A 72,089-nucleotide genomic window follows, 5' to 3' on the forward strand; every position below is an offset into this window, starting at 1 on the left:
TGCGTCTCTACTAAAAACACAAAAATTAGCCAGGCGTGGTTGGCACAAGCCTGTTATCCTAGTTACTCAGGAGGCTGAGACAGGAGAATTGCTTGAACCCGGGAGGCGGATGTTGCAGTGAGCCAAGATCATACCATTGCACTCCAGCCTTGGTGACAGAGTGAGACTCTGTCTCAAAAAAAAAAAAAAAAAAAACCACCTCATTTTTCTCAGTAATTATTTGGACTTAGCTGTAAAATTTTTAACAGATTTATTAAAATATCATTGACATATAAAAAAGTATACATTTAAAGTGTACCACTTGGTATTTTGATATACATATACATTATGAAATGATCACCACATTCCAGCTAATTAGCATATCTATAATCTCTACATAGTTAACCATGTATGTATACGTGTGTGTTGAGAAGATTTAAGATCTACTCTCTTGGTAAATTTAAGTATACAAGACAGTATTGTTAGCAATCCTTACCATGCTGCACATTGTATCTCTAGAATTTATTCATGTCGTATGATTGAAACTTTATCCCCTTTGATCAAGATTACCCCATTTCCCCCTCCCACCAGCCCCTGGCAACCATCATCCTACTCTCTGCATCTAGGAGCTGTATTATTAAAAAATGCTAAGAGAGTAGATTTTAAATGTTCTTGCCACAGAAATAACTTAGTGAAGTAATGCATATGTTAATTAGCTAGATTTAGCCATTCCACAATGTGTGCGTGTGTGTGTGTGTGTGTGTGTATCAAAACATGTTATTTGAAAAAGCAGTATGTAGGGGGAAAATCATGTTGTACACAATAAATACATACGATTTTATCTGTCAATTTAATGTAAATTTTTAAAAATTCTACGTATAAGTGAGATCATGTAGTATTTCTCTTTCTTTGTCTTGCTTATTTCACATATCATAACGTCCTGCAGTTCCATTCATGCTGTGCCAAATGGGAACATTTCCTTTTTATTTTTTAAGGCTGATATTATCCCATTGAATATGTATGTGTGTATTTTATTTTATTTGAGACAGAATTTTGTTCTGTCACCCAGGCTGGAGTGCAGTGGCGCAATGATAGCTCACTGTAGCCTAGGGGCTCCTGGGCTCAAACAATCGTTCTGCCTCAGCCTCTCAAGTAACTGGGACTACAGACACGTGCCACTATGCCCAGCTAATTTTTTAAATTTGTTGTAGGGATGGGGGTCTTTCTATGTTGCCCAGGCTGGTCTCAAGCTCCTGGGCTCAAGCAATCCTCCCACCTTGGCCTCCCAAATTGCTGGGATTACAGGCGAGAGCCACCACGCCCAGCCTTTTTTTTTTTTTTTTTGGTTTTCCTCTTTTTTTTTTTAAATTTCATTATTATTATACTTTAAGTTTTAGGGTACATGTGCACAACGTGCAGGTTTGTTACATATGTATACATGTGCCATGTTGGTGTGCTGCACCCATTAACTCGTCATTTAGCATTAGGTATATCTCCTAATGCTATCCCTCCCCACTCCCCAAACCCCACAACAGTCCCCGGTGTGTGATGTTCGCCTTCCTGTGTCCATGTGTTCTCATTGTTCAATTCCCACCTATGAGTGAGAACATGCGGTGTTTAGTTTTTTGTCCTTGCAATAGTTGGCCTTCATCTGTCAACAGACATTCAGGTCGTTTCTGGACTTGCCGTGAATAACGCACAGTGAACATGGGAGCACAGCTTTCTCTTCTCAGTCCTGACTTCAATTCCTTTGGGGGGGATTTCTGGATCATATGGTAGTTTTAGTTTTAATTTTTTGGGGATCTTCCATATTGTTTTCCATAAGTAGCTGTACCAATGTACATTCTCACCACCAATAGTGTCCAAGGGTGCCCTTTTTCTAAATTCTTGACAACACTTATCTTTTGTCTTTTTTATGATAGCCATCTTAACAGGGGTGTGGTGACATCTCACTGTAGTTTTAATTTGCATTTTCCTGATGATTAGAGATCTTGAGCACATTTTTATATACCTGTTGACCATTTAAATTTTTTCTTTTGAGAAATGGCTATTTAGGTTCCTTGCCCATTTTTTTTCAGCTTCCCAAAAATTGTTGGATGTCCATTTGTTAATCAGGTTACTTGTATTCTTGATATGTATTCTTGAATAGTAGTCGTGTGAGTTATTTATGTATTTTGGATATTAATTCTTTACAGCATATATGGCTTGCAAACATTTTTTCCTACTCAGTAGCTTGCCTTTTCATTTTGTTGATTGTTTCCTTTGCTGTGCAGAAGATTTTAGTTTGATATAATCCCACTTGTCTATTTTTGCTTTTGTTGCTTGTAATTTTGATGTCATGTCCAAAAAAAATTGCCAAAATCAATGTAAAGATGATTTTTTCTTTTATCTTTTTCTAAAAGTTTTTATTTTTCTCCCCCTAGCTTTATTGAGGTATAATTGACAAATAGGAATTGTATATATTTAAGGTGTGCAACTTCCTATATTGATAATGTATAAAATGATCGCCACACTCAAGTGAATTAACATATACACCATCTTACATAGTTAACCTTTTCTTGTGTGATGAGAACACTTAAGATCCACCCTCTTAGCAAATTTCAGGTATGCCATACAGTATTGTTAATTGCAGTCACCATACTGTACATTAGGTTCCAGAACTAATTTATCTTGCATAACTGAAATGGAAACTTTGTACCCTTTGACCAATATTTTCTCATTTTTCTCCTTCCCCCACCCCATCACCCCATCCTCCTTGTAATTACCATTCTACTCACTGCTTCTATGAGTTTGACTATTTTATTTATTTATTTATTTATTTATTTGACAGGAACTCACTCTGTCACCCAGGCTGTAGCCTCAAACTCCTGGCGTCAAGCAATCCTCCTGCCTCAGCCTCCCAATGTGCTGGGATTACAGGCACGAGTCATCACTCCTAGCCCAAGTTTGGCTATCTTAGATTCCACATATAAGTAAGATCAGGCAATATTTGTCTTTTTGTGTCCAGCTTAATTCACTTAGCATGATGTCCTTTGGATTCATCTGTGTTGTGGCAAATGACAGGATTTCCTACTTTTTAAAGGATGAATACTATTGTGTGTGTGTACACATATAATGTATACATATATTGTATAATGTATATATACGTTGTATATATGTGTATAACGTGTGTATACACATGTGTGTGTATGCATACACACACCACAGTTTTTAATTCATTTATCTGCTGATGACATTTAGGTTTTTTCATATCTTTGCTATTATGAATAATGCTTCAATGAACTTGGAAGTGCAGATGTCTCTTCAAGACTTTTTAAAGAATTTTAGTTTCAGGTCTTATGTTTAAGACTTTAATCTATTTTAAGTTGACTTTTGTATATGGTATTGGATAGGGGTCCAATTTCATTCTTTTGCATGTGAATATCTAGTTTTCCCAGCACCATTTGTTAAAGAGATATTCTGTTGCCTATTGTGTGTTTTTGACACCCTCGTCAAAGATCAATTGACCATAAATGGGTGGGCTTAGTTCTGGCTTCTCTATTCTGTTCCATTGGCCTGTATGTCTGCTTTTCTGTTTTTATGCCAGTACCACACTGTTTTGATTACTCTAGCTTTGCAATGTAATTTGACATCAGGAAATGTGGTGCTTACAGCTCTGTTCTTTTTCAAAATTCCTTTGGCAATTTGGGGTCTTTTGTGGTTCCATATGAATTTTAGCATTGCTTTTTATGTTTCTGTAAAAAATGCCATTGGCATTTTGGCAGAAATTGCATGTGCTCTGTAGATTGCTTTGGGTAGTGTGGACATTTTGACAACATTGATTCTTCTAATCTATGAGCATGGATGTCTTTTCATTTATTTGTGTCTTTTAAATTTCCTTCATCGATGTTTTATAATTGTCAATGCATAAGTTTTTCACTTCTTTGGTTGAGTTAATTACTGAGTGTTTTGTTGTTGTTGCCGCTGATAGAAATGAGATTGTTCTTGGTGTATAAAATTGCTATTGATTTTTGTATGTTGATTTTGTATCCTGTAACTTTAATAAATTTGTTTATTAATTCTAACCTTTTTTTGCAGTGCCTTTAGAGTTTTCTACAATCAGTTTTACCAGCCCTTTCTAAAGAGAGGGAAGCAGAGATGGCAACAGCATCAACAGCAAATGAATTCCAGCCTCTTTAGAGCCCCTTGATCCAAGTTATATTAAACAACAAACTTATTTGACAAGAGATAGCAAGTCTTGGTGTGCTGTGATAACAAGCTGCCTGTTGTGAGGTTCCCTTCTCAAGCCTGGCATCCTCTTATCTTGCCCAGTCCTATGGGCATCTCTTTCTTCTTTCTCTCTCCCTATCCTTCCTTCTACTCCCTTTTCATCTTTTTTTTCTTTTTTTTTTTTGAGACCAAGTCTCTCTCTGGAGTGCAGTGGTGCAATCTCAGCTCACTGCAACCTCTGCCTCCCGGGCTGAAGAGATTCTCCTGCCCCAGCCTCCTGAGTAGGTGGTATTACAGGTGCCCACCACTATGTCCGGCTAATTTTTGTATTTTTAGTAGAGACAGGGTTTTGCCGTTTTGGCCAGGCTGGTCTTGAACTTCTGACTTCAAGTTATCTGCCTGCCTTGGACTCCCAAAGTGCCTGGGATTACAGCTGTGAGCCACTGCTCCTAGCCCGTTTCCATCTTTGATCACCTATTCTGGGAATAAATTTTCTGAAAACTTAGCACTTTAAAGCAACCATTTTATATTGTGGGTCAGCCATCTGGGAAGCAATCTGCTTGGTGGTTCTTTTATAGGGTCTTTCCCATGGTTACAGTCAGATGTCTGCTGGGGCTGCAGCCATCTGAAGGCTCTATTGGGTTGGGCAGCTCATTTGCATGGCTGAAATTGATGCTGGCTATCAGTCAGAGCTTATCTGGGCCTGCTGATCACAGCACCCACATGGGTCTCTCTAGCATGGGCCTCTCTCAGAGTAGTTGGACATCTTACATGGCAGTTTCCCACTGCCCCCAAACAAGCTACCTAAGAGGATCAAGTGGGACTTGCACTTATTCTAGCTTAGCCTTGGAGGTCACATAGCATCATTTTTGCTTTATTCTCTTGGTCAAAGCAGTCACAGAGTTTTCTCAGATTCAAAAGGAGGGGACATAGATCCCACTTCTAGGTGGAAGGTGAGTGAAAGAATTTTAGGATCTTGCTTTAAAACAGTCACACCATCCAGTGTCTTTTCCTCCTTCACCCCTTTCTTCTCCCTTCCTCTTTAACTCTTCTCTGCTTTCCTCCATCTCCCCCTTTCATGCCTCTCCAGCTATTTTCAATTTTGGAGTTTCTGCACCATACTATGGAACTGTCTTCTTTACTACAACTCCAGTAAACAAGTCCATGAGCCCTTTCAGAGACGGACTTACCATGAGGTTGATGGAGCCAAGCCTCAGGGTCCTCGCTCGAGCGAGCCCCTTTTAAGATTCTGGGAGTGCTTCTAGCTATATGTTTACATGGTCAGATGACTTGTAATATCTGCAAAAGTAAGATATTCTAACCATAATCGCCAATCCACCTTCCCTTTCCACTCTGACCTTTCCCTCTGTCACATTTCTCCTAGGTCAGGTGGTGTTTGGGCGACTGCCAGCATTTTAGGCATGCAAATTAAAAGGAAGTTGAGTTGGGGATATATTTATTTTGGAGTTAGTAGAATATATTTAGGTCGTTAGCTGTCATTTGTATGTGTAGGAAGTTGCTGCTAGCTGTCCTGGTGGAGAAGCAGCTGCAAATAATACTCCCGTTTTCTACTGGGCCTATTCCCTTGACGTTATGACACTAAGTTATGGGACTAGAGGTTGCACTGTAAAATGAATGTTCTTAGCCCAAGAAGGTTGCGGGTGGTAGAGGAGAAACAAGTTTTGAAATGTATGGAGCCAGGAAAACAAGCCTGTGTAGCATTCTTTCAAATATCAGATACATCAATTTTTTTTTTGAGATGGAGTCTCACTCCACTGCCCAGGCTAGAGTGCAATGGCACGATCTTGGCTCACTGCAACCTCCACCTCCTGGGTTCAAGCAATTCTCCTGCCTCAGCCTCCTGAGTAGCTGGGGCTACAAGTGCGCACCACCACACCTGGCTAATTTCTTGTATTTTTAGTAGAGATGGGGTTTCACCACGTTGGCCAGTCTGGTCTTGAACTCTTGACATCAGGTGATCTGCCCCCTTCGGCCTCCCAAAGTGCTGGGATTACAGGCATGAACCACTGAGTCTGGTCAGATACATCACATTTTAATTAGAAAAAAAAAATCAGCTCTTATGGAAGCCTGTTCAGAAGTTCTTTTGTAGTAAGCATATACTTGATAATTCAATATGTACAATTTTAAATGTACCATGCATTTTTTCTTTTAATAGAATTGTACAAAAGATAATTTATTAAAATTCCTGTGTTTCTAGGACACAAACCTGTAACAGAACTGCAGACATCAAGCATGGCTTCAAGCATTCAGGTACATGTTTTATCCAATTCACCTATAATAAAAATTAAAATATCATATTTTGATCCCCACATTAAATAAAAGACTTAGTTATCTTTCCATTCTCTCCACAGAAATAGTGCTTTACAGAATTGAGGTCATAAATGTAAACAATGAATTATTAATTTATATGGGTTTTGTGCAATTTTTACTGTTTGTCAGCCTTTAAAAATTTGCAGTTGGTTGCAATTTCCCTCCTCATTTGAAATAATATTCTCTTTTGTACTCATTTGTGCTTGGTTTCTTTCTTTTTTCTTTTCTTTCTTTCTTTCTTTTTTTTTTTTTTTTTTTTTGAGTTTTGTTCTTATTGCCCAGGCTGGAGTGCAATGGTGCAATCTCGGCTCACTGCAACTTTTGCCTCCTGGGTTCAAACAATTCTCCTGCCTCAGCCTCCCGAGTAGTTGGGATTACAGGCATGCACCACCACGCCTGGCTAATTTTGTATTTTTAGTAGAGATGGTGTTTCTCCATGTTGGTTAGGCTGGTCTTGAACTCCCGACTTCAGGTGATCCGCCCGCCTCGGCCTCCCAAAGTGCTGGGATTACAGGCGTGAGCCACTGTGCCCAGCCTGTGCTTGGTTTCTAAAGGAGCTCCTCATTTATCAGGTTTAGACCATACAAAATCTGGATCTGCACTGGCTCCATTCTTCAGCATCTTAACGACAACTTTACCAAAGTAACAATGTCACTAGCATTCTCAATTTGCAGGATTTTCATACTCTCTCCCTTTTTTGGTGTCACCAGAAAATGCAATGGCTTTTTGTTCTCTGAAAATTGCATATAGAGAGATGTGAGTGTATGTCAATATCAGCATATTGCAGATGTGAATTATTCAGCCTCGGAGAGATCGGACCCCACAGAGCACTTTATTAAGGCAACTGAAGCCTTCATACAAATAAATGGGGGGTCTGAAAGTTGAAGACATAGAGTTTCATACTGAGAAGTGGTCAAGGGGAAGAGCATTGTGTTTGAAGAGATGCTACGCTGGAAGAAAGTGTGTAAGCAATTCCTGGGGTTCAGTTTCTGGAACAGCCAAGGTTTGGCCCGTGGAAGCCAATTTGGAGCATCAATCAGGCACACGTGGAGAGAGGCCTGGATTATGAGCCAAATCCTGGAGGTTATTCAAGCTCCTCCTTATGGTATAAAGTAAGGCTGACCTGTGAAGCAGAAGAATAAAGGGTGAGATGCTTGGACCCTGACCACATTAGGAACCAAATCTTGCACCTAATGGGAAAAAGGAGGTGGGATCATTTTTACATCTTTGGGCAGGAATGGAATGAAGGTGAGTTTGGGGGCTCCTAGAATGATCATGAGTTCTGACTTGTCCAGTAGACTCCCAGTTTATGCCTGTTGTCTCAGTGTAATAATTAATGGCACCTCACCTTGAGACACTTTCAAAAGTGATTTGGTTTGGCCAATAAACTATGTGGTTGCCCTGGTTAGAAATAACCTTTCAAAGGAAGAGAAGTAGCAACAAGGTTTAGTGAGAAGTAAAGGACTATAATGATTGGCTGATGAATGGTGCCCAGGGCTGGGCTGGGTTTACCGGGCTTCCGTCTGACCTGGTCTGGGATACTCCACCACTTCTGTTTTCTCTCTACACCCACTACTCACCTCATACTTGCCAATATCCCTTTGACTAATCCCTCCCTTCCCACCCTCTTTCCCAAAATATCCTTCTACTTATACTTCTGCATTGGAGCTGGTTTTGTCATCCCCAGGGCCACCCAGGTCTTGGAATAGACCAGCCAACACCCAGACCTCCCAGTGTGGCCTTGGTGAGCACAGGAGACCGGGATCTCTGGGACTTATGGTATTTTTTGCAGGTGACCAGACAGACAGCTTCAGTTTGGAAGTTGTTATTGTTCCCCTGGCTACCGCCATAGATGAATTCGGAGCAGATCTTAGTTTTTTTTATTGTACCACCAGTGTGGTATGGAGGCCAGGCAGGGGCCAGCCTCCTGTGGCATACTGCATATATCTGCAGGGAGATCGCAGAACAGAGCTGTTTGGGTGCCTGTCTCCCTGGAGAATGTCCATCTCTCCCCTTCTCTGGCCACCATTCCCTTTGTCTCCACTGAGAAGCAAATTTGCCTCAGGGCTCTGTTCCCAATTCAGTGTGAACCCTGACCACTCATTTTACCTCTCTGGTCCTTGACTTCCTCATCTGTAAGATGAGAATACAAAATCCCAACCTGCTCGCCTAACAGGGCTGTTGGAAGGAGCAGCTGTGACATCACATGGCTTCTTTTTCCTTGCCTCCCCAACATCTGAACACTAAATCTGGCTGATTTTGCCTCCTAAATAGCTCTCCTTTATTTCCTTTCGGCTGCTTTCTTAATTCAAGCATAATTATCTTTTGCAAGGACTCCATGAAAGGCCACCAGCTGATCTCCAAGACTTCTCCAATCTGCTCAACATTGGTTTCCAGAATGGCCGATCTGCTGGGCACAGGATAAAGTTCTACCAAACCCAGAGGGACTTCAGAATCCATTTTCTCCTTCTCCTCTCCAGCTTTATTTCTTATGCTGCCCCAACACCCAACTTCCCAAACTTATGCTCTAAAAATAGCACTTTCTTACACACCCTGTGCCTTTGCACATGCCTGACATATCCAGCCCCCTCTTGCTAAGTGAACTCTTGTTCATTCTTTAAAACCCTTTCTGGACATTGACTCTTTTATGCAGTCTTTCCTGGATTCATTCTTTACTCTTTGCTTTTCTTCGTTGCTTCTCAGTCTTGCACACACATTTATCATTTCCATTTACTTTCTTGTTCATATTTTCTGATTCCTCCATGAGAATGTGAGGTTTTTGAGAGGGGATTGCATCTTATGCCATCTTGATACAGCAGTTTCTAGCAGGTAATTTGGCATAGAGAGGATGCTTCAGGAGTATTCACAGAAAAAAAAAAACCCAAAACTCAAATCTACCCTGATCTTAAGCATTTATTGAGCAATTATTTTGCCCATAGTGTTATGAGGTACAAATAGAGTTCTTTAGAAACTCAGGTCTGAAGCACGACAAAACAACAATTGTAGCATTGATTAGTGTCAGCACAACAAAACAACAATTATAGCATTGATTAGTGTTCTTAGTAGTTGACATCTATTAACATTTAATCTTGTAAAGTAGGTCCTCTCATTGTTCTCATTATGCAGATGAGAAAACTAAGGTTTAGAGAGGCTAAATAACTTTCTTGAGGCCACACAGATGGTAAGGGATTTGAATATAGGTTAATCCATTGCTGTTAGGATCAAGACCAGATCCCTTACCAGCTCTCCTTCCCCCATCTAGCCCAGCTTCATCTTCCTCTCTTTTTAAAATTTGTTATTTGTTTATTTATCAAGAGAAACTATTTCTCAGCCCACTTATTCATGCTTCATGGTTCAGGAACACAAGTCAGTGACAAACTTTAACCCAAAGAAATTCTTTCAATTCCAAAATCACTTTGTACTCTGAAAGATACCAGCCTTCCTCATCTCCTGAAAATCTGTTATAGAATTACAATTTCTCTAGAAATCTGTGTATGCCTTATTTCTTGGTTCAGCAACAGTGAACCTATAGAGAGCTGCAATCCATAGGGATGCAACAAATGCTTGAACAATATGAAACCACAGATGCCTGGCTGGAAGGCCACACATTTGAGGTTTTATCAAAGCACTGAAAACCTAGTTATTGTCTTGAAAGGTATGTCAACCTAAAGTAACAAGATTCAGAAAATATCATTAAGTAGGGCATTTATTTGACCCCAAAACTTGAGGATGGCCACTTGGGAATACAGATTCAAGTTGCCCTGAATATACACTACCAGTTTCCTGTTTCTTGTCTCTTGCTCACTCTCTGCTTTCTAGCCTTTCTAGGCCTGAACATCCTGCCTCCTGCCACAGAGCCTTTGCATATCCTATTACCTGGCCTGAAAGGCTATTTCTTCCCATTTTTGGTCTAAGTACTCATCTTTCAGATCTTAAATCATGGATCTCTTTCCCAGAAAAACTTTTCTGACCTTCCTGGCCACAATGAGCAAGTGGAACCCATCATGGGTGTCAGGGGCACCAATCAATATTTGTTGAATGAATAGAATGAATGAATGGTCCTTGATGATCTTCTTTAGAGCTCAATAATATGGGCAGAGAAGAAAGAGTGTAGGTGGTCTAAGGTGGTCAGGGAAGGCATCCTGGATTTATGTAGACAGGCCTAGAGAAAAAAGCCAGGAAATACAGATTATATACCTGTCTCTTATAGCTATCATATAACCTGACACAATGTTGGCATTTGATGAGACTTTGGTGACTACTTGGCATCTCGAGAATCACTGAAGAGTAGCCAAGAGTCCATGTGGTCCAATATCCACACCTGTCTTATGGAAAGGGAAACTGAGGCCCAGAAAGGGAAACTGAGGCCCAGAAAGGAAAACTACATTGTTCACAACACTTACCAAAATAGAGGAAGAAATGAAATAAAATCCATGTCTCCCAAGTCCAGGACTGGCAGATTTGTGTCAAGTAGAAGATGTACCTAAACTCTTGGTCAGAGACCAGCCATCAGTGAACCAGGAGACAGAGATAGTGCAGTGCAGGTGGAGATAGGAGGTGAGGGCACTGGGTAATTTAGGAAGCATCTGAGTTACCTTTCTGAAGTCTAAACATTTCTTTCCACGGCTGAACAGGCAACATTTCATGTTTTCTGGGCAATCTCTGGGTTTGGTACACTGGTCTATTTCTTCCACTTCGCATTCCACTTTGATTTTGGAACACGGCTCTAAGGGAGGGGAAGATATATTCCCTCGAGGCCTTAAAGGAGCCAGTGCTCCCCCTCCCCGAGCCCAGGGCACCCCTCCAGAGTTAGAGAACTTTGTTTCCACTTCACCTGTCCCCAGAAGGTAGTGGCCCTCAGGGGGCTCAGGAGTTTCACAACACTGCTCACATCCCCAACCCCATAACAACTCACCATCGGATGCCTAAACCAACCCCTACCCCCTACCCGCACCATCTATGAGATTCCTGAGAGAAAGACGCATTCCTCTAAGACTGTTCCGGTCACTCAGCCTTGCTGTGCTTGGTTGCTCCCCCAGGAGGCGCTGTGGCTCTCGATGATTGAGATTAACATTTCTGGCATCAGATAGCTGGGCTTTTGAATTCTGTGAGATGCTTGGTGTGCCAGGCACTCTCTCTGAGCCTTGATTTCCTCATTTGCCCATAGGGTTGCTTTGAAGACTAACCAGCAACACAGTTTGACAAGCCATTGTCAAACTGCCTGGGGCAATGTAACGTAACAATGAGTAATATGGATGAAGCACTTACTGTGAGCTGCCTTTTCTCCTTAATCCTCATTACAAATCTATGGGTAAGTACGCTTAATATTCACATTTTGTAAACAGAAGAATTGGAAGCATAAGGAGATTATGTGAATTTGCCCAAGATCACACAGCTACTCAGGGGTGGAGCCAGGTTTGAACCTACAATGTGTGGCTCCTGAGTGCTCACTTTCAACCACTAATTTTCAGTGCCCAGTACAGTTAGCTGCTAATTGTGAGTCTTCACATTTCAGCATTCCAAGGGACTTCTGGAGACCATTCTTTAACCCAAAGACCAGGGTCCTCTGTGGGTATGGGTGTGGGGGCTGCAATGAGAACATTTGGAAGTTGACACAGGTGGTGTTGTGGGGAGCAGCCTGTTTTTCTTGTGGGAGACTTCCTTGGGCTTACTACTCCTTCTTAGTTCATTTCATGAGCTCTAGGTCCAGGCACCTCCAGGAAGAACTCTTTGGAATGGCAGCAAGGAGTCACTTGCCACAGATTTGGATGCCTGTATTCACCAAGGGAGTCTCTTACCAAGAGACTTCAAATAGCGCCCCTCTTTCCCACCTGGAATTCCAGGCAGAGGTGGAGAAAATAATTTCTCAGCTGCAAAATTATTCTTTGTTCCTTCCTCCCCACTGAGTTTCCTTTCCCCATTGCAAGGACGGAGTTCCCAATACTTACTGCCAAGGATGCCTTCAGCGTGCCCAGGTTCCTGGATGTCCCCCAAAAGGATGAATGGTACCAGGATTGGCAGAAGTCCTGAGAGTCCCATTTTAGGAAGTACTGGCCTGGTTGATGGCACCAAAACTAAGAACTGCTCCTCAGCAGCTCCTACATCTGCACTTTGCCTGCCCCGGTGTGGCCCAGCACCTTAAGAGACAGCCCTGGAGACAAGCCAGCCAGACTCCCCCATCAGGAACACCAGATCCCTGAGGCCATCAGTGGGACTACCTGGTACCTACCCTGGGGGATAGGCGGCTCCTAATCCTCAGCAATCTGAGGCTTTCTGGTCTACCAGGGAAAGAGGGCACATGTTGTCTTGGGCTTTCCAGGCTCCCTTAGCAGAAGGGGAGGTTTAACTCCAGAGTCTTCCATTTCCCAGGGGGAGTTTGCAGGTTAACAGTATGCTAGCTCTCTTCCTTCTTTCTAATTTCACTCTTCTCCTGACATGTCTATTCTTATGTTTTATTTTTCTCACTCTGTTTCTTCTCTTTTCTGTGCATCTGTATGTCTTTTACTCTGTGCCTGTCTTTTTCTCAGGGAGTCTCTGTCTGTCTCTCTTTCTCCCCGCCCTTCACTTCCCTCTCTCTTCTTTTGTATGTAAAGATCAGTTACATTTATCCTTTAAGTTGTTTGATTTTGCAACAGTAAATAACTTCTTTCATTACTTTGGGACTTCTCCAACTCTGTTCTCCGTTTTTCCCTGTTGTCACAGCTACAGCATTGGATTAAAAGTCACACCCTGAAGCATTAACGCTTGAGCATCTGTACCAAGTTTTATATCCTTGGTATAAGCCCGAAGGAGGTGAGGAGCCAGTTACCTGGGCATCAGTTCCATCTGGCAAAGGACTGTGGGTAATGGAAGCATTTCTGCAGGGTGGCAGCAGGGTGTGTGTGCAGCAAGGCATGTCATCAGTGGTGAGTGAGAAGTTCATTCCTTTTTATGGCCAAATAATAGCCAATGCACATTGACAGCCTCCTACCTCTAGCATCAGTCCCTACTTTTCTGCTGTGGGTTTTCTCTGGCCCCCAGGGAGCTTGTATAGCTTGCAAGTATAACAGTTTGAAAGAGCGAGGGATTTAGTATCCCTGGCATCCAGTGGGCATTGGGAATCAGTGGACAAATAGCTTAGCTTTCCCATCACTGGAGACAGATTAAGAAAATTTGTGGTCTGATATCCAGAATCTACAAGGAACTTAAAGAAATTTACAAGAAAAAAACCTAACAACCCCATTGAAAAGTGGGCAAAGGACATGAACAGACACTTCTCAAAAGAAGACATTTATGCGGCCAACAAACGTGAAAAAAAGCTCAACACCAGTGATCATCAGAGAAATGCAAATCAAAACCACAATGAGATACCATCTCATGCCAGTCAGAATGGTGATTATTAAAAAGTCCAGAAACAACAGATGCTGGTAAAGCTGTGGAGAAACACGAATGCTTTTACACTGTTGGGAATGTAAATTAGTTCAACCATTGTGGAAGAGAGTGTGCCAATTCCTGAAAGATCTAGAACCAGAAATACCATTTGACCCAGCAATCCCATTACTGGGTATACCCTCAAAGGAATATAAATCATTCTTTTATAAAGATACATGCATGTGTATGTTCACTGCAGCACTATTTACAATAGCAAAAACATGGAATCAACCCAAATATCCATCAACGATAGGCTGGAAAAAGAAAATGTGGTACATATATGCCATGGAATACTATGCAGCCATAAAAAGAAATGAGATCACGTCCTTTGCAGGGACATGGATGAAGCTGGAAGCCGTTATCCTCAGCAAAGTAACGCAGGAACAAAAGTAAATACCGCATGTTCTCACTTGTAAGTGGGAGATGAACAATGAGAACACGTGGACTGTTGAGGGGGCAGGGGGAGGGAAAGCATCAGGATAAATAGCTAATGCATGTGGGGCTTAATACCCAGGTAATGGGTTGATAGGTGCAGCAAACCACCATGGCACAGGCTTACCTATGTAACAAACCTGCAGGTCCTGCACATGTATCCCGGAACGTAAAATAAAATAAAATATTTTTAAAAAGAAAATTTGTAAGCCTGTTTTACATGATTCTTTAAAAGGTCCCCAGTAGGATTGAGCCACAGTAGTAACCAGCTCATAATAGACTCTTCTCTCTTCCCTTCTCTTCCCTGAATTACTCATCTCACTCCCCATCTTGTATGTCTTGGGAGATCTCTCAAACAAACTACCTGCACCCATGCCCTTTTTCCAGGGTTAGTTTCTAGAGGATCCAAACTAAGGCACTGTCCTTGGGCCCTTGCCTAAAAAGGGTTTTACAATCTTTTGTAGAAGCAGAGGAAGATAACAATAACAATATTCCTGGAACTCTGAACTCTCAAAGTTCTGATTGTCTTCACTCCCTTGAATGATGTCACCAGAAGCCTCAATGATCCCTTACTCTGCAAAGTGTAATGTGCCAAAAAGATGTCAATCACTCAGCCTCAAGGCACAGGACTACATCAAGTACTTTACTGGAAAAAATTGAGAGTGACACAGGTATAAACTGGGAGTTCTAGAAGTTGGAGATAAAGGGGACATAAAGATGAAATCAAAACGGATGGATATTGTGCATCAAAAGAGCCAAAGATGGAGGAAGAGGAGGTAGATGCAAGCATTCTGTTCTGGGAAGGGCTAAGATCTTGGAATGCTGAGAGTGAAACTGGAAGCCAGTCTGGAGCATCAGTCAGGTACAGGAACAGTACTCAGAGCATGAGCCACATTCTGGCAGTTCTTCCAGCGCATCCTTATCCAATCAGGGAAAGCCTGTAGAGAACGTAGGACAGAAACAGCTGAGCATCTTGGGTTCAGCTCATCTTTGGAGCTTGAAGTTATGTTTATACATCTTTGCACAGAAAGACACTAAAAAGTAGTGGGTTTGCTTTGAGGAGCTCTCCATCTCCTTCAAGGAAAAACAAATAGGAGTGAATCGCTGCCAAAGAGTTGTGTTGAGACAATGATGGCTTAGAAGGGTTGGTTGGTCAACGTGTCTTAAGTTTAGCGTCCTGTGCCTCTTCTGCAATTCATCTCTGAGATTTCACCACTTCTACACCCTTCCTCCACCACTCCTAATTCCCCTCATACTTGCCAGCATTGATTACTTCTACATCCCTTCTCATCCTCAGTTCCTCATACTCAGAAAGTAACTTTGTCTAGCCTTTTGCCAGGTGCATTCTTACCTCCTGATCAGAGCTGGTTCTGTCAGCACCAGGTCTGCCAAAGATGTAGCTGTCCTGGAATGGACCAGCCAACACCCAGACCTCCCAGCATGGGACTGGAGAGGATGAAAGACCGGGGCCCCTAGGACTTACGTTTATTCTTGCAGGTGTTCAGGCAGTTGGCTTTGGATTGGAAGTTGTTATTGTTTCCCTGGCAGCCACCATAGACAAACATGGAGCAAGTATTATTTTTCTTGTCATACCACCAACGAAGAAAATAAGCCAGACAGGGGCCAGTTTCTTTTGGCATTTTGCATACATCTGCAGAGAGACTCCAGAGTTGAAAACTCAGTGTGCCCACTCCAGAAATAAACAGTTGTTATTATTCTCCCTGGCAACTACTATAGATGAAACTGGAATAGGCTCCTTTACCCTTATCACATGGCAGGAGCACAGCTCCACTGACATATTGCACACATTTGCAAGGAGACCCCAGAGTGGGCATCTGCATCCCTGGAGATAGGGTTGTTGCAGGTGTAATTAGCTAAAATGAGGTCACACCAAAATAGGGTTGGCCCCTATACCAATATGACTGGTGTCCTTATACAAACAGGTTAATTTGGACAGAGGCACACACACTGTGAGAACACCATATGAATGTGAAGGCAGAGATTGGGGTGATGTGTCTACAAGCCAAAGAACACCAAAGATTGCCAGCAAAGCCCCAGAAGCCAGGGGAGAGGAATGGAACATGCTTCTTCCCCATAACCCTGACAAGGAACCAACCGTGCTGATACCTTGATCTCGGATTTCTAGCCTGAGGAACTGTGAGACAATACATTTCTGTTGTTTAAGACTCCCAGTCAGTGGTACTTTGTTATAGCAACTCTACCAAACAAATGCAGGTCCCAACTAAATAATGCTTACACAGTTCCATTTGGGTAAGTCTCCACTGCTAAACAATTAGGTCCTGTTGATTTTTACCTCCTAATAGCTCACCTCTCTGCCAGTCTCTTTAATATAAGCCTCAGTGTCTCATGCCTGGACTGTTGAGGTAACCTCAGATTGATCCCCCTTCCTCCATTCCTGGCCCCTCCAATCAATCCTTCATGCTTCCCACCAGAGAGAAGGATCTGATGGATCTGAGAGCCAGGCTTATCATGTCATTGCACAGATAAGACCTACCTTCACTCTATGACAATGTCCTCCCATGACCCACAAGGCCCTTCATTGTCTGGCTCCTACTGTGACGCTGGCCTCCTCTCCTGCCACAGAACCCCTTTGAGCCACATGCTCCAGCAATATTCAACACACTGTGCTACCTCTATACCTCCATCCCTTTGCACTGCTCACAGTGACACTCTTCTTCCTTCAAAACCTTTCTCAGACATCAACTGCTGTGATGTCTCTCTTGACTCCATTCTACATTCCTCACTGCCACACCTTGCCTCAGAGTCTTGTGCATTCATTTTTCATTTGTTTATATCTTCAGTCTCATCCCTGAGGCTGTGAGTTTCTAGTGAGCAGGGAGTGAGTTTCTAGTGTATCTGCTTTCATCTTGGCATCCCAGTTCCTAACAGGTAGCCTGGCACAGTATAGAACCTTATGGAACGTTGAGGATAAATGAAATGTATCCTGATCTGAACTGAATAAATTATTCATTGAGCACCTATTATGTGCTCAATGCTTCAAGGAACAGAGAAAAGGCATGATCTTTGCTATTTAGGAGCCCTTAGCCAAGAATTACAAATAAGCGAATAGGTATCAGGTGGCTACTGTGTGCCAGGCATTATTCTAAGCACATCATGCAGATCAATTGGATCCTCAAAATAATCTTTTACACTGATCCTTTTATTTTCTGAGGAAACTGACTCACAGTGAGGGAAAGTTGTTAATTTATCCAAGACAAAAAGGCTCGTAAAAACTGGAGGTAAGAGTTGAACTCAGGATGGCTGAATTCAGAATCCTTACCTGCTGGCATATGAGTGACTTAGCCCCCTAACCTGCCCACTCTACTTCTCTGTCAAGTCCTGTTAACTTTGCCTCCTATGTCCTACTCTTTCTTTCAAGCACGTCCTACTCTTCTTCATCCCCTCAGCTACCTCTAGTTCCGGCCACCATTTCTATCATCTTGAAGTCCTTTAAGATACTCTGTTCCTCCTATTTTAAACTCGATAGATGTAGTATGAACCTGGTCATGTGATGCCCTGCCTCGGTGGATTGCCATGGCCCTTGGGATCCAGGCAAGACTCTTTAATCTGGCCCACCATACCTGAATTGTTTGATCTCTGCCCACCCAGAATCTGTTTTCCTTGTACCATGCTCATGCTCACTCTGCGTTCTGGACTCCCAAGGCCCCACCACTGAGCCTTTGTGCATGCTACTGCCTGTGCCTGGAAAACCCCTCCACCCACTTTTTGCCTAAAACATTACCCATCTTTCTCAACTCAACTCTAGATTTGCTTTCTCAGAGAAGGCAATCCCAACCCCCCTGACCATACTGAGCAGACCAAATCCTATTGTGGGTCTCAGAGGCACTCAATCAGTATTTGTTGAATGAATAAAAACAGAATCTTTGATAGTCTTTTTGCATCCCAGGGAGATGGGCATGAAACTAAGATGCAGCAGACAGGAAAAACCCTCTGTTCTGGAGCAGTCAGGAGAGGTGTTTTGGTGCAAAGTTGGATTTGTGTAGGCAGAGAGGTGGTCACTCCATAGCAAAAAAGTTAGGAAATATAAATTGCTTAATTTATCACTTGCAGCATATGTTAGGGCAACAATGGCCACCTGGGAGCTCAAAAAATTATAAGAGTGACAGGTATCCAAATAGCCAAAAGAATCTGATTCAATGCCACTGATTCACCAATGATTTGTTCTGGGAAACTGAGTCTCAGACATTACCTGATAGGATAAGGTCATTCCTCATGGCACACACCATATTTGGCACAGTAATGAATCTAAATCGCAGGTCTCCCAAGTCCAGCAGTTTTGCCAGAGACCAGCCCTCAGCGATCAGGGCACAAAGCCAGTCCAGGAAGGCAGAAGGTGAGGACAGAGGGAGGAGGGGTTGGTTATTCTGCAGCTCTGAATATTACCTTGTTTGAGATCTAAACATTTTTTTCCGCAGCTGAAGACACAACACTTCTTGTTGTCCTGGCATTGTCTGTCCTTTGTACACACATCCCTTTCTTGAAATTCACATTCTTCTCTGATTTTGGGACATCTCCCTAGGGAAAGAGCAGTTTTACACCCGTGTGCCTTAGAGAGCATAGTGTCTCCCCACTTTGCCAGACACAAGGCAATTCTAGAGAGTCAGGGAAGTTTGCTTTCAGTTTGCTTGCCCCCAGGAGTTCTTTTCCTCAGGGCAGCCTCACTCACTTCCCTACTGCCTACACCCCCACCACTCCCCAGTGACCTCTCCTCCCTCTATTCCCACCCCCCAGCTCCATCCCATCTAAGGCAGAATTTCTCAACCACCAGTGATATTTGGGCTGGATAATTCTTTGTTTGGGGGGCTGAACTGGGGATTGTAGGATGTTTAGCAGCATCCCAGGCCTCTTCCCATCAGAATCCAGTAGCACCCCCTGATTGTAACAACTGAAAATGTCTCCAGGCACTGCAAAGGTCCCCTGGAAGGCAAAATCACACCATTGTGGGCCACTGATGTAAGCCAATGCGGTCTTTTTGGCCTTGTTGAGGAATCCATGTTTGGAAGTTCCTCTAGGTGGTAGTATTATACAGCAATTAGTATCACTTACCCCGGAGCCAGTTTAGATTTTGAATTCTGACTTGGTCTGAATTCTGACCCTCTCTGAACCTTGGTTTCATCATCTGTAAAATCATTTTGCCCTTACGGATTTTGTGAGAAAACAATGAGACAAAGTATATAAAGCCCTAATCAAAGTAACTGATGCACAGTCATATTATCTAACATTTGCTAAGTATTTACCATAAGCCGAGCACTCTTCTAAGCATTTTAAATGTATGATCTCATTTAATCTTTATAATTGCTCTATGAAGGAAGTTCTATTAATACCCCCATTTTACACATGAATGGGAAACTGAGACCCATGAAATTTAAGTAACTTGCCCAAGATTACAGGGCTACCAAGATTTGAACCCACTAAGTCTGATTCCAGATCCCTCTGTTGTTTTAGAAATCCCTTTTCAGAAATCCTTACTTCCTGAGTGTTCAGCAAATGATACCAATGATCATTGTTACATTATAGTCATGGAATTAATATTCCACAACTAATGTGTCTTAAGTTTAAAGAGACTTCTGGATGCTGTCCTTTATCTCAAAGTTAGGGAACCCCTAGGGATACAGGGACACTTTATGGGACTACATTTGAAAGAACCAAGAGTGGATAGAGATGATGCCTCAAGGAAGGGGCCTGTTTTGCTTGTGGGGTAAGGAGAAGGTCCCTTGGTTTCCCGGATTCCTGTAGCGACTCCCCTGAAAGCTAGATCCTGTGACTCTCCTCCACCTCCTTGATAAAGACCCTCCACTTCAAAGGGGCTGAAAGTGGGGATTGCCTAAATCGGGGTTACTGCATTCCCAGAAGGGATCTTCCACAGGAGGGATCTTACAAATATCTCTCTCCTCTCCCAACCCGGGACCTGGGCTAAGATGGTGGAAAGCAACCCACATCTGAAGAGTTCTTCCCTGTTCCTTCCTCCCAGCAAACTCCCCTCTCTCTAGGGTAAGGGCTGAGGCCAATACTTACTGGGAAATAACCAATCAGTCAGACCAGGTCCCTGGACATTCGCCAAGAGGACGAATAGCACCAGGAGGCTCAAAAGTCCAGAAGATCCCATGTTGAAGAGAGGCCAGCCTTTCTGGTGGTTCCCGAATTCGGAATGCTCAGCTGCTGCACCTTGGATATAAGAACTGGAGACAAGCCAGCCACCCCCTTTCTTGCTGGGAACACTAAGTTCCCAAGGTCACAAATGGGACTAACTGGCACCCACAGCTCACAGCTTGGGAGGAAGGGTCTCTTATTGAATGGATCTTGATCCTTACACCCCTAGGCTGCACTGGGCTGGGGGCTCTAGTCAACCACAGGGAGTGGGCAAAGCGTGTCTCCCACTTTCCAGGCTACCTTCAGAGTGAATGCCACCATCTTGGGTCTTCATCTTGATAACTTGGAGAGTGGTGGAATGTCCTCATTCTTCATTCATTTTCCATCGTACGTGCACACTTACTAGCACACTCCTTCTGCTTGTCTCTGACAATGTGTCTCTGTCGGTCTCTTGGTATCTCATTGTTTATCTGTGCCTCTCTGTGCCTAAGTCTACTGTTTCTCTTTCCCCATGGTCTCTGTGTTCCTTTCTCCCTCTCCCACAGTTTCCTCCCATCCTTCTGTCTTTTATTGTATCTTTGGTTCACTCATATTCGTTGACTAAGGCCAAAGAATACAGATTTGCCACAGAGCAGGGTGTAGGGGAGGAATCAGGCTGATAGCAGAGTCTTCAGAGAATGTTTCTCAAAGTTTTGTTGCTCTGAGAGCAAGAGAGGATATCAGCGCTTAGAGGGAGCCTTTATCATCAATGCCAGCTCCTTGATGTCTGAGGAACTGTGAAGTGAAGGGACTTGCCTGGGAGACTGCAGTGGAATAAAGTTCAGTAACACAGCAGACTTTGGGGATTCTAACTGGGCTGCTAGAGGAGCTGTGGGAAAGAGGTGCTGGGGAACTTGGACAGCTTTCCTTTCCTACAGCCATGGAATCTACACTGGCCACTCAGCCAGTCCTGGGAAGAAGAGAGACACTCTTTACAGAGCAAATGTTATCCCGAGGGCTCCCGTTTTCTTCTCTAACTAGGAGTTACCCTTTTGGGCCAAGTTTGTTCTCCAAATTTTCCTACATGACAGACAGAGGCCAGACAAAGACAGCCTTATTATCAGAGAGTGACTATATGGTCACAAAATTTAGGATCACAGACAGAGCCCCCGTAAGAATCCCATGCCACCAACTTGACAATCTCACTTGAAGAGACTACCAAATCGAATTTTTCTTTTCTTTTTTCTTCTTTTCTTTTCTTCTCTTTTCCTTTCCTTTCCTTTTCTTTCCTCTTCTCTTCTCCTTTCCTTTCTTTTCTTTTCTTTTCTTTAAAAACATTCTTGCTCTGTCATCCAGGCTGGAGTGCAGTGGCACAATCTCGGCTCACTGCAACCTCCACCTTCCCGGTTCAAGCAATTCGTGCCTCAGCCTCCCAAGTAGCTGGGATTACAGGCATGCACCACCATGCACAGCTAATTTTTGTATATTTAGTAGAGATGAGGTATCGCCCTTGGCCAGGCTGGTCTCCACCTCCTGGCCTCAAGCAATTTGCCCACCTAAGCCTCCCAAAATGTTGGGATTACAGGCATGAGCCACCGTGCCTGGCTAGAATTTCTAATGAACGAGTAAGACGTTGTAAGCAGTGCTGTTTCACTCATTTCATTTCCCATATTCTCACAAACTCAGCCCAGGAGAGAGTGAAAACTGGAATATCTAAGTAGAAGGGCACTGAGGGACCATCAAGCCCTATTTCTCATTTTATAGATGGGAATCATAAGGCCCAGAGAAGTGAGGATGCTGACTAAATGTCACCCAGCAAGTGAGTGTCAGAAATAAGATTAAGAGGGAGCTGAGCACACAAGTTCTTGCCAGAGGACACCAGGGCATGTTTTGATGTTGGTGTGGATATAATATTTTCTTGTAGAGTTGAAGGTAGAGAGGAAGGGTGAGTCTAAAGGAATGAAGTAATGTCTTTAGTGGAGACAGGCTGAACATCCACAAAGTGAAAGTCAGTAAATTTCTTTTTTTTTTTTTTTGAAACGGAGTCTCACTCTGTCACCCAGGCTGGAGTGCAGTGGCGCAAACTTGGCTCACCAAAGTCAGTAAATTTCTAAATGGTACCCAGGGTCCCCAATTAAGGCTGCATTTTTTCGGAAATTTTATTGAAAATAAGTTAACTATCTTTCTGGTTGTTTCATTCCATTCTGTCTTGCCTAATTTTCAGGCCCATCCAAGCATCTCACTTTCCAAGCAGGTGAAATAAAATTTATGTCTTTGGGACTTGGGATAAATCATGGTTTTGGCCCCTTCTCTCCAATAATTTCTTGGAGAAGGCTGGGTAAGGACCCACCTGGGGTTTTGCCTCTCCTTTCTTCATCCTTTCTCATTGAGGGCATGGTGCCCTACCTCTGCCTCCAGGCCAATTCTCTCCCAGGAACAATCCTGTGCTCAGAACAGGGGACTCCAACGAGAACCAACAAGATCAGCCTCTACCTGGCACCTCCTGCTTTTTCATTAGCCCAAGATCTGTCACATGGACTGATTCTCTGTCACTGGCTTCCTATGTTGTTCCCTCTGCCTCTAACTCTATTACTAAGTTACATGTTTGCTCCCCCAAGTAAGCTCTGAACTCCATTAAACAGGTCTGTGTCTAGAACGCAGTGCTTAAAACATGAATAGGCCCCAAATAAACACTCAGTACATCTTGCTGGAAGAGCAAGGTAGGTGGGGGGGATTGGTAGGTGTGTGAATAGGTAGGTAGCTATGTGGATGGATGGGTGGCTGGTAGAGTGTGATAAGTGGGAAGATGGTTGAGCAGGGAGAGGGATTAGTGAGGAAAGCATGGATGTTTGGGTACATGAATGCATGGATTATGGATGGGTGGATGATTGGGTGAATAAGTGGATTGGATTGAATATAAAGATGGATAGGGTAGTGATGGGATATGTGGGCCTATTGATGGAGGCTGTTTGAATGAAAGGTGGAGGAGTGCATTGGTAGGGGGATGGAGGGAGTTAGGTATAGAAATGATGAATATGTATTTTGATGGGTATGAAAGAGTGTGTGCATGTGTGTGTGTGCAGAGAAAGGGGGAAGAGAGAGGTCAATAATAGGAAGATGAATTAAAGGCTAGATGGGCAAGTGGATCTGTAGAAGAAAGATGAGTAAGAAAAGTAAGTGGATAGACATATGGAGTAGGCAAATAGCTAAGTTGAAAAGTGTGTCAGTGGAAGGAAAGGAGGGATAGGTGAGTGGGGATTGGGTATTTGCATATGTGTTGAGTGAATGGATAGGTGAGTAAAGGGATTGAATGGTTAGTAAATAGGTGGGTGGAAACATGAATGTACAAATGAAAGCATTAACCAAAGTTAAAGATATAAAAGAATTATATAGAGAACAATTTATGCTACTCTAAAGTAATACATGTGAAAATATAGGAAAAATGGATCAATTTTACCAAAATACAAAAGACCAAAATTTGCAGAAGAGGAGGTAGAAAACCTGCAGACTATAAGATGAAATATTTAAAAATTACTAAAATATACCACTAGAAAGAACCTGATCTAGATGCTTTTGGAGCTGAATTTTGGTAGCCTTCAAAAAATGCTGAATTGCTATATTATGTAAAATATTTCAGAGCATAGAAAAAGTAGCTAGGTTTCCCAATTAGTTCCCATACTCATTTTTTGAAAGTAATATGACCCAAATAGAAAAAACAAATTTAAAAAGACCTATTTTTCTTTTGACTATAGATGTGAAAATTCAAACTATACTATTAGCTAAAAAGAACCAATAATATATTGATACAGCAGTCTGCAATTAAGTTTATTAAGAATGCAAGGATGGCTCAAGAAAATTTAGTAATTTATTATGCCAACAAATTAGAAGAGAAAAATCATTATGTGACTGTATGCTTAAAAGGTATTTGATAAAATTCAGTAGTCATTTTCAGTAGTAGCTATAAATGGATAGGAAATAGGCTTAAAAAGGAAATAACTGGCCAGGCACAGTGGCTCCCACCTGTGATCCCAGCACTTTCGGAGGCTGAGGTGGGTGGATCACCTGAGGTCAGGAGTTTGTGACCAGCCTGGCCAACATGGTAAAACCCCATCTCTACTAAAAATACAAAAAATTAGCTGGGCATGATGGTGGGCACCTGTAATCCCAGCTACTTGGGAGGCTGAGGCAGGAGAATCACTTGAACCCGGGAAGCAGAGGTTGCAGTGAGCCAAGATTGCGCCTGGGCAATAAGAGCAAAACTCCGTCTCAAAAGAAAAAAAAAAAAAAGAAAGAAAAGGAAAAAGAAAATAATTTAAGTGCAATAAAACTTATGTATTCCAAATTCAACAACAAATATCTTTTTATAGTGCAGGAGCCATTGACTTTAAAATAAGGAACTAGACAAGGATGGATGCCATTGCCTTTATTTTCATTATTATTTTGGAGGTTCTACACAATACAAGAAGACAAGAAAATAAAGTCATGAAGTTGAAAAAAAGCCAAATATATCATCACTTTCAGATGATGGGATTATATATAAAATCAAAGTAACATCATTCAATATTGTGATACTTAAGATAATTTGGCAAGTTGGATACAAGACAAAACTGACAGCTCTTTATCATGCTACTCATAATTAATGATTTTGATGATAATATTTTCTACTTACTATTCAACGTCTGGGGTCCATACATTTCAGTCCACAATGTGAGCAGCACTTTTCCACTAATGGGCACTCCTCATCCTGCAGGCACTTGGGTTTATCAATCTTGGTACATGGCAAGGGCTTGCGTGGGCAGAAACCTTTTTTGACTTTATGGGGTAAAAGAAAACACTTGACCTTGAAATACTTGGTCATAATTTGAGACAAATTTGGGGAATCTTGGGAATCTCAAACAAGGTTTTATTCTGATTAAGCTTCTTACCTTTCCCCCTACAGTAACAATAGACTGGAGGAGGCAGAGTATCAACTTTCTACGACTAATAACTTGAGGAGCATCAAGAAAAGTCTTACCATCTCTGACTTGTACCATCTGATAGGATTCCTGTCTGCTCCTACAGAATTAATGGATCTGGGTTATATAACCCCAGAGTACCACAGGTGGCAGGAGTATTAGCACACAGAACCTTCTTGTTTTACAAATTGTAGGCATTGAGGAGTATTTAGAGGGAAATGAGTTGCCCAATGCCACATAGAAAGCCAGTAGAAAAGTTGAAGTAGGTTGAAAAGCCTTTGACTCCTGCCACCACACCATACTGAACCTTAGAACCTTAAAGCCACACCTGGACAATCCCTGGGACTACATGGGGAAGTAAACACCTGCCTTAGAGGAGGCAGGAAAGTTGGCTTCTATCCAACATCATTTGCTACTAATGTTTTCCCCAGCCCATCTTATAGGATATGAATATGATGTGCATGCTTTGAAGTTCTGTGCAGACATGAGGGCTTATTAGGAATACACCTCATGGTTATGAATTTTTTATGAATCGGTGAATATTGTCACCTTGCAAGTCATTGAGGAATGAGTCTCAGAAAAAATAAGTTTTCTTGGGGAAGAATAGAGAGCAATGCTATGAATTACTGGCTTTGAAGAACAGCACAATAGTCTTCAGAGGTCAAGAGGTCAATATAACTTGTTGGGCATTAAAAGGGGTTCCCAAAGATCCTCAAAGATGAGCCCAAGGAGCATCTGAGGTTCAAGACACCCCCCACTCCATGGAGACAGCATGGCATCCTTGGCACATGCCCAATAGATTTGGGAGGTATAACCCCAATCCTTACCTGTCCAGGCCCTGGCACAAACAAAGCCACACCTGGATTCACAACATTTGTCTGTCTGGGGACAATCGATGTCACTGTGACATGAAGGTGGACACTCCTTACGTTCAGTGAAAGGGAAGAGTGGGCATTGTCCATCCTTAACTAAAAAAAGAGCAGATGTGAGCTTCTTAAAACCCCACCCCCATCCCACCACCCTTCAAAGAGCCTTTCCTTCTCTTCAAAGCTAGTATCCCTTTCTGCAACTTGGTTCACCCTACCCTATCCATCTCCAGTAGGCTATGGAAGAATGAAATGTCTCATCATATCATGGGATATGGTAGAGAGCATGCTGGGCTTGGTGCCTTAAGCCCCATGGTAAAGTCCCAGTCCTGCTACTTAGTGAGTTTCCTTCTCTGTAAAATGAGGATAATTATGTGAAATCTACACAAATCAGTGTAAGCCATTTTAGGGTATTTGGTTTTACTTAGAATGAAATGGGGATCCATCACACTGTTCTCAGTAGAGAAGTGATATGGCCTGACTCATGTTTTGAAAGGGTCATTGTGACTATTGTGTTTATAATAGATTGTAAGGAGGATAGAAGCAGGGAGACCTTTTAAGAGGCTGTTGGGGTAATCCAAGTAAGAAGATGGCTCCTCAGATCAGGGTGGCAGCTGCGGAGGTGGTAAGGTTTTACCAGATTTAGGATCTACTTTCAAGGTAGAACTAAAATTATTTCCTAACTAACTTAATGGATGTTAATTGATAAAGAGAGGCATCAACTGTGATTGTGAAGTTTTTCAACCAAGATGAGAAGCATGGATAGAACCGGTTTGCGTTAGGGGAGTGATGGTAAGAGGTACTGGTTTATGTTTATGTTGAGCTTATTTTTCTGTTTTTGAGACAGGGTTTCCCACTGTCACTCAACGAAGCCTCAATTTCCCCAGCTCAAGTGATCTTTGAGGAGGTGGGAATACCTCCTCAAGTGATCTTCCCAGCCTCCTGAGTAGCTGGGACCATAAGCACGTGACACCATGCCTGTTTTTTTGTTGTTGTGTTTTTGTTTTTGTTTTTGGTTTTGTTGTTGTTGTTTGTAGAAATTGGGTCTCACTATGCTGCCTAGGCTGGTCTCAAACTCCTGGGCTCAAGTGATCCTCTTGCCTCAGCCTCCCAAAGTGCTGGGATTATAGGTGTGAGCTACTGTGCCTGGCCCGAGGTTCTGTTTAAGCAAGTTCAACATGAGATGTTTGTGAGGTCCAGGTGGAGATGTAGAGCAGATAGTGGAGTTTAGGAGTCAGATCAGGGCTGGAGACACAACTTTGTGGGTCATTAGGACATAGGTGGTATTTAAATCAATTCTTTGGGGTTTTGTGCTTGTATGCTCTTGTACTCATCTGACTGCAAATTCTACAAGGGCTTCCCCAGGTCAGGCTCAGGCTATGATGTGTTGAACTCTCAGAGGTATTATCAGGTTGCCTCTGAGTCTTAACCTAAATTTCCCACAAACCAGCCCAAGCCATTTCCCTGGCCTCCTCTTCCTTGTCTTCCTGGGAGAGGAAACAAGGCTCTTGTCCACAGCACCATGATTCCTTAGAGCTTCCCATGAAGGGAAGCTCGTGGTCCTAGTTTCAAGTCAGGTCCCAGGATTGCCTTGGCCGTTCAGGCCCATGGGTCCATGGAATTAAAATTCCACCTCTACTCCTGACCAACTGTGGGTCCTCAGGCAACTAACTTCACCTCTCTGACTCTGTTCTCCCATCTGTAAAGTGGTAGTGATGGTACATTTTTCAGCTTGCCTCACAGAATCTGAGGTCGAAATTGCAACGCTGCCTCATAAATCACACAGTTGTGAAGGTCACTGGTCACCATCTCAATTGTTACCATTTAGTGAACCCACACCACGGGACCACCACTATATCAAGTCTTTGTGTTTTAAATCACATATAATCCTGCCAACAACTCAATGAGCTGTTTGCTGTGACTCCAGAATTACAGAAGAGGGAACTGAAATTCAAAGAAATGAAGAAAGCAGCAAGTGGGAAAAGTCAGATTTAAATTCAGGTCATTTGACTCCTAAGTTTGGTAGGACACTGTTTCCCAACATTGCTGGTGATGATCATTATACTAAGGAATGAATCCACATCCTTCACCTTCACGCCACCCTACTCTCCACCTCCAATGTGGACACTTACTCCATGGGATTCCAGAGCTGGCCTGTCTACACTTCATTCTTACGCAAATCCTCAGTATGATGCTCAACAAGTTACTATTATGAGGAAACACGTTCTTCCAAGGGGGCACACCTGGCTTTCAGGTCACATTGGCCAAGATCTATTAACATTTTCTATACACTATCTCATTTTTTGGCAGAGCCACTCCATTAGGTAAATACTATTATTAACCTCATTCTATAGACAAGGAAACTGAAGCTTATAAAGGCAGGCAACTGGCCTAAGACCTCCCAGCCAGTGAATGACAGAGCTAAGTCTTGAACCAAGGAACTTTAACCTCAAATCCTGAGCCTATAACCTCATTGGTATACTATTTCTAGTTAAACTAGACCCTCAGATTTCCAGGATAGAGGTCTCACCAATTAACATGCAGGCCGTTCTGCAGGCATTCTCACTTAAGAAGTTGTTGGCATTCCCTTCGCAGCCCCTGTATTTGAAGGGTGTGCAGCGGTAATTTTTAAAGTCAAAATGCCAGCGCTGTGCCTCATGATTACAGTTTCCATGTCTCACAGGTAGCATGCAGGGTTCTGAGGTCAGGAAGCAAGGAAAGGATATGAAGAGTAGAGATAAAAGAACAGGGTCAGTTCCCTAGCATTTCTCATAACTCCTGGTGTTATCACCCAAGTCATAAAAGGAGCCATGGCAGGGGGAAAAAAAAGGCATAGGTTCTGGTCCCAGTTCTGCTACTAATAGTCTATGTTGTATGGCACCTCTGAGCATCACTCCTTCCTTGCAAAGAATATTACAAGGTGCATATAAGAATCTTGTACTTTGGAGCTGATCTTTCTTCTCCACTGTCCTGAGCTTTGGTAGGGCAAGACTTGTTCAGCAACTATTAGGTTGATGCAAAAGTAATTGTGGTTTTTGCATTGTTAAAATTTGCCATTTGATATTAGAATACATTCTTAAATAAATGTGGTTATATCATATATCATTTTAATGCACATTTCTTGCTTCCTGTACTTTTGCTAATGACTTATTATTTGCTGTTTATTTTATATTTATTTTAGACTATATAAATTATGTTAGGCAAAAAGCAAATTCAAGTGATTTTCTCATTTGAGTTGAAAATGGGTCGTAAAGCAGCAGAGACAACTTGCAACATCAACAACACATTTAGCCCGGGAACTGCTAAGAAATATACAGTGCAGTGGTGGTTCAAGAAGTTTTGCAAAGGAGACAAGGGCTTTGAAGATGAGGAGCATTGTGGCTGGCCATTGGAAGTTGACAATGACCAACTGAGAGCAATCATCAAAGCTGATCCTCTTATAACTATATAAGAAGTTGCCGAAGAGCTCAACGTCAACCATTCTATGGTCATCCAGCATTTGAAGCAAATTGGAAAGGTGAAAAGGCTCGATAGGTGGGTGCCTCATGAACTGAGCAAAAATAAAAAAAATATATTGTTTTGAAGGGTCATCTCTTATTCTATGCAACAACAACAAACTATTTCTCAATCATATTGTGACGTGCAATGAAAAGTGGATTTTACACAACAACCAATGATGACCAGCTCAGTGGCTGGACCAAGAAGAAGCTCAAAAACACTTCCCAAAGCCAAACTTGCACCAAAAAAAGGTCATGGTCACTGTTTGGTGGTCTGCTGCTGGTCTGATCCACTGTAACTTTCTGAATCCTGGCAAAACCATTACATCTGAGAAGTATGCTCAGCAAATCGATGAGATGCACTGAAAACTGCAGTGCCTGCAGCCAGCATTGGTCAACAGAAAGGGCCAATTGATCAACAGAAAGGGCCAATTCTTCTCCGCCACAACGCCCAACCACACGTCACACAACCAACACAAAAGTTGAATGAATTGGGCTACAAAGTTTTGCTTCATCCACCATGTTCACCTGACCTCTCGCCAACCAACTACCACTTCTTCAAGCATCTCAACAACTTTTTGCAGGGAAAACACATCCACAAACAACAGGATGCAGAAAATGCTTTCCAAGAGTTCATCAAATCCTGAAGCATGGATTTGTATGCTACAGCAATAAACAAACTTATTTCTCTTTGGCAAAAATGTATTGATTGTAATGGTTCCTATTTTGATTAATAAAGATGTGTTTTGCTTTATTTTCTTTTGTTTTGTTTTGTTTTTTGAGAAGGAGTCTCGCTGTGTCACCCAGGCTGCAGTGCAATGGTGCGATCTCAGCTCACTGCAACCTCTGCCTCCCGAGTTCAAGCAATTCTCCTGCCTCAGCCTCCTGAGTAGCCGGGATTACAGGCACCCGCCAACATGCCCAGCTAATTTTTGTATTTTTAGTAGAGACAAGGTTTCACCGTGTTGGTTAGGCTGGTGTCGAACTCCTGACATCAGGTGATCTGCCCGCCTTGGCCTCCCAAAGTGCTGGGATTACAGGTGTGAGCCACCGTGCCCAGCCAATAAAGATGTGTTTGAGCCTAGTTATAATGATTTAAAATTCATGGTCCAAAACCGCAATTACTTTTGCATCCAAAGTGCCTAACAAAGTGCCTAGTACCTAGAAGGAATGAAATACCAGGAAGAAACAGCCCCTGATGTCTGAAAACTGATCTGACACTCCCAGCTAAGCCACATGGATTCTCTGTTGGACATTTAAAAAATCTCCTAGAACATCTGTATCAACCAACGTCACTCTGAGATCATGATGAAGTGAGACAAAAACAAGATCACCGTGAAACCTGCAAAATACCAAACACCCGCCCCCCTCTAAGCTAACGTGAGTGACTTATGCTTCTCTACCAATCAATCACAGCTTTATCCTCAGTCTATTCTGTATTCTGTATTGTTAAGATTCCCCAGGATAGCCAGTCATAGAATTGCCCCCGCTTTCTGACAGCACCCAATCTAGAGAAAACTCTCACTTCTTTAGACCCTCCCCCGAATTACCCAATCAAAGCCCAAATCCTATAATAGATTCTTTCTACCAGCTTCTTACTGAAATGCCTCATACTTGTCTAGGGTGAATCTTTTCCCTCACTTCCATAAGTAATAAACCCAATTTGTTCAACTACAGGTGTATTCTGGTGGTCTTTGTTCAAAAGGCATTAACAACAGATATTTGTTGAATGAATAAATGTATGAGTGAGTGAATAAATGAATCTTTTTAAAAAACACACAGTTCCCCGCACATATTAGATAGATGCCCAATACATTGAGTTACCAGAAAACCTCCTTGAAGATCAAAGAGTCTGAAAAACAATGCCAGCATTTAAGCTGACTGAGGTTTCATTTTGTCACAGTGCCATAACAGTCTCTTTAACAGAGTGCGCATGCAACAAGTATTAGTTATTTGTGAATGATTGAATGTTGGACCCAAGAAGACCAGCATCAATATTATGGTGATTGATGGTCACCATGCCTAGACTTATGACTTGTACTTGAGGGTTAGGCATTGAATAACAGAATGAGAAGAGCACAGGCCCTGGGTCCTTGTCCTGCCATCCAAGGGAATCCCTCAGCCAGTTTTGGACAGAGCAAGAAGTGGGGAACCTCTGTCCTCAGCCTGGACATCGCTACCTTGAAAGGGATCCATGCACTTCTTCTGACAGGCAAAAAAGCAGCACTTCTGATATTCCTTGCAGTCAAAATCTGTGTTGCATGATTCCGGAAGTTCAGTGGTACAGGTGAGCCTCTCTTTGGGACATAACCCTGGTTTGTCTGCAAGAAAGAAATGTCCAAACTCACATTCTTTCGGAATTTCAGCTCTTTTTCTCCTATGGCAAAGGTGTGTAGTGAAATTCTCTCAGCCCTATCCTCTACCTTCAATTCTTAGTTCTTGCTCTGCTTATATTCAGGGGCTAGTTCTGTTTCTCAGCACTCAGATTCATTCAAATGGATCTGAATCAGGAATTTGTGTCCAAGAAGAACTGAAGGAGAAGCATGTTGGATACCAGGGAAAGGGGTTAGAAAGGGACCAAGGCCCTTTCCCTAAATTCAAAAGATTTTCTCTCTTCTTGAAACCTAATATTTTAATGCTTGATTCCTTTGTCTCCAGTTGATAAAAGAAATTAGTAAAGACTGGTGGGAACATCATGGAAGTAGAGGTCAGGAAGGCTGATTTGACCCTTGACTCCTGGTAAACTCAAGACCAATCTGAACTCATTGTATGATTTTTAATTTACCTCTAAGGAGTAAGAAACAGCGGAGTGGAAGAAGCATTGTAGTCAGGCAGATCTGGCTCGGGAGCCTGTCTCCAACACTAACCAACTAAATAATCTTGGGAAAGTATTTCCCTTCATCTGAGTTATATTTTCCATCTTTAAAATGAGAATGACAATTCCTGCCTTACAGGTTGATTATAAGAGTTAAATGGGGTGATGTCTATAATGCCTGGGGTAAGACCTTGGCAGATGTGGCGTTGCTTTCTACCTTTTATTTTATTTTTTTTTACTAAAAACTAGAAGAGGCAAGGGGAAAAAAAACTACAGCACCCAGTGTTTCCAGTCAGTCTCCCATCCAAGTACTAACCAGGTCTGATCCTGCTTACCTTTTGAGATCAGACAAGATCAGGCATTTTCAGGGTGGTATGGCCATGCTTCCTTCCTTTTTGAGGCTAGACATGGCTTCCTGATTTCAGTACTTGTGGTAGGTAGAATCTAAAGTTGCACCCTCAAGATTCCCATCCTCTGATTATTGAATCAAACACTAATCTAGGCAATGCTGTGAAGGGATTTTGCAGAAAAGTTAAAGACCCAAGTTAGTTGACTTTAAGATTAGAGATTATCTCTAATTTTAAGGTCTAATCTCTGGCCCAGACCTAGTCAATTAGGTCCTTGAAAAGCATAGTTTTCTTCTGGTTGGTAGAGAAGAATTGATTAGAGAGATTCAAATGATGAGAAGGATCCAACATGCTATTCGTAGCTTTGAAGATGGTTGAGGCCAAGTGCCAAGGCATAAGGGTGGCATCTAGAAGTGACAGCCAGTAAAGGAGCCTCAGTCCTACAACTCCAAGGAAATGACTCTGCTACAACCAGGGAGCTTGGGAGAGGACACTGCATCCCAAATGAGAACTACAGCCCTGGCTGACATTTCAATCTTGGCCTGGTAAGACCCGGAGCAAAGAACCCAGATGCACAATGCCAGACTTCTGACCCACAGATAATTTGTTACGTAGCAAAGGATAGCTCATACAGCGCTTAATGTGTCTCCATGATTCTAAACTGAGCATCCCTCCAGTGGAATCTGGCCAGAGAGGCATGATCCTTTCAGATACTACTGAGTCTTGGAACTGTAGAACTTTGGAATGGAAAGAACTCTATTTATCATTGGTACCAAACTTCTGATTTCATAGATCAAAAGAAATGAGGTCAGATAGAATAATACAATGCATTAGGGGCAATTCTGGGACTTACTATCCAGGACTCACTTCAGGAGCCCCACACCTTCCCTGAGGACTGGCCACTGAGACTTTGAGTACTTTCCAACAATACTTCTTGTCATTAATGACCCCCTCCAGGAATGGACTGAAGCTAAGAAGAGTATGTGGTTCCTAATTTGGAGTGTACATCAAAATCATCTACGCATCTTTCAGAAAATATAGACTCTAGGCTGAATCAGAATCTCTAGAAAGTGCATCCTTGGGACTCCACTTTTTAAAAAGAACCCCAGGTGGTCCTAAAGCAGGCAGTGGGCACCAGGAGGTAGGGTGTTACTTGGGAACCATTGTTCTAGGTTTAGGCAGAGACGGAGTTCGGCAAATCAAACTGGGTTTGAGTCGTTGTAGCTCCTTTCCCCATTGTCAGCTTGAACTCTCACTTATTAATAAAAACCCTCCTCCGTTTCTTGTCGGCTCTTCTTAACCACTTACTTGTGTGTATAAGCACACCTCATGGGTTTCTCTGCATCTACTGGGGATGCTTCCCAGAGATCTGGTCTCAGCTGTCTTCTGACATTACTTGACACATACTCACTGGGTAATCCCACTTGTTCCCATGATCCCAACTATGATTCCCATCTCTTCCTCCAGACTCATCCTCTATTCCAAACTAAAGACTTTTATTTCTACCTGCCTGGGAAAAACACCATCTGGGCATCTCAGAAGCACCTCTGTTCCAACATATTTAAAACAGAACTATTATCTTCTTATGCCCAAGCACTACCTTACTTTCTATTCCGCATCTTGACATTTGGCATCAACAGGTCCAGTCTGTTATTAGAATCCAGAGATTCACTCCTTCCTCTCCGCCACCCCAGTATCCCATCAGTCATGGACTTGGGTCAATTCTGTCTCCTAAACCTCTCTCCAAACCCTGTCTCCTGCCTCTCTTTACTACCACTCCCTCAGATCAGCACCTGATCTCACCCCTTGTCTCTTCTCAACTACTGCAGCAGCCTCCTCACTGGTCCTCTCCCCTCAGGCTCATGCCTAGTGACTCATTAATTAAAAAACAATTAAACTTGCATGTGTATGTGTGTGTGTGTGTGTGTGTGTGTGTGTGTGTACAGTGGGAATGAATGTGATCACCCAAGAATTATGTGTTGAGAGATATCATAAGACAGATGAGACCAGATCTCTGGGGATCATCCCTAGTAGATGCAAACTATATATATTGTCTCCTTCCATATATAAAAATATGGAAAAGTTAGGGAAATAATTTGTGGGGAGCAAGTAAGGAAAGTATGTGGAGGGCCAGGGTCGTGAGCAGGGGTAGCTTTCTGTGGCCCCAAATCCACAGCAGAGGGGGCCTCATCTGACACTGGCACTGGCCTCATGTCTAACCCTCATCCCCAAGGATGCTGTCTAAGGAAGAATGGCTGCAGCTTTTTTGAACTCACGTTTGATCTTCTTGGTCAGCATTGCAGAAGTCCACTCCAAAGCAAGGCAGAGAAGCAGCAGGAAAGCTACATTCCTCCAGGAGAAGGTGGGACTATGGAGAGGAAGGTGCCTGTATGGATGAGAAGAGAGGTGGGAGTTAAGCACAATCCAGAGAGAGACACAAAGTGTGTGCAGGGGAACCTTAGAGATGATCCACCAGGTCCCTTCAGTTCACAGGTAAGAAGACTGACACCAGCATGGGGAAGGGGTCTGTCTGAGGTCAGATGGTGAGTTAGGGTGTGTCTAAGACATTCCGTTTCAGGACCCTGACCAATCCCCATACCCTGCCATGGTGCTGTACCTTGTGCTACACAGACACTTGCCTATTGTCTTGTTCCTGGGTAAGAGGCCACACTTGCATGATCACAAGGATTTATTTGGAACAGTTGCAGAGCTGGTTTGCCCACAGTCACTCCAGGGGCAACCCCAGACACTAGTGAGCATCTTTTCTTTGCTCCACTGATGACAGAAATGGATGGTATGAGATTTCCCAGAGGGCCTGGGTACACTCTACTGGATCTTGGTGCACCAGAAGCAAGAACAATCTCAGATGACCTTGGGTTAACAGAGAAATTCCTTTTATTCCTTCTGTTACTATCTAAGCCTAGGATCTTATGATACTCCCAGACAACCAGATGAACAGATGAGCTTCCCCCACCTACTCAAGCCCCCATTTCCCATATGTGTCTTCATGATCCTTATGTTTTTTTTATTTTAAGGTGTGAAAAACTAATAATCCTTTACTGTATTAACTCTTAGAGTGCATGCATTTCAGAAATGCAAGAGGTGGGTAGAGGGAGAAAGAGGAAGCAAGAGACAGAGAAAACATCTTTATGCCAAAATATACATCTGTATTGGTGGAACTTCCGATACTGAGAAAGCTATGAAGCTATCTTGGAATAGAGTATCTTCCAGAGTTCCTGAAGCCATACCATGTGGCTGCCTAAAAGTAAAGACTTGTGACAATTTATCTCCCCAACCTTTTTTGTTGGGGGAGTTCTAATCATGTATCCTCTTCAAATTTTACAATAGTGCCTGTACTCTCTGGTCATGGAAATTATGACCCCAAACATAGTGATCTTGATTTTGGGCCTCACTCAATCCCTTATAACAGCATATCTTGGATCCTCAATTTCCTCATCTGGAAAATGGGAATAATACAATTAACCTGGAAGCTTTGTTGTCATTGTGAGGATTAAGATGAGATAGCGTGAAGATTTAATGAAGTGGTACGGAGTGGTAGGAAACGTAGCATTCAGAGTTAGACCTGAGTTCACATCCTGAATCCACCACTTATTGGCTGTGTGGCCTGGGTTCAGTCACTTCACTTCACTGAGCCTCAATTTGTCATAAAGGAAACAATAATAACACCTACCTCACAGACATGAGAATTACTTGAACTATTTTTGTAAGGCATGACAAGTGGCTTGTAAATCAGTGTTTATTGTATTTTAGCCAGTTAATAAATAATGAATGGCAATAGTGAATGCCAACAAATGTTCCTATTACCATTTTAGCTTTTGAGTTCCCTAGTTAGAGACTGTGTAAATCATTCCTTTAGTTCCCCTAAAAGATTAGCCAAAAGGCCCTCTGGTGCTTTAAATTTTTATTATCAAGTCACTCTATGGGTTTGAAATTTTACCCTCTAACCTGAAAACATCTATTAACCCAGTCTTGAGAATCAGTTAATCAGATTAGCCTGCAGTCAGTTAGAAGAAAGCAGATCTCGTGGGATGGAGGCAGGGGAGAAACACAGATTAATAGAATTGCCAAACATAATAGAGGATGTCCATTTATAATTTTAGCATAAGTATATCCCATGCAATATAAGGAACATAGTTCTACTAAAAAAGTATTTGATGTTTATCTGACATTCAAATTTAATAGGTCATCCTCTATTTTTATTTTCTAAATCTGGCAACTTTGACACAGAATGAATCCATTTTGGTTGGACTGGGGTTTGTTTGGGCAAGAGACTACAAAACACAGGTCTTATAGGTAACAAATGAGCATAATTGCAAGAGTTGCTCAGTGGGGGCTCTGAAGAACTAGGACAGACCTGGAATACACGGACACAAATGTGCTATATAAATAACACACTAGGTTCTGGGCACGGTGGCTCATGTTTGTAATCTCAGCACTTTGAGAGGCCAAGACAGGAGGATCACTTGAGCCCAGGAGTTCAAGACCCACCTGGGCATGGGCTGGGCGCGGTGGCTCACGCCTGTAATCCCAGCACTTTGGGAGGCCCAGGTGGGCGGATTATGAGGTCAGGAGATTGAGACCATCCTGGCTAACAGGGTGAAATCCTGTCTATACTAAACAAAATACAAAAAGTTAACGTGGCGTGGTGGCGGGCGCCTGTAGTCCCAGCTATTCCTGAGGCTGAGGCAGGAGAATGGCGTGAACCCGGGAGGCAGAGCTTTCGGTGAGCCGAGATCGCCGCCACTGCACTCCAGCCTGGACGGTAGAGAGAGACTCTGTCTCAAAAAAAAAAAAAAAAAAAAACTTAGCCCAGCATGGCAGCGCACACCTGTGGTTCTAGCTACTTAGGAGGCTGAGCTGGGAGAATCACTTGAGCCCAGGAGGTCAGTGTTGCAATGAGCCATGATCATGCCCCTGCACTTCAGCCTGGGTGACAGAGTGAGACCCTGTGGAGGAAGGGAAAGGAAAGGAAAGGAGAGAAGAGGAGAGGAGAAGAGAAGAGGGGAGAGGGAGAAAAAAGAAGAAAGAGAGAGAGAAAGAAAGGAAAGAAAGAAAGAAGGAAGGAAAGAAAGAAAAAGAAAGAAAGAGAGACAAAGAAGGAAGGAAGGAAAAGGAAAGGAAAGGAAGAAAGAAAAAGAAAGAAAGAAAAAAAAGAAAGGAAGGAAGGAAGAAGAGAGAGTGAGGGAGGGAAAGGAAGAAAGAGAAAGAGGGAGGGAACGAAGGAAAGAAGGAAGGAGAGAAGGAAGGAAGGAAGGGAAAAAGGGAGGGAGGGAAGGAAGGAAGGACACACACCAGGAATGAAGAGATTTTGATTGAAATCCACGCTTCACCATCAAATCACTGTGTCAACTTGGGCTAGTTTTACCTCCGTCTACCCATTTGAAATTTTACCTCCGTCTACCCTTTTGAAAAATGAGTGGATTTGACTAGATTAGGCTTGTTCAGGCTGGGGTACCCATATCCCTCAGGATACAGGTAGATTTTCCAGGAGGTACACAGGTACAGAGGGATCTGAGGACATTACTGATTATTAAACTACATATTTACTTTTTCCTGAAGTTGATTTACTTGAGAATGAGCCACCCTGAAGTTCTCCTTTTCTTCCTCTCTTTGATTAAGTCCTTCCTCTTTAAATTTTTTTTTAAAAAAGCATACTTCTTACCTATCTCTCACATGTCTTCAAAGTGTAAAAACTTCTGAATTCCAAACAAAGGAACAATTCAAAAATGCATTTTCCTGAGGATGCTTTCCATGGAAGCAAAGGAAAGAAAGTGTGAGTAAGAAATACCAAGGGGTCAGCACCGGTTTCATTCAGGTGGCAAACTCACACTAAGCCACTGTGCCTTTTGCTGTCTACCCTAGAAATAGGATTCAGGAGTGTGATACTTGCCACGGGGATGTAGATTAAGACATTGATTTGAATTGAAAAATGAAGACATTCTTTTGTGGGAGAAATGAGTTTGACTGATTTGGCTGATGGAGGACTGACTTTGCCAATTAGTTAAATCTGTGCCATCAAGTTTTTTAAAAAAAATATTTAAAGTATGCAGTAAGATAAAAGCATTTTATGAAAGTAATCACAAAATTTTTAAAAAATATATTTTTTATAAAATGCTTTCAAACTTTCCTATATTTTGAAACCATAGTATTCAAACTTTCCAGCACTTACAGAGCATTTCAGATTAGATAAGGTGACTAAATGAAAGAATAACATGTATAATTAATCACATTATTAATCATTTGGTAGATGCTGGTAAAGCCTTTTTAGTTAACTTTCTGGAAATTAAGAAAATCACTTGTGATTTGTGATTAGTATTCTACCTGCTAAAAAACAAATCCTTTTGCAAGATACCAGGTGTCCAATTCTATGCCTTTATAAAAATTGAAGGAGCGTTTAATCAAGCTATTGATTAATAATTAAGTTAGATCATTAAAATAATTTTTAAATGCTTAATATTATTTTAATATAATCTCTTGAGATCAATAACATATTGCTAGCCAGGTGCAGTGGCTCATGCCTGTAATCCCAGCATTTTGGAAGGCTGAGTCGGGTGGATCACTTGAGGTCAGGAGTTCAAGACCAGCCTACCCAACATGGTTAAACCCTGTCTCTACTAAAAAATACAAAAATTAGTCGGGCATGGTGGTGCATGACTGTAATCCCAGCTACTCGGGAGGCTGAGGCAGGAGAACTGCTTGAACCTGGGAGGCTGAGGTTGCAGTGAGCCGGGATTGCACCACTGCACTCCAGCCTGGGCAACAGAGCGAGACTCTGTCTCAAAAACAAAAAACAAAAAATAATAAAATAAAATAAATAACATTGCAAAATGTTCTGCAGTAGAAGTGCATTCCTAAATAAGTAAACCCAAGGCAATAGTTGACAAAAAGGCAAATAAATAAGTAACTTTAGTTTAAAATACAGTCACCCTTTGGTATCTTTGGGGGATTGGTTCCAGGAACCCTCATGGATACCAAAATCCTTAGATGCTCATGTCGCTTATATAAAATGGCATAGTATTTGCATATAACCAACATTCATTCTTCCAAATACTTTAAAATCACCTCTAGATTGGTAGGTATTTAATACTTACCATTATAAATGCTATGCAAGTAGTTGTTATACTGTATTGGTTTTTATTTGTATTATTTTTATTGTTGTGTTATTTTTTATTGTTTTTTTTCTAAATATTTTCTATCTACAGTTGATTGGACCTGCAGATGCAGAACCTGTGGATATGGAGGGCCAACTGTAAATGCCAAAGAAAATCAACTTTACAAAATAGCGTTATCAATGTTAACTATTTTCAAATACAAGTAGGGACTGAACATATATGCATCGAATCATGTTCTCATTCACTGACATAAGTGTAAGTGTGCCTCCAAACAAGTTACTATGAGAGTAAATACATAAATATATTCAAAATACACACACACAAATTATAAGCCACAGATCACCCACCATTTTCCAAGACCAAAATTTTCACATAAATATAAGGGCAAATACAGCCAAATACCAGTGTAAATTAACACGCTTACATACACAGATATGTGAAAATACCAGAATTCAAAGTGACATGCAGACATGTAACACAGGTGTTTATGCATAAACACACAGCTCGGTCAGAAACAGCCCATACAGAAACAGTGGTCTACTGAAACACAGAATACTGCTGTGACTTTCTCACTAGCGATGAAAACTCAACAGTTCACAATAAAACTGACTTTTAAAATGCTCACGCTTTAAATAATAGAGACAAAGGAACCAGACTTCTAAAGCCACTCTCCACTGCCACTGAATTTCTTATAAGTTGATAATGTGAAGGCAATTTCACAAACGTAAAAGCACAGGGAGGTTGGTGACTCCCATCTGGAATAAAGATTTGTTAAATGAAATCACTGAAATTGAACAGAGAAACATTCTGTAAAGTTAGCTAAATCACTTTTACCTTTTTTCTTGTTAGAGACAGAACCTCACTCTGTCACTCAGGCTGCAGTGCAGCCGGGCCATCCTAGCTCACTGCAGCCTCAAACTTCTGGACTCAAGCCATCCTCCTGCTTCAGCCTCCTGAGTAGCTGGGATTACAGGCATGCACCACCATGCATGACTCAAGTTCTTTTTACTGTGAAGGCCCTGCTAGAGACTTGCTACTGCTCTAGTTCACATCTTGTAGAGGCAAAACTTAAAAAGCTGTTGCTGTGCACAGGTGCTGTGGGAGAACCCAAGAAAAGTGGTCTGAACTGAAAATCTCCATTTCCACTACCCCAATTTCCAACTGGTATACTGTCCACAGAAAATTTGGAGTTGTTCCCTAATGGGAAGCCAAAAACATCAGAGTACAATCATGGATGGCTCAAGGGTATCTTTCTGGTGTGGAATAGTGATGTTTCATAGCCTAAGCCTGTCATAGAGGCCTTGGAGCTTTCAATACTGATGATTGTGCTTCATAAGTGTCTCGGAGATGTCACTGTTATTTTTTTCTTGTATTCTTCTAGCACTCTCCTCATGGAGGTTATCTCCCTTTTCATAGAGGTCAATTCAACATCCTGGCTCTGTATTTGCTGAGTATATGTCTTCTCCATCTGTTTCATATGGCCTTCAGCTTTCGTGAAATTGTATTCTTGATAGAGACACACCTGATGTAATGTCCAGAAGGCCAGTACTTGGGAGCTAATGCCCAACACTATCTCCAGTCACAATCCAGCCAATACCATAGCTTTATATTCCTGAATTCAGTGCGGACAATATCTAGCCTTCCAGCAAGTGTACTGTTGCAGGCAGGACAGATAGCAGGTGAACCACAAAAGTCACCACTGCCATGCTGATCACAGAAGATGTGAGAGCAGATGGTGACCCATGCATAACCAGAGAGTTCAATGTGACACTCTCAATAATTACAAAACAACATGTCTTCACACAAAGACATAATAGGATAGTGAGGTCTCCAGATGCTGAAAATAGTCCATGAAAGAAATATGCAGTCATCATCCATTGTATATCTAGAATTTACAGCACTGAAGAGGTCCAGACTGAAACAGTAAGACTCAGATCTGGTTTTGGCCTTGAAATTTTACTTCTCTGGTATCAGATGAATCCAGCTTCTATGTAGGTATCAAGTTGAACTACAGGATCTATCAGCTACTTAGCATCATCTCTTTATAGTCCCATCAGCCTTTAACTCTTCCTTTATTGAGAATTTCCAAATCCAATCCCGCTTGATTTTCAGGGGGTCTGCAGATGACCTTTCACAGGGCCACTTCTGGCCTGGCACACAGGGTGCTAAAGACCCAGTTCTTCCCTCTTCAGTGGATTTCATCTTCAACCTGCCCTCCTTCTCCCTTTAGGAGAGGGAGGGTTAAAATAATTTTTGATTATGAGTATCATGTGATATTTGGCAACTTACTAGAAGTTCAAAGAACCAAATGTCATACTTAAAACTTTTTGTCCCTGTACACTTACATATTAAAAGATGAATTCCTATAGATTTGTATTTATCAATAAAATTGTGTTTCTCAATTTTTACAATGTGTTTATTTACATGTTCATTATTATTATATCATTGAAATAACAAATGGATTTTAAAAATTAATCCATAAGAAAAAATTTGATTCCTGGAGTCTCATGGTCACAGTAAATAATTTAAATTTTAATTTATGCATATGTTTTTAATTGCATAGCAGTAGGAAAATAGCATGAATGGCATTGCCTAGGTTGTCTTTCAGGATTTTTATAGTTTTGGGTTTAAAATTTAAGTCTTTAATCCATCTTGAGTTAATTTTTGTAAATTGTGCAAGGAAGGGGTCCAGTTTCAGTCTTCTGCATATGGATAGCCAGTTATCCCAGCACCATTTATTGAATAGGGAGTCCTTTCCCCTTCACAATAGCAAAGACATAGAATTGACCTAAATGTCCATCAATGGTAGACTGGATAAAGAAAATGTGATACATATACACAGTGGAATACTATGCAGCCGTGAAAAAGAATGAGATCATGTCCTTTGCAGAAACATGGTGGAGCTGGAAGCCATCATCCTTAGCAAACTAATGCAGGAACAGAAAACCAAATACCACATGTTCTTACTTATAAGGGGGAGCTAAATGATGAGAACACATGGAGACATAGAAGGGAACAACAGACATTGGGGCCTATGGGAGGGTGGAGGGTAGGAGGAAGGAGAGGATCAGGAAAAATAACTAATGAGTACTAGGCTTAATACATGGGTGTCAAAACAATCTGTACAACAAACCCCCATGGCACAAGTTTACCTATATAACAAGTTTGCACATGTACCCATGAACTTAAAAGTTAAATTAAAAAAAGAAAATGGCATGAGTAAAAGACTTTTGAGCATAAGATTATATTCCATTATACTGAAAGTCTGTGGGGTAAGAGGAATGAAAATATGAGTTCAATGAAAAAAATTAATGTTTTAAAATTTCTAACTGTTAAAGAATTGCTTTCCATATATTTTAAATAGATGCTTGTGGATATCAAATTAGTATGATATTTCTACCCCAGTGATTATATATATTGTAAAAAGTTATGTAGCAGTTTAAAAAATTAATATTTACATGTTCACATAATGCATTGAGATTCATTTATGTTGTGTGTTGTTTGTTCTTTTTTAGTGCTGAATTTTGTCCATTCTATGGCTATACAACAGGTTCATCCTTTCTCTAGTTCATGGAAATTTGGGTTATTTCCAGTTTGGGGCAATTATGAATAAAGCCCATACAAACATTTGTATAGAGGTATTTTTATGAACCTAAGTTTTCATTTCTCTTAAATAAATACCAGAAAGTGGTATTGCCGGGTTATGTGACCAGCGTATGTTTGTAAGAAACTGCCAAACTCTTTTCCAAAGTCACAGTACCATTTTGCATTTTCATTAGTAATGCATGCACTACTCTCCTAAGAGTTTCACTTGCTCCACACACCTGTTAGCGTTTGGTGTTGTAAATGCTTTTATTTTAGTTGTTCTAATAGATGTGCAGTGGTAAGACTGCATGCTATTTGGAGAAATGAAAGTAATTAGCCTACATTTGTGGAACTCTTAAGAATCTAAGCCACTTCAAATGTTGGTGGGAAGATTTTTCATATTTTCCAACTTCTCCTAGGACAGCTTTCAAACCCAGTTGGTTCCTTGGTTTCTGAGCCTGCTTGTGTAGGAGTTTCTCCAGAGCCCCATCATTGAACCTACTTTTTAAAAAAGTCTTCATAATTTCCATACTTTATTGTCCTTAAATCGTTAATTTTAAGTTTAATATTATTCCTTTTTTATTTTCCATGTCTGATTCTCTACCCACAATCTTTTTGTTTTCATTAGATTTTATTTGCCTTTCTTTTTCCAACTTGAAATGGATCATTGGTCAATTTCATTCATTTCTCATTTCCTATAATTTACTTTCATTTTTATTTTTAATTTGAGACATACCTCTTTCATCACTGCTTTCATTGCACTTTAAGACATTTATTTTAATTGACTAATAATAATTATTTATATTTATGTGCTACAATTTAATGTTTTGATGTATGTACACATTGCGGAATGGTTATATCAGGGTAATTAACACATCCGTCACCTCAGATACTTATCATTTTTTAAATTAGAACATTTCTGTAGCAATTCTGAAATGTACAATACATTGTTAACTACGGTCACCATGCTATGCAATAGATCTCAGAGACTTCTTTCCTTTGTCTAACTGAAACTTTATCCCCTTAACCAACATCTTCCCTTTCCCCATACACTCCATCCTGACCCCTGGCAACGGCCTCTGATAACCACCATCTACTCTCTACTTCTACAAGTTCAACTTTTTAGATTCCACATGTAAGTGAGACATGCAATATTTGTCTTTCTCTGCCTGGCTTGTTTCACTTAGCATAATGTTCTTCATCTTCCTCCATGTTGTTGCAAATGACAGAATTTCCTTCTTTTTAAAGGCTGAATAGTAGTTCATTGTGTATATATACCACTTTTTTACCCATTTATCCATTGCTGAACGCTTAGGTTGATTCCATATCTTGGCTATTGTGAGTAATGCTGCAATGAACATAGCAGTGCCAATATCTCTTCAACATACTGATTTCATTTCTTTTGGATATATACCCAAATATGGGATTGCTGGATTATGCAGTAATTCTACTTTTAGTATTTTTGAGGAAGCTCCACACTATTCTTCATAATGGCTGTACTAATTTATACTCCCACCAACAGTGTTCAAGAATTCCCTTTTCAGCCAGGTGCGGTGGCTCACACCTGTAATCCCAGCACTTTGGGAGGCCGAGGCGGGCGGATCTCATCAGGAGATTGAGACCATCCTGGCTAACGCAGTGAAACCCCGTCTCTACTAAAAATACAAAAAATTAGCCGGGCGTGGTGGCAGGTGCCTGTAGTCCCAGCTACTCGGGAGGCTGAGGCAGGAGAATGGCGTGAACCCAGGAGGTGGAGCTTGCAGTGAGCCGAGATCGTGTCACTGCACTCCAGCCTGGGCGACAGAGTGAGACTCCATCTCAAAAAAAAAAAAAAAAAAAAAAGAATTCCCTTTTCTCCACATGCTCATCAACACTTGTTATGTTTAATCTTTTTGATAACAGACATTCTAACAAGCATGAGGTGATACCTCATTGTGATTTTAATTTGCATTTCCCTGTTGATTAATGATGTTGAGCATTTTCTCATAAACCTATTGGCTATTTGAATGCCTTATTTATTTATTTATTTACTAACTTACTTATTTATTTATTTTCAAGACAGTCATGCTCTGTCACCCAGGCTGGAGTGCAGTGGTGTGATCTTGGCACACTGCAACCTTCGCCTCCCAAGTTCAAGCAATTCTCGTGCCTCAGCCTCCCGAGTAGCTGGAACTACAGGTATGTGCCATCATGCCCAGCTAATTTTTGTGGTTTTAGTAGAGACAGGGTTTCACCATGTTGGCCAGGCTGGTCTTGAACTCCTGGCCTCAAGTGATCTTCCTGCCTTGGCCTCCCAAAGTGTTGGGATTACAGGCGTGAGCCACCGCGCCCAGCCTTTGTATGCCTTCTTTTAAGAAATGTCTATTCAAGTCCTTTGCCCATTTTTAAATTGAGTTGTTTTCTTACTATCAAGTAAATGGAGTGCCGTATATATTTTGAATATTAACCCCTCATCATAGTATGGTTTGCAAATATTTTCTCTCACTCTATGAGTTGTCTCTTGACTCTGTTGATTATTTTCTTTGCTGTGCAAACGCTTTGTAATTTAATGTAATCTCACTTGTCTAGTTTTACTTCTGTTTCTTGTGATTTTAGGGTCATATCCAAGAAATCATTGCCCACACCCATGTAATGGAGCTTTCCCCCTATGTTTTCTTCTCAGAGTTTTATAGTTTCAGCCATTGCAGTTAGATCTTTTGTCCATTTTGAGTTGATTTTTTTAAATATATGCATATTTTGTATTTCAATAGCTTTTGGGGCACAAATGGTTTTTGGTTACATGAATAGATTGTATAGTGGTGAAGTCTGAGATTTTAGTGCACCAGTCCCCAAGTAGTGTACATTGTACCCAATATGTAGTTTGTTTTATCCCTCTCTGCCCTCCTACACTCCGCCCTTCTGAGTCTCCAAAGTCCATCATACCACCTGTATACCTTTGCATACCCATAGGTTAACTCAACTTATAAGCGAAAACATATGGTATTTGGTTTTCCATTCCTGAGTTTCTTAACTTAGAATAATGGCCTCCAGCTCCATCCAAGTTGCGCAAAAGACATTATTTCATTATTTTTTATGGCTGAGTGGTGTATATATACCATGTTTTCTTTATCCATTGAGTTGATTTTTTTGCATGGTGTGCAATAAGGGTTCAATTTTATTTTTCTACATGTGGATTTCCAGTTTTCCCAAGACCATTTATCAGAGACAGTCTCCATTGTGTGTTCTTGGCATCTTTATCAAAAATCAGTTAACCATAAATGTATAGATTTATTTCTGGGCTTTCTATTCTGTTCCATTGGTCAATGTATCTGTTTCTATGACAGTACCATGCTGTTTTGATTGCTACAGCTTTGTAGTATATTTAAAATCAGGTAGTGTGATGCCTCCAGCTGTGTTCTTTTTGCTCAAGATTGCTTGAGATTCTTGGGGTCTTTTGTGACTCCATACAAATTTTAGGATTTTTTAAATTTCTATAAGAAATGCATTTGGAATTTTGGTAGGGATTCTGAAGTTATACACTAACAAGTGGAATAACCTGGAAGAAATTGAGAAATTCCTAGAAGCATATAATCTACCAAAACTGAATCATGAAGAAACAGAAAAACTAAATAGATCAACAAGTAAGGAGATTTAATTGGTAATTAAAAGTCTCTTATCGAAGAAAAATCTAGGATCTGATGGCTTCATGACTTCATTCTACCAAACATTTAAAGAACTAATGCTAATCCTCCTCAAATGCTTCCAAAAAATTGAAGTGGAGGGAATTCTTTCAAACTCATTTTATGAGGCCAGCATTATTCTAATACCAAAGCCATGCAAAGACACTACAAGAAAAGAAAATTACAGGCCAATATCCATGATGTACACAGAGGCAAAAATTCTCAAAAAAAAAAAAGATCAGCAAATTGTATTCAACAGTACATTAAAAGGATCATTCACAGCCAAGCATGGTGGGTCACACCTGTAATCCCAGCAATTTGGGAGGCCAAGGAGGGCAGATCACTTGAGGCTAGGCGTTCGAGACCAGCCTGGCCAACAGGGCAAAACCCTGTCTCTACTAAAAATACAAAAAAAATTAGCCAGGCATGGTGACACATCCCCATAATCCCAGCTACTTGAGAGGCTGAGGCACAAGAATTACTTGAACCTGGGTGGCAGAGGTTGCAGTGAACCAAGATCGTGCCACTGCACTCTAGCCTGAGTGACAAAGCGAGACTCTGTCTCAAAATAAAAGAAAAAAATAGTATCATTCACCATGATCAAGTGGGATTTATCCCTTGGATGCAAGGATGGTTCAACATATTCAAAGCAATCAATGTGGTGCACCATCTTAACAGAATTAGTGATATAAATAATATGATCATCTCAGTAGATGCAGAAAATGCATTTGACAAAATTCAACATTTTTATGATAAAAAATCTCAACAAATTAGGTATAGAAGGAATGTACATCAACACAATAAAGGCCAGATATGACAAGCCCACAGCTCTTATACCCAACAGTGAAAAGTTGAGTTTTTTCTCTGAGATCAGGAACAAGACAAGAATGCCAATTTCTACCACTTTTAATCGACATAGTACTGAAAGTCCTGGCCAGAGCAATTAGCAAGAAAAATAAATAAAATTCATCCAAATAGGAAAGAAAGCGACGAAATTGCCTCTGTTTACTTATGACATGATCCTATATATAGAAAACCCTAAAGACTCCACACCAAAAAAACTGTTAGAACTGATAAAGCAATTTATTAAACTTTCAGGATACAAAATCAACATACAAAAATCAGTGGCATTTCTATACACTAACAACAAACTACCTGAAAAACAAATTAAAACAATACCATTTACAATAGCATAAAAAATACTTAGGAGTAAATTTAACAAAGGATATGAAAGATCTGTATGCTGAAAACTACAAAATATTAGTGAAAGAAATTGGAGAAGACATAAATAAATGAAAAGATATTTCATGTTCATATTTCATATGGATTAGAAGAATTAATATTGTTAAAATGCCCATACCACCCGGAACCTACCTTTTTGTCCAGCTTCCCCAAATAGGAGAGGTTGCACTTTGCAGAAAACTGAGCAGCATTTTGCAATTGAAAGGTCTACAGATGGCCAGGAGCTGGGGGAACAGTGTGAATTCCCAGGTTACAATATTTAGGAACTACAGGTAAGGGCCCACTATGACTCTATTACATCTCACTACCCTCTAGTTCTCCCCAGTTAGGTGCTTGCCCAGCCCCAGGCCCTGTTTCCATGGCTGAGAGCTCCTAGCTCACACCCCTCCTCATCCCCATAGCATAGCATGTTCTGTTGCAAGGCTACTCAACCAGATATGTGCCTCTAGCCTCAGTTACTAGGAAGCAGACCTTGAGGAGGACAACTAGCTCCATAAGTCACTTTAATACACCTTGCCCTAAGTTCAGGCTGAGTAAGTAAGTAAATTAGTAAGCCTTGTCCAAAGATATTTTCTTCTAAATGCTGCCTAGTCAGATATCTACATTCTGATACCGGGGAAGGATTGTCTCTAAATATTGAGTACAGAACACTCCGTATATATCTCCATATTGTGCTGCTAAAATATTTTAAATCTTTTACATTTTTTGTCCTTTTGATCTGTCAATGATTGAGAAAGGTGTGTCAAGGGCCCTCAATACAGCCATAGATTTCTCAATTTATGCCTATAATGATGTCAATGTTTGCTTTAATATATCCTGATTTGATTGGTTTAGGTAAATACAAATGTATTCCTGGTGAACTGAGTCTTTTACCATTATCTAGCAAGCCATCCTTTATCCTTAAAGATAAAACTTCGAAACAAAAAGACAGCAGTAACCTCTGCAGACTTAAATGTCCCTGTCTGACAGCTTTGAAGAGAGCAGTGGTTCTCCCAGCACGCAGCTGGAGATCTGAGAACGGGCAGACTGCCTCCTCAAGTGGGTCCCTGACCCCTGACCCCCGAGCAGCCTAACTGGGAGGCACCCCCCAGCAGGGGCACACTGACACCTCACACGGCAGGGTATTCCAACAGACCTGCAGCTGAGGGTCCTGTCTGTTAGAAGGAAAACTAACAAACAGAAAGGACATCCACACCGAAAACCCATCTGTACATCACCATCATCAAAGACCAAAAGTAGATAAAACCACAAAGATGGGGAAAAAACAGAACAGAAAAACAGGAAACTCTAAAATGCAGAGCGCCTCTCCTCCTCCAAAGGAACGCAGTTCCTCACCAGCAACGGAACAAAGCTGGATGGAGAATGATTTTGACGAGCTGAGAGAAGAAGGCTTCAGACGATCAAATTACTCTGAGCTACGGGAGGACATTCAAACCGAAGGCAAAGAAGTTGAAAACTTTGAAAAAAATTTAGAAGAATGTATAACTAGAATAACCAATACAGAGAAGTGCTTAAAGGAGCTGATGGAGCTGAAAACCAAGTCTCGAGAACTACGTGAAGAATGCAGAAGCCTCAGGAGCCGATGCGATCAACTGGAAGAAAGGGTATCAGCAATGGAAGATGAAATGAATGAAACTAAGCGAGAAGGGAAGTCTAGAGAAAAAAGAATAAAAAGAAATGAGCAAAGCCTCCAAGAAATATGGGACTATGTGAAAAGACCAAATCTACGTCTGATTGGTGTACCTGAAAGTGATGCGGAGAATGAAACCAAGTTGGAAAACACTCTGCAGGATATTATCCAGGAGAACTTCCCCAATCTAGCAAGGCAGGCCAACGTTCAGATTCAGGAAATACAGAGAACGCCACAAAGATACTCCTCGAGAAGAGCAACTCCAAGACACATAATTGTCAGATTCACCAAAGTTGAAATGAAGGAAAAAATGTTAAGGGCAGCCAGACAGAAAGGTCGGGTTACCCTCAAAGGGAAGCCCATCAGACTAACAGCAGATCTCTCGGCAGAAACCCTACAAGCCAGAAGAGAGTGGGGGCCAATATTCAACATTCTTAAAGGAAAGAATTTTCAACCCAGAATTTCATATCCAGCCAAACTAAGCTTCATAAGTGAAGGAGAAATAAAATACTTTACAGACAAGCAAATGCTGACCGATTTTGTCACCACCAGGCCTGCCCTAAAAGAGCTCCTGAAGGAAGCGCTAAACATGGAAAGGAACAACCGGTACCAGCCACTGCAAAAAAATGCCAAAATGTAAAGACCATCAAGACTAGGAAGAAACTGCATCAACTAACGAGCAAAATCACCAGCTAACATCTTAATGACAGGATCAAATTCACACATAACAATATTAACTTTAAATGTAAATGGACTAAATTCTCCAATTAAAAGACACAGACTGGCAAGTTGGATAAAGAGTCAAGACCCATCAGTGTGCTGTATTCAGGAAACGCATCTCACGTGCAGAGACACACATAGGCTCAAAATAAAAGGATGGAGGAAGATCTACCAAGCAAATGGAAAACAAAAAAAGGCAGGGGTTGCAATCCTAGTCTCTGATAAAACAGACTTTAAACCAACAAAGATCAAAAGAGACAAAGAAGGCCATTACATAATGGTAAAGGGATCAATTCAACAAGAGGAGCTAACTATCCTAAATATTTATGCACCCAATACAGGAGCACCCAGATTCATAAAGCAAGTCCTGAGTGACCTACAAAGAGACTTAGACTCCCACACATTAATAATGGGAGACTTTAACACCCCACTGTCAACATTAGACAGATCAACGAGACAGAAAGTCAACAAGGATACCCAGGAATTGAACTCAGCTCTGCACCAAGCGGACCTAATAGACATCTACAGAACTCTCCACCCCAAATCAACAGAATATACATTTTTTTCAGCACCACACCACACCTATTCCAAAATTGACCACATAGTTGGAAGTAAAGCTCTCCTCAGCAAATGTAAAAGAACAGAAATTATAACAAACTATCTCTCAGACCACAGTGCAATCAAACTAGAACTCAGGATTAAGAATCTCACTCAAAGCCGCTCAACTACATGGAAACTGAACAACCTGCTCCTGAATGACTGCTGGGTACATAACGAAATGAAGGCAGAAATAAAGATGTTCTTTGAAACCAACGAGAACAAAGACACAACATACCAGAATCTCTGGGACGCATTCAAAGCAGTGTGCAGAGGGAAATTTATAGCACTAAATGCCCACAAGAGAAAGCAGGAAAGATCCAAAATTGACACCCTAACATCACAATTAAAAGAACTAGAAAAGCAAGAGCAAACACATTCAAAAGCTAGCAGAAAGCAAGAAATAACTAAAATCAGAGCAGAACTGAAGGAAATAGAGACACAAAAAACCCTTCAAAAAATTAATGAATCCAGGAGCTGGTTTTTTGAAAGGATCAACAAAATTGATAGACCGCTAGCAAGACTAATAAAGAAAAAAAGAGAGAAGAATCAAATAGACGCAATAAAAAATGATAAAGGGGGTATCACCACCGATCCCACAGAAATACAAACTACCATCAGAGAATACTACAAACACCTCTACGCAAATAAACTAGAAAATCTAGAAGAAATGGATACATTCCTCGACGCATACACTCTCCCAAGACTAAACCAGGAAGAAGTTGAATCTCTGAATAGACCAATAACAGGAGCTGAAATTGTGGCAATAATCAATAGTTTACCAACCAAAAAGAGTCCAGGACCAGATGGATTCACAGCCGAATTCTACCAGAGGTACAAGGAGGAACTGGTACCATTCCTTCTGAAACTATTCCAATCAATAGAAAAAGAGGGAATCCTCCCTAACTCATTTTATGAGGCCAGCATCATTCTGATACCAAAGCCTGGCAGAGACACAACCAAAAAAGAGAATTTTAGACCAATATCCTTGATGAACATTGATGCAAAAATCCTCAATAAAATACTGGCAAACCGAATCCAGCAGCACATCAAAAAGCTTATCCACCATGATCAAGTGGGCTTCATCCCTGGGATGCAAGGCTGGTTCAACATACGCAAATCAATAAATGTAATCCAGCATATAAACAGAGCCAAAGACAAAAACCACATGATTATCTCAATAGATGCAGAAAAAGCCTTTGACAAAATTCAACAACCCTTCATGCTAAAAACTCTCAATAAATTAGGTATTGATGGGACATATTTCAAAATAATAAGAGCTATCTATGACAAACCCACAGCCAATATCATACTGAATGGGCAAAAACTGGAAGCATTCCCTTTGAAAACTGGCACAAGACAGGGATGCCCTCTCTCACCACTCCTATTCAACATAGTGTTGGAAGTTCTGGCCAGGGCAATCAGGCAGGAGAAGGAAATAAAGGGTATTCAATTAGGAAAAGAGGAAGTCAAATTGTCCCTGTTTGCAGACGACATGATTGTTTATCTAGAAAACCCCATTGTCTCAGCCCAAAATCTCCTTAAGCTGATAAGCAACTTCAGCAAAGTCTCAGTATACAAAATCAATGTACAAAAATCACAAGCATTCTTATACACCAACAACAGACAAACAGAGAGCCAAATCATGAGTGAACTCCCATTCACAATTGCTTCAAAGAGAATAAAATACCTAGGAATCCAACTTACAAGGGATGTGAAGCACCTCTTCAAGGAGAACTACAAACCACTGCTCAAGGAAATAAAAGAGGATACAAACAAATGGAAGAACATTCCTTGCTCATGGGTAGGAAGAATCAATATCGTGAAAATGGCCATACGGCCCAAGGTAATTTACAGATTCAATGCCATCCCCATCAAGCTACCAATGACTTTCTTCACAGAATTGGAAAAAACTACTTTAAAGTTCATATGGAACCAAAAAAGAGCCCGCATCGCCAAGTCAATCCTAAGCCAAAAGAACAAAGCTGGAGGCATCACACTACCTGACTTCAAACTATACTACAAGGCTACAGTAACCAAAACAGCATGGTACTGGTACCAAAACAGAAATATAGATCAATGGAACAGAACAGAGCCCTCAGAAATAACGCCGCTTACCTACAACTATCTGATCTTTGACAAACCTGAGAAAAACAAGCAATGGGGAAAGGATTCCCTATTTAATAAATGGTGCTGGGAAAACTGGCTAGCCATATGTAGAAAGCTGAAACTGGATCCCTTCCTTACACCTTATACAAAAATCAATTCAAGATGGATTAAAGATTTAAATGTTAGACCTAAAACCATAAAAACCCTAGAAGAAAACCTAGGCATTACCATTCAGGACATAGGCGTGGGCAAGGACTTCATGTCGAAAACACCAAAAGCAATGGCAACAAAAGCCAAAATTGACAAATGGGATCTAATTAAACTAAAGAGTTTCTGCACAGCAAAAGAAACTACCATCAGAGTGAATAGGCAACCTACAACATGGGAGAAAATTTTCGCAACCTACTCATCTGACAAAGGGCTAATATCCAGAATCTACAGTGAACTCAAACAAATTTACAAGAAAAAAACAAACAACCCCATCAAAAAGTGGGCGAAGGACATGAACAGGCACTTCTCAAAAGAAGACATTTATGCAGCCAAAAAACACATGAAAAAATGCTCATCATCACTGGCCATCAGAGAAATGCAAATCAAAACCACTATGAGATATCATCTCACACCAGTTAGAATGGCAATCATTCAAAAGTCAGGAAACAACAGGTGCTGGAGAGGATGTGGAGAAATAGGAACACTTTTACACTGTTGGTGGGACTGTAAACTAGTTCAACCATTGTGGAAGTCAGTGTGGCGATTCCTCAGGGATCTAGAACTAGAAATACCATTTGACCCAGCCATCCCATTACTGGGTATATACCCAAATGACTATAAATCATGCTGCTATAAAGACACATGCACACGTATGTTTATTGCGGCATTATTCACAATAGCAAAGACTTGGAACCAACCCAAATGTCCAACAATGATAGACTGGATTAAGAAAATGTGGCACATATACACCATGGAATACTATGCAGCCATAAAAAATGATGAGTTCATATCCTTTGTAGGGACATGGATGAAATTGGAAACCGTCATTCTCAGTAAACTATCGCAAGAACAAAAAACCAAACACCACATATTCTCACTCATAGGTGGGAATTGAACAATGAGATCACATGGACACAGGAAGGGGAATACCATACTCTGGGGACTGTGGTGGGGAGGGGGGAGGGGGGAGGGATAGCATTGGGAGATATACCTAATGCTAGATGACGAGTTAGTGGGTGCAGCGCACCAGCATGGCACATGTATACATATGTAACTAACCTGCACAATGTGCACATGTACCCTAAAACTTAAAGTATAATAAAAAATAAAAATAAAAAATAAAAAATAAAAAAAAGATAAAACTTCGTCTTAGAGTTTTCTTTTTTTTTTTTCAGACAGTCTCCCACTGTCTTTCTCCCAGGGTGGAGTGCAGTGGCACGATCTTGGCTCACTCCAACCTCCCCCTCCTGGGTTCAAATGATTCTTGTGCCTCGGCCTCCCAAGGAGCTGGGATTATAGGCATGTGCCACCACACCTGTAATTTTTGTAATTTTAGTAGAGACGGGGTCTTTCCATGTTGCCTAGGCTGGTCTTGAACTCCTGGCCTCAAGCAATCTGCCTGCCTCGGCCTCCCAAAGTGTTGGGATTACAGGCGTGAGCCAATGTGCCCAGCCTTAGAGTTTTCTATTGCCTAATATTAATCAAACTATACTTTCTCTTCTTTGTTTGCATTTGCCTAGTCTTTTTTCCATTCTTTTGCGTTCAACCATTCTACTTATGTTTTAAGTTTATCCTTCAAATAGTGTAAATCTACATTGTAAAAATCCAGTCCAGCAATTATTACTTATTAATTGACATTTATGGGCACTAATGACATATTTGGATTCATTTCTACAATTTTATTACAAGTTATCTACTCTCAGTCCTCATTATTCAGATTCTGTACTTGCAAATTTGCCTACTTGCTGAAATTTATTTATTACCCAAAAATCAATACTCATGATGCTTTTGTGGTCATTCAGGGATACGTGCAGAATGGCAACATACACATTCTGCATGAGCCACCGCGCCTGGCCTATATACATGTTTAAAAAATAAAGACAGGGCCAGCACGGTGGCTCACGCCTGTAATCCCAGCACTTTGGGAGGCTGAGGCAGGCAGATCACCTGTGGTCAGGAGTTCAAGACTAGCCTGGCCAACACGGTGAAACCCTGTCTCTATTAAAAATACAAAAATTAGCCTGGCGTGGTGGTGCACACCTGTAGTCCCAGCTACTCAGGAGGCTAAGGCAGGAGGATCCCTTGAACCCAGAAGGTGGAGGTTGCAGAGAGCCGAGATCACACCACTATGCTCCAGCCTGGGGGACAGAGAGAGATTCCCTCTCAAACAAAACAAAAAAAAATAAAAATAAAAATAAATAAATAAAGTATGTAGAGTTTTATTTAATAATTAACCACACAGATTAAAAAATAGAAAGTAGCCAGCTTCCCAGAAGTCTTCTATGTGCACCTTCTAATTACCATCTCTGTCATGTGTCTTCAGACAGAAGCACATATAAAAACACGGTTATGTATTGATCAAATGATGAAAATGTGTGGTCAGAGGCTTGCATTTTCCCTAGGAGCAATGGCTCAGTATTTGCTAATCCGGTGTTCACAGTGACTTTACAGAACATAACTACCCCCAAGTAATTGGAATCAACTGTATTTTTATTACTTTGGTGTACAAAGAACTTTGAGCTCTCCATGGCTTGCCACAACAAAAGACTTCCTAGGCAAATTGTCTACTGCTTTGTTCCAAGTGGGGGCTCTACTCGAGGCTGTGGGACCAAGACAAAAGAAGCAGCCTCTATGTGGATTAGGCCCCTTCTCCTGGCAGAGAGAAAGCACAAAGGAGCTGGCAGAAACTCACGGTGCAAAACTCACTATGCATATGCTACATCTGCTCATACTCCAATAGGCAAAGCACAGCTGACAGCAAACCCAAAGTCAATGAGACAGAAATGTGTCTTCCTTCCACGGGCCGTTCTAAAATTTCAAGGTAATGGGCAGGAGTGTCCTCTTAAAGGAAAGATGGAATGAATAGTTGTGAATAATAATATAACCTATCACTATTACTCCTGTTTTAATTTTTTGAAAATGTTTAGATACATATTATATGCTTGTTTAATTTAAAATATCAAACTTTACCTTGCTCAGGCTCTGCCCCTCCACACTGGGCCACTCAAAGATGCCCAACTTACCCTACTTGGGCTCCAACAGCCATATCAGGTTGCATTTGAGACCAGCCTGGCCAACATGGTGAAACTCCGTCTCTACTAAAAATGCAAAACTTAGCCAGGCGTGGTGGCGCACACCTGTAGTCCCAGCTACTAGGGAGGCTAAGGCAGGAGAATCGCTGGATGCATTGATGCCCTCTTCACCCTGCTTAGGCTCTGATTCCTGACACAAGACAGGTCTGTTCTGTGGAACCCCTCCTCACTATGCTTGGCCCAACTCCCCACAGCCGACCACCCTAACTTCTATGTATCCTCCTCATCTCCTTGGGCTCTGACCCTCCATGTCTGGCTGCCCACCCCCATAGACACCCTCCTCACCCTCCTTCAGTTCGGACAGTCCACATCAGGCCTCTTCCCTATGGAGACAGCTTCCTCACTTTGCTCCAGCTCTAAGGCTCCTCCCTCATCTGCTCCCCTGCCTGGACACTCTGCTCACCCCACTCAGGCTCTCATTCTATGCCAGTCTGCCCCTCTAGCCCCAGGGGGATGCCTTTCTCAACATGGGCAGGCTGGTCTCCATGCTATGCTGCTTCTTGCCTCTTCACTAGGCATTCTCATCTACCCCTGGCTCCAGCACACCAGGCCAGCAGCCCTCCTACAGAGACACCCTCCTTGACCTGTTCCAGCTCTGATGCCCACACGGAGCCAGCCGTGGCTCCCTTCCCCTTGGGGCAAACGCCTACCTTGCTCTGCCCTATCTAATGGCTTTAGGACTGACTAGTTCAGTTAGTAAAGAAAAGGAGACAAAACAAGGAAGAGCTACTTTTCCTTTTTGTAAAAATATGTATTGTGAAAAACACCACAAAAATAAAAATATGCATGAAACATTAATGTTCAGTCTAACGAACTATTACGAAGTGACCACTCATTAAACTATCACTGAGATCAAGTAAAAAATTTCCAACACTTTCTGCTCCTTTTTTATTCTTTTCCAGTCACAACCCCTTCCTATGCTCTCGAAGGCAGCTAATGGTAGTGACTTTCTTTTTCATATTTTCAAGATCATATGTATTCCCCTAAATATGTTTTTGTTTTTGTCTGCTTCTGTTCTATATCAATGGAGTCACTTGGAATGTATTCTTTTGTGCCTGGCTTTTTGTGTTCAACATTATATTAATGAATTCCATCCATATTGTTTTGTGTAGCTGTATTTTGTCAATTTTCATTGCCATGCCATCTATTGTATGACTACACACATCTTGAGTTGTTTATAGTTTGCAGCTGTTAAGAATAAAGCTGCTATGTGTATACATAGCATGTATGTAATAACGTTCTGCACGTGTATCCCAGAACTTAAAGTATAATAAAAAAACTAGGATTTTCTAAATAAAAATGTTATTTATATCAACATGTAATAAGTTTATTACGTTAAATGAATTAATAAATGTTTTTAAATGTCAAAAAAATTTTTAAAAATTTACTCATGTAAAAAAAGAATAAAGCTGCTATGAACACTCTGTGTGCATTTGCTGGAGCACGTGGGCAGGTGTTCTTGTAGGTTATACATTCAGCATAGGGAATGATGGGTTACAGGGTATGCATATCTTCAGCTTCTCAAGCTGATACCAAATTATTTCCCAAAGAGTTTGTACCAATTCACAGCCTTGACATTGGTAGTTGAGAGTTCCTATTGTTCCATAACCATGCTGTATGTAGAACTGTCACAATCTTTTCATTTTTACCATCCTGCTACGAGTATGGAAATACATCACTGTGGACTTAATTTAAATTTCTTGACTACTAATGAGGTTGAGCACCTTTTTAGATCTTTATTAACCACTTGGCTATCCTCTCTTTGATTTTCTTTTCAAATGTTTTGCTCATTGTTCTCTGGGGTTTTCTGACTTTTTCTTGCTGATTTCTACTGGAGTCATGTCTTTCCTCAGTTATATGTATTATGAACATCTTCCAGGATCAAGGGTAATCTTCTAAAACCCTTATTGGCTTGTCTTTTACCTTTTGAATGAATGTTTTTATCACGTGCCCTTCCTACCCCAAAGACAGAATCAGGAATCCTTTTTCTATGTTCGTTTCCTGCAATACAATAACTCGCTACAATACAATACAGTAACTCCAATATCTGAAGTCTTTGTGGACCTCTGCTGTTGGTTGTTTTTCTTGATTTTTTTCGTCTTGTTTTCTTAAGATCTGTGTGATTTTTTTTATTGTGAGAGTATATATTTAATGGAAGTTTATGTATGTAACAATACTTTGTGGAATTTCTTGGATTCCTGTGTTTAAAGGAGAATTCTTCCGAATCAACTTGTCCTCAATTTTTCCCTAACAACTCATGCAATTTTGAATTAAATTCATAGCTTTAGATTTATCAGACCATGCACATGTGCCAATTTTCCTACTCTGCTCTTATGAAAGGAAACAAGGTTGCAGTTACAAATTCTCAGAATAGTCTTTTTTTTTTTTTTTTTTTTGAGATGGAGTCTCGCTCTGTTCCCCAGGCTGGAGTGCAGTGGCACTATCTCAACTCACTGCAACCTCTGTCTCCCGGGTTCAAGTGATTCTCCTGCCTCAGCCTCCTGAATAGCTGGGATTACAGACACGCACCACCACGCCTGGCTATTTTTTTTTCTATTTTTAGTAGAGATGGGGTTTCACCATGTTGGTCAGGCCGGTCTCGAACTCCTGGCCTCGTGATCCACCCACCTTTGCCTCCCAAAGTGCTGGGATTACAGGCGTGACCCACTGCACCCAGCCCAGAGTAGTCTTTTTTCCTGTTTTGTTCAGAGCCAAAGCCAAGACAGTCAAGTTCCTTCACCACAGTCGTGCATGTGTGTGTTTCTGTTTCATCCATTTATTAAGGTGTCAGCATTTGGTGATCCTTGTGAGTGAGATTTCTGATCTGACTTTTCACATTGCTTAGGGCTTAGCTCTTTTTTCTTGCCCTTGCCAGGGGCCCACTAAAATTCAAACTGCAGACTACCAGGCATTGGCAGATACTCCCAGGGAAGCCTCTAACTAAAGCACTTCCTTATCTCTCTGGAGTCAGACCTTCACATCATTTTTGGCTTTTAAGAATTCCTCTTTCTTGCCAACTGACTCATTGATTTAAAGAGTCATGCATTTTAAGTATTTTAGACAATATTTTGGGGGGGGTGTTTTACTGGGAATAGTTTCTAAGAGTCCTAGTTATGAATTTTTAATTATAAAATTACACACATCGAATACCCAATAAGTGAAACAGTACAAAGAACATATAAAGAAAAGGTAATAATTTCTAAGCCACATCTCTCCATTTCTAACTCCCTCAATATTAATAGCCTTGGTTGATAATTAATAACCAATTTTAATAGGCTGTTTTGTACCCTTACCATCTTTCTCTGTCCAAATATATACAATCATGTATGTATATGGGTTCTGATACTTGGAAAACAAAATGAAATTATGATGTATACATTCACTACTACTGTACTTGCTTCTTTTCACTTAACTGTACCTCATGTAAGTCCATCCATATAAAAATATAGATTGAAAATTGCCTTAAATAGATGCCCACACTCTGTTCAACGTCTCTGCTCTTAAATTTCTGCTAGTCTTATGGAAATTGCAGAGTTGCTTAATTTGCATATCCCCAGCTACTACTGATATTAATCTTCTTTGCTTTTTAAAGTTTTTTAGTTAAAAAATTTATAATTGACAAATAATTTTATATATTAGTGTGATATTTTCATATACATATACTTATATTGTGAAATGATTAAATCAAGCTAATTAACATCACCATCACCTCACATATCTATCATTTTTTTGTGATAAAAACATTTAAAACCTACTCTCAGCAATCTTCAAGTGCTTTTAATTATCGGCCATTTGAATTTTCTCTTTCATGAACTGCTTGTGCAAATCTTTTTCTATTGAGATGTTTGTCATTTTCTCATCAATGTGTTTATTAGAAAAAATAACTTTTGGCTAGTCATATGTATTGCAAATATTTCCCTCAGCCCGTAGTTTGATTTTTATTTATTATGTGTTTTGTTCTATAAAAATTTAAAGAGTTACGTAATCAATAATGCTTATTAATTTTTCTTTATGTCTTTTACATTTCTTGCTTAAGCAGTTCTCTCCAATGCTAAGATTATGAGATCATTCTCCTAATTTTTCTCCTAAGTTATTTATTTAAAAAAATCTAACACATAGAACAGAGATTTCTACTCTTCTGGGAAAATGAACTAGATGGACTTTTCTCTATTCCTCTGATGAAATTCAGCTAAAAATCCTGGACATTAAATACACAAGAAGACTCTGAAAGGTAATAAGGGCAAGGCAGACGAGCCAGAAACCTTAGGACCTGAAGAACAGCACGGCAGCGGGATTACTGAGTTTTCTTTTTGCCTCACATATTCAAGACTGGGTGCTAGAGAAGCTGGAAACCCAGAAACACAGAAACAGAGACAATAAAAGCCTCAAAAACAAAACAAAATGCAACACAACAAAAAACCAGCCTGCTCACTCTTGCCAAAGGACCAGGAAAGAGGCAGCCTAATAAGACGGAAAACATTCAACAATAACCACTAGTATAGCCAAACACGTAGTTCCACCCCCATCAGAGCTGAGAGAGGAGCCTCAACTTCTGCCTTTACCAAGCTGAAAGGAGGAGCCCCAGTCTCCCTGCAAAGAGCCCAGACTTTGGTCACCACCAGACAATAATGATGCTGCCTTCCCCCAATGCGTGTGCTGTCAGTGGAGGCCGTGTGGGGAGCAGAAGGATACTTCTATCCCTCTCTGCTAGAGAGGTATCAGTGGAACTTATTGAGGAGCTAGACCTCCCACCCCAGCCCAGAAGTAATGAGAGGAAACCACTCCTCCTAACTCAGTTGTCAACAAAGACTCAATGGGGAACCTGATTTCTACCCCCATCTGGCAGTAATGAGGTGGTGCTCCACTCTTCCCTGCTGGAAGGGTGACAGAAGAAATCAAGGTTTAAATGAGATCTAGAATCTCATAAAATAAAACCCAAAGTTTCCAACTTTCAATACAAAATTATTTGTTATATCAAAAACCAGAAAAATCTCAAACAAAATGACAGAAGATTATTAATAGGTGCCAACACTGGGATGACAAAGATGTTATAATTATATGATAAAAATTGTAAAGAGGTCATCATAAAGAAGCTTAAAGGAGCAATTATAAACAAACAAAGATATTAAAACAGAACGTCTCAGCAAAGAAATAGAAGATATAAAGAAGAAGCAAATGGACATTTTAGAAAATTTTAAAAGAGTATAACTGAAATACAAACTCAATGGATGAGCTTAATAGCCAAATAGAGAGTATAGAGGAATAATCTGTGAATTTGAAGATAGAACTTTCACTCGCATCCGTGTGAAGAGACCACCAAACAGGCTTTGTGTGAGCAATAAAGCTTTTCAATCGCCTGGATGCAGGCGGGCTGAGTCCGAAAAGAGAGTCAGCGAAGGGAGATAAGGGTGGGGCCATTTTATAAGATTTGGGTAGGTAAAGGAAAACTACAGTCAAAGAGGGGTTGTTCTCTGGCGGGCAGGAGTGGGGGGTCACAATTTGCTCAGTAGGGGAGCTTTTGAGCCAGGATGAGCCAGGAGAAGGAATTTCACAAGATAATGTCATCAGTTAAGGCAGGAACAGGCCATTTTCACTTCTTTTGTGGTGGAATGTCATCAGTTGAGGCAGGAACAGTCCATCTGGATGTGTACGTGCAGGTCACAGGGGATATGATGGCTTAGCTTGGGCTCAGAGGCCTGACATTCCTGTCTTCTTATGTTAATAAGAAAAATAAAACAAAATAGTGGTAAAGTGTTGGGAAGGCAAAAATTTTTCAGGGTGTTATGGAGAGATAATGGGCGATGTTTCTCAGGGCTGCTTTGAGCGGCATTAGGGGCGGCGTGGGAGCCTAGAGTAGGAGAGATTAAGCTGAAGGAAGATTTTGTGGTAAGGGGTGATATTGTGGGGTTGTTAGAAGAAACATTTAGAATTATTGGTGATGGCCTGGATACAGTTTTGTATGAATTGAAAAACTAAACGGAATAAGAGAAGGAGAAAAACAGGTATTAAAGGTCTAAGAATGGGGAGAACCCAGGCCATCTAATTAGAGAATCTCCTAATAAGGAGATTCAGCATAGTCCTGCCAGCAAAGATTATTTATTTACTTTAAGAGTTAAGAGTGGCAGTTTGGAGATAGCACTAGGAGATATCAGCTGTGATGGCTTGGAGAAACAGTGTAAGCCGGCAGTGTAAACATATTGTCTAGTCCTTTTTAAGTTAGTGGCTGAGCTTGGTGAGGTGTGTTTTTAAAAGACCTTTAGTCCGTTCTACTTTTCCTGAAGACTGAGGACTGTAAGGGATATAAAGGTTTCATTGAATACCAAGAGCCTGAAAAACTGCTTGGCTGATTTGACTAATAAAGGCTGGTCCGTTATCAGACTGTATAGAGGTGGGAAGGCTAAACCAAGGAATTATGTCTGACAGAAGGGAAGAAATGGCTGCGGTGGCCTTCTCAGACCCTGTAGGCAAGGCCTCTACTTATCTAGTGAAAATGTCTACTTAGACTAAGAGGTATTTTTGTTTTCTGACTCAGGGAATGTTGAGTAAAGCCAATTTGCCAGTCCTGGGCAGGGGCAAATCTCCGAGCTTGATGTGTAGGGAAGGGAGGAGGCCTGAATAATCCCTGAGGAGTAGTAGAATAGCAGATGGAACACTGAGAAGTTATTTCCTTGAGGATAGAGTTCCACGATGGAAAGGAAATGAGAGGTTCTAAGAGGCGGGCTAGTGGCTTGTACTATAGCATAGCCTGCCTTTGCTGGTGTGTGGTGATTAGGCCTGGTGGAACTACCATCAATAAACCAAATGTGATCAGGGTGAGGAACAGGAAAGAAGGAAATATGGGGAAATGGGGTGAATGTCAGGTGGATCAGAGAGATACAGTCATGGGGGTCAGCTGTGGTATCAGGAATAATGTGGGAGGCCTGATTGAAGTCCAGGCCAGGAACAATGGTAATTGTGGGAGACTTAACAAAGAGTGAGTACAGCTGAAGGAGCCAGGGAGCAGAAAGTATATGTGTCAGGTGTGAGAAAGAAAATAGATTCTAGAAGTTATGAGAAGTGTAGAGAGTGAGTTGAGCATAGTTTGTGATTTTAAGGGCCTCTAAAAGTATTAGGGCAGCAGCAGCTGCTGCACGGAGACATGATGGCCAGCCTAAAACAGTAAGGTCAAGTTGTTTGGACAAAAAGCTACAGGGCGTGGTCCTGGTTCTTGTGTAAGAATTCTAACTGCACAGCCCTGCACTTAGGCTTTGGGTAATGAAAAGGGTTGGGATGAGTCAGGGAGAGCTAGGGTGTGGGCAGTCACTAAAGCTGTCTTCAAGGAACGGAAAGAGGAGTGGGGAAAGGATTTAGGATCTATGGGGTCAGCTAGTTTTCCTTTTGTGAGTTTATGTAATGGTTTTGTTAGGATGGCAAAACCAGGTATCTAAAGTCGAAAGTATCTAACCATGCCTAGGAAGGAAAGGAGTTGTTTTGTAGGTGTTGGGGTTTGAGAGATCAGCTGAACACGATCGGCAGGGAGAGCACGTGTGTTTTTATGAGAATTACGCTGAGATAGGTAACAGATGAGGAAGAAATTTGGGCTTGACTGAAGTAATGGGGGCTATCTGTGAAGGCTTGCGGCAGTGCAGCCCAGGTAATTTGCTGAGCCTGGTGGGTGTCAGGGTCAGTCCAAGTGAACGCAAAGAGAGGCTGGGATGAAGGGTGCAAAGGAATAGTAAAGAAAGCATGTTTGAGATCCAGAACAGAATAACGGGTTGTGGAGGGAGGTATTGAGGATAGGAAAGTATATGGGTTTGGCACCACGGGTGGATAGGCAAAACAATTTGGTTGATAAGGCGCAGATCCTGAACTAATCTGTAAGACTTGTTCAGGTTTTGGACAGGTAAAATGGGGGAATTTTAAGGAGAGTTTATAGGTTTTAGAAGCCTATGCTGTAGCAGGCGAGTGATAACAGGCTTTAATCCTTTTAAAGCATGCTGTGGGATGGGATATTGGCATTGAGCAGGGTAAGGGTGATTAGGTTTTAATGGGATGGTAATGGGCATGTGATCGGTTGCCAGGGAAGGAGTAGAGATGTCCTATACTTGTGGGTTAAGATGGGGGGATATGAGAGGAAGATGCAAAAGAGGCTTTGGGTTGGGGAGAAGGGTGGCAATGAGATGTGGCTGTAGTCCAGGAATAGCCAGGGAAGCAGATAATTTGGTTAAAATATCTCGGCCTAATAAGGGAACTGGGCACTTGGGGGTAACTAAAAAAGAGTGCTTAAAAAAATATTGTCTAAGTTGGCACCAGAGTTGGGGAGTTTTAAGAGGTTTAGAAGCCTGGCTGTCAATACCCACAGCAGTTATGGAGGCAAGGGAAACAGGCCCTTGAAAAGAAGGTAATGTGGAGTGGGTAGCCTTCATATTGATTAAGAAGGGGACAGACTTACCTTCCACTGTGAGATTTACCTAAAGCTCGGCGTCCATGGTGGTCTATGGGGATTCCGAGGTGATCGGGCAGCGTCAGTCTTCAGTCGCTAAGCCAAGAAGATCTGGGAAGGAGTCAGAGAACCTTGGGCCAGAGTTCCAGGGGCTCTGGGAGTGGCTGCCAGGTGAGTTGAACAGTCTGATTTTCAGTGGGGTCCCGCACAGACGGGACACAGCTTAGGAGGAATCCTGGGCTACGGCATTCCTTGGCCTGGTGGCCAGATTTCTGGCACTTGTAGCAAGCTCCTGGGGGATGCAGGCCTGGAGGAATGCCTGGCCACTGCGGTTTGGGCGTTTGGAAGTTCTTGTGTGCTGGAGATGTGGCTGGGGTTTCTCTCAGAGTGGAGGCAAGGAATTGCAACTCAGAAATACGTTGTTACTTGGCTGCCTCTACTCTATTATTGTACACCTTGAAGGTGAGGTTAATTAAGTCCTGTTGTGGAGTTTGAGGGCCGGAATTTAATTTTTGGAGTTTTATTTAATGTCGGGAGCAGATTGGGTAATAAAATGTATATTGAGAACAAGACAGCCTTTTGACCTTTTAGGGTCTAGGCTGTAAAGCATCTCAGGGTTGCTGCCAAATGAGCCATGATCTGGGCTGGATTTTTAAATTTGATGAAAAAGAGCCTAAACGCTATCTGATGTGGGATAAAGAAAAAGGAGCATTAACCTTGACTATGGCTTTAGCTCCAGCCACCTTTTTAAGAGTAAATTGCTGGGCAGGAGATCATGTAGGGTTCTTCCAAGATTGCCAAGGTATCCTCCAACTCTCACTGGTGGTTTCAGGGCTCAATGCAGGAAATCATATTGCTGATTTTCTAGTCCAACTTGCTGTTCTCTAGAAGAGAGAAGGGGTAGGAATTCAGTAGCCACACAATCTGGTAAAAACATATCCATTTAAGCATAACTAATCCTCCCAAACCCTGTGGGCAGGGATGTTTTTCTGTGGCTCAAGAGATGCCCACACAAGGATTCTCCCAGTATGTTTTAAGTTCAATGAGCAGAGACATAAATGCCAGATCTCCTAGGGTTTGGCTAAATCAAGCAGACCTACAAGAGGAGTGTGGGGAGTCTGGGGATAGGATGAAGAAGCAGAGGCCCCAGATTGGATTGGCTGGGACTGAGGAGGCATAGCATCCTGCTGTCTGTCTCCCCACAACCTAAGAGTCCATAATTTTTGAGAACTGGATGAAGAGGGAAAGGTGCTTCTTAGATCTTACCGTCTTCAAGAAGCATGCAGACATTTCCGCAGAAGACATTACTGCATTAATGATGAATTTGAGATTCTGAGTGTAACTTGCAGAAGGTCCTGCCTATCAGTGAGAATCTGTGTGGCATTTCAGTTTTGGCTTTGATAAAGTTGAGAAGGAGTATATGAGCAGTAACACCCAGGAGGGTGTTTCTCACTATTATCAGCCCCTCCAATGCTCCAGGACCCACTCCATTGATTTCCCTTCTTCCTCTCCCCAGCTGAAGGATCTGGGTGGTTTTCTTTGTTGTTGTTGTTGTTGGCTTCTGGAGTAAAGTTCCAGTCCCCAATCATCCTCCCTTCAACAACTCAGCTGCTATGACGTCACCCCTATGGAATTTAAACTCACAGAACCTGAGTTCAATTCTTAGAGCAACTAGTTCTGAGGCACTTTCTAGTCCCCCATTTTACAGGGTGGGAAGAATTGAATCTCAAAGTAGGGAAAAAACTTTCCTTCCACCTTCACCTCTCCACTTCTGGCTGAAATGGCCCTGAAAGACTCAGCTCTTCCCTACCCATATTCATCATGCAATATCTACTCACCACCTTACCTTCAATTCTTCTGAAGATTTCACTTTTGTTATCCCAGTGGCTCCAAACTTCTCTCCATCAAGCATGCATTTTATTTCTCCTTTTTATGCCCAATGTTTTGAAATACTCAATCCTAATAAAAGGGCATGTTTCAAGAAATAATTAGTAGTCCTTTCCCAATTTGGTGTTCCTCTTTGGAACTCTTAACTGAGGACATAAACTCCTAAGTTTATGTCCTCCTCAGTTTATGAGCTAGGAACCCTCCATGCAGGCTCTGAACCTGGTGGAGCTCTTCCTTGGTATGTGTCCTCCTAGACGAAAACTCAGTGAGGCCACCACAGTCCCCCAAACACAGATAAAAACATTGCATTACTTGCAGCATCAGGTGATCCTCAAGCCTGAGAACTAAACATTTAGTTTTCTTCAGGGATTCTGACTTTTTAAAAAAGCTGTGTTTTTATGTTGCCAGCCCCTGGCACCTCTCTGCAATAGGACTGGGAAAAGTCTTTTTGTTTTCCACCCACTCTTCATTTTGAAGCCCAGCCAGAATACATACAGTAATCTGAAAATTCCATTACAGGAAAAAACTCTTTCTTTCCATTCTCCTGACACTGGCAGAACCACAATGCCAAGGAGTATCAGCAATTGGACATCTGAGTAAAGCTGGCAGGAGACTCAGGATTTTACCAGGCTCTGCTGGGAGTAGAAAAGGGTTCCAGATGAGGAGTTTGGAGAATGTGTGACTCGACTCTCACTACCTTATCTGGTTCTGCCTCCTCCACTCCTCTGGCCATCACTCCCTGGGTGGGCACTGGCTTCTCACAAAGTACTTCCTTTTTCTTATAGCTCATACTCCTCTCATTGCAGAAATAAATTCTCCACACTTTTTTTTAATTTTTGAAATTTGAAAAATATACATTTGAAAAACAGAAAAGAACAAAGAGAAGTAATGAGATAGTAGTTATTCCTTACCTAGAGAAATAACTGTTGATAATTTACTACGTGTCCAGATTTTTTTACTGTATCAATACATATATCATCTGAATTTATATCTAATCTTTACCTCTACTCATATATAATCTATATATATGTGTTTTTCATCAAATTTGCCTCAGATTATACATGCTGTTTCTAACTTTTTTTCATTTAATCAAATATTGCAGAAATAATTTATTTTCTATAAAATGATTTTGGGAGCAAGTACTGTTTTCTTTATGTATACTGCACACAAGTACATAAATCATTAGTGGATTTTTACTACATACATACCCATCTAGACACCACCCAGATTAAGAAAGAGATCGTCAGATAATATTCCTCTTCTCTCATCCAAGAAAAGGTCATCGCTATTTTAAATTTTATCACCATCAATTAGACTTGCCTATTTTAAACTTTATATAAATGGAATAATACAGTGTGTATTATTTTGTGTCTGGCTTCTTTTGCTCAACATCATGTTTGGAAAGTCCGTCTATATTGTGGATGTTGTTCATTCAATTTCATTGTTATATAATATTCCATTGAATGAATATAATATTTAATCCATTCCACTTTTGATAGATATTTGGATTGTATCCAAGTTAGAGTCTTATGAATGTTTCTATGACCACTTTTATATATGGCACTGGGCATACATATAGATATTCCTGTTGGGTATATACCTAGAAGTGGAATTTTTGGGTCATAGGATATGCATATGTTCAGTTTTAGGAGATCTGCCAAACAGTTTTCCAAATTGGTTATATCAGTATACATTCTCATCAGCAGAATATGAGACTTCCAGTGATGCTGATTTTTCTGCAACATTTAGGTTTCTTAAAAAATCTTTTTTTTTTTTTTTTTTTTTAGATGGAGTCTTGCTTTGTTGCCCAGGCTGGAGTGCAGTGGCGTGATCTTGGCTCACTGCAAGCTCCACCTCCCGGGTTCACGCCATTCTCCTGCCTCAGCCTCCCAAGTAGCTGGGACTACAGGCACCCACCACCACACCCGGCTAATTTTTTGTATTTTTAGTAGAGACAGGGTTTCACCATGTTAGCCAGGATGGTCTCGATCTCCTGACCTCGTGGTGCACCCGCCTCGGCCTCCCAAAGTGCTGGGATTACAGGCATGAGCCACCGCGCCCTGCCTTAAAAAATCTTTTTCATTTTAGCCCTTCTGTTATGTGTGTGTTTTGTGATTTGAATTTGCATTTTCCTGATAACTAATCAAGTTGGGCACCTTTTTATTACCTTTTATTGAACATTTGGATATTGTCTTTTATAAATTGGCTGGTTGAATCTTTTTGCTCATTTTTCAATTTTATGCCCTTTTCTTATTTATTACACATTCTTATATACCCTGGATATGAGTCCCTTGATAAATATGTGTATTACAAATATCTTCTCTCACTCTGTAATTTGCTTTTTCACTCTTTTATTTTTTAATAAACAGAAATTATTATTTTAATGTAGTTCAATTTATCCATCTTTTCCCCTATGGTTAGTATTTTTGTTTCCCATTTAAGAAGGATTTCCTGCCCCAAAGTTATGAAGATATTCTTCTGTGTTATCTTCTAGCATCTTACGTTATATTTTTGACATTTAAATCTATAGTGTAACTTACAGATTTAAATATATACTTTAAATGTATGTTTTTACTTCATTCACTTTTTTCTTTTTATTATTTTCTTCCTTCTAACTTCCACTGTGATTTTTATTTCTTTTTTTTTTGTTCTGCCAATTTTTGCTTAATATATTTGATGCCGTATTACTAGATAAATCACATTTCAAACTACTATTTGTTTGTGGTGGATTGACAATTTCATCATCATGAAATGTCCAGTTTTATCTTTAATAATGCTTCTTGCTTTAAAGGCTACTTTGTCTGATATTAACATATTCATACTCACAGTCTTTTGTTAGCATTTGCATAGTATACTTGCTTACATCCTTCAACTTTCAAACTTTAAGTTAGATCTTTCAAACCTTATATTTAAGATAGATGTCTTAAGCTGCATTCGTTTTGTTTATTCACTCTGACAGTCTTTGTCTTTTATTTGGAATATTAGGTCTGTTTGTATTTAATGCAATAAATGATATATTTGGGTTTGTATCAACCAATTACTATGCAATTTCTATTGTCCAACAGCTGTTCTATTTTTCTTTTTATCCTTCTTGCACTTTGGATTAATCAAGCTTTTTTCCTATAATTTCATTAACACTGCCCCCCTCATTGACTTCTTAGTTATTTATTCTCTTACATTACAAAATTCATCTTGGACTTATTAGGGTATAAAATAAAATTTGCATCCCAGGCAATGCAAAAATTTTCAAACATTTTACCTCCAAGTACTCACATCTTTTGTGTTTTTTTTAATGTACCATAATTCTACATAAATCTAAATTCCATGGAAATTACTATTGACTGTATAATCAATAGTAACTTAAATAAAGATATCTCGGTTTTGGCCCTGTTGATGTTTTGGGCCATATAATTATTTGCTGTAAAAGGCTGTTCCACGCATTACGGATGTTTAGCAGCATCCTTGGTCTCTATCCACTAGATGTCAGTAGCACCAACCCCCAAGTTGTGACAATTAAAAATGTCTTCAAACATTGCCAAATGTCCCCTAGTGGGCACAATTGTCCTGACTTGGGAACCACAGATTAGATTTACCCATATATTTTCCCTTTCTGTTTTTCTTCATTCCTTCTTCCATTTTCTTGTTCATCATTTGCCTGCATAAATCTCTGATATTTCATTTCTTTTCTTTTCTTTTTTTTTTTTTTTTTTGAGACAGAGTCTCACTCACCCAGGCTGGAGAGCAGTGGCGTGATCCTGGCTCACTGCAACCTCCATCTCCTGGGTTCAAGCAATTCTCCTGCCTCATCCTCCCATGTAGCTGGGACTACAAGCATGTGCCACCACACCTAGCTAATTTTTGTATTTTTAGTAGAGACGAGGTTTCACCATGTTGGCCAGGCTGGTCTTGAACTCCTGACCTCAAGTGATACACCCGCCTTGGCCTCCCAAAGTGCTGGGATTGCAGGTGTGAGCCACTGTGCCTGGCCTGATATTTCTTTCCATGTGAAAGTGCTGGTGATGAATTTTCTCAGTCTTTCTCTGAAAATACCTTAGTTCTGGTCTTATTTTTGAAAGATTTTTTTCTTAGGTATAGAATTCTAGGTTAGCATTATTTTCCATCAGCAAGTTGAAGATATCATTCCATTGTCTTCTCCCTTTCATTATTTCCATTGGGAAGACAGCTATCAGTATTACTGTTATTCTTAAAAAGGCATGTCTTTTTTTCTGTCAGATTTTAAGATTTTTCTCTTTGCTTTGGCTTCAAGTAAAATTAAAACAGATATACCTACATATGGTTTTACTGTGATGTGCCTAGGTGTTCACTGGTCTCAGGGGGCTTCTTTAATATGTAGCTTGATGTCTTATATCAGTTTACCAAATTCTCAGCCATTTTCCCTTTCTTTGCTCTATTCTGTCTTTCTTCTCCTTCTGGATCTCCAATTACACATATGTTAGTTCTCTCACTATATGCTATATGTCACATTCATTCTTTTCTATACTTTCTAGTATTATTTTCCTCTCCCTGTTTTAGTCTGGATATGTTCTGCTAACTTATCTTTCAGTTTGATCAACCTCTCTTCAGCTGGGTCCAGGCTTCTCTAAATAGCATACACTGATTATTTTATTTTTATCATTGTATTTTTATTTTTGGGATTTTGATTATTTTATTTTTTATTATAATGAGTCTCTTGAATACAGCACACAGGTGGATTTTGACTCTATCTGGCTTGCCACTCTGTGTCTTTAAATTGGGGGCATTTAACCCATTTACATTTAAAGTTAATATTGTTATGTGTGAATTTGATCCTGATATCATGATGCCTGTTGGTTATTTTGCAGACCTGTTTAT

At 41.0% G+C, this 72,089-nt stretch overlaps 2 protein-coding genes and 1 pseudogene across 6 annotated transcripts; all 3 read right to left on the reverse strand.

Annotated features, from left to right (window-relative positions):
- Positions 1 to 7,332: 7,332 nt before the first annotated feature.
- WFDC6 (WAP four-disulfide core domain 6) lies at positions 7,333 to 20,910 on the reverse strand. Of its 5 annotated transcripts, none has more exons than XM_063802549.1 (6): positions 20,794 to 20,910; positions 20,419 to 20,568; positions 18,787 to 18,918; positions 15,845 to 16,012; positions 11,115 to 11,245; positions 7,333 to 7,642 (listed from the first exon to the last, which is right to left on the reverse strand). In XM_063802549.1, exons 1-6 carry the CDS (start codon positions 20,825 to 20,827, stop codon positions 7,604 to 7,606), a joined length of 654 nt encoding a protein of 217 aa, XP_063658619.1. In that variant the 5' UTR covers positions 20,828 to 20,910; the 3' UTR covers positions 7,333 to 7,603. The 5 variants fall into 5 exon arrangements, with proteins under 5 accessions (XP_063658619.1, XP_063658620.1, XP_016793488.1 ...); XM_063802548.1 differs by lacking the exon at positions 7,333 to 7,642 and adding an exon at positions 9,415 to 10,681; XM_063802550.1 differs by lacking the exon at positions 11,115 to 11,245.
- A 3,970-nt stretch (positions 20,911 to 24,880) lies between these two features.
- On the reverse strand, positions 24,881 to 57,277 carry WFDC8 (WAP four-disulfide core domain 8). The gene is made up of 6 exons (XM_003316967.4): positions 57,215 to 57,277; positions 35,229 to 35,338; positions 31,971 to 32,111; positions 28,824 to 28,991; positions 26,255 to 26,395; positions 24,881 to 25,284 (listed from the first exon to the last, which is right to left on the reverse strand). Exons 1-6 carry the CDS (start codon positions 57,238 to 57,240, stop codon positions 25,145 to 25,147), a joined length of 726 nt encoding a protein of 241 aa, XP_003317015.1. The 5' UTR covers positions 57,241 to 57,277; the 3' UTR covers positions 24,881 to 25,144.
- On the reverse strand, positions 41,080 to 41,897 carry LOC104003608 (E3 ubiquitin-protein ligase CCNB1IP1-like; annotated as a pseudogene).
- Positions 57,278 to 72,089: the final 14,812 nt, after the last annotated feature.

This window comes from Pan troglodytes, chromosome 21, assembly GCF_028858775.2.
Source record: "Pan troglodytes isolate AG18354 chromosome 21, NHGRI_mPanTro3-v2.0_pri, whole genome shotgun sequence".
NCBI lineage: Eukaryota > Metazoa > Chordata > Mammalia > Primates > Hominidae > Pan > Pan troglodytes.

Excerpts from the sequence above, each read along its gene's own strand:
- WFDC6 (XM_063802548.1), bottom strand. The coding sequence starts at position 20,827 with ATGAAGACCCAAGATGGTGGCATTCACTCTGAAG. Across the intron at positions 20,569-20,793 it reads TGGTGGCATTCACTCTGAAG|GTGCAGCAGCTGAGCATTCC; the intron begins GTAGCCTGGAAA and ends CTTATATCCAAG. Across the intron at positions 10,682-11,114 it reads AATGTTTAGACTTCAGAAAG|GCCTGTCTACATAAATCCAG; the intron begins GTAACTCAGATG and ends TTTTTTCTCTAG.
- WFDC8 (XM_003316967.4), bottom strand. The coding sequence starts at position 57,240 with ATGTGGACTGTCCGAACTGAAGGAGG. Across the intron at positions 32,112-35,228 it reads GCTGACCAAGAAGATCAAAC|ACAAACCAGGGTTATGTCCC; the intron begins GTGAGTTCAAAA and ends TCTTTCTTGCAG. Across the intron at positions 28,992-31,970 it reads GTGCATGGATCCCTTTCAAG|AACCCTGCATGCTACCTGTG; the intron begins GTAGCGATGTCC and ends TCCTGACCTCAG.